The sequence below is a fragment of the Argopecten irradians genome, chromosome 13 (genome assembly GCF_041381155.1).
Source record: "Argopecten irradians isolate NY chromosome 13, Ai_NY, whole genome shotgun sequence".
Taxonomy (NCBI): Eukaryota; Metazoa; Mollusca; class Bivalvia; order Pectinida; family Pectinidae; genus Argopecten; species Argopecten irradians.
Genome location: NC_091146.1, coordinates 21,770,023 through 21,842,111, shown reverse-complemented (window position 1 = coordinate 21,842,111; position 72,089 = coordinate 21,770,023). Strand labels below are relative to the sequence as shown.

Below are 72,089 nucleotides of genomic sequence, written 5' to 3'. Positions count from 1 at the left end.
GGAGAACCTCCTTGGAACCACCAGTTTTGCCGGCCTCACTGTGTGTGTAAAACCACACTCATCATTAAATTGCAGCAAGGGGGTAATCAGGTGCCCAGCCTTGCGCAATGACAATGAGGCCGACATACTGTCATACTTCCAAGAGGAGTGCATTCCGGTCACGTACGTGAAGAGAATCATGACCAGAAAGAGTGGGAACTTGGTCCCAACACACACTTTCATATTGACGTTCGCAACACCAACGTTACCGCAGAGCGTAACTGTTGGTTACCAGCGTTATGCTGTTACCGTCTACATTCCCAATCCATTGAGGTGCCGTAACTGCCAGAGGTACGGCCATCATGAGAACAATTGTAGACGGAAAATGGTATGTCAGTACTGTGGCCGTGAAGGTCACGATGAAAAAGACGAATGTGACATTGTCAACCGTCACTGCGTCAATTGCGGGGGTGACCATGCTGCGTCTGCTCGCACCTGTCCTGCCTGGACTCGGGAGAGGGAGATATTACGGGTCAAATATACCCAAGGTATCTCTTTCCCCGAGGCTAGGAGGATAGTCGAGCGTTCAGACCTGAATGTGGCAACCTATGCTCAGATCACCCGCGCAAAGACGCCTGTTGACAGTGTCACCGTCAAACATGCGTCAGTCCAGGCCTTGGTTGACAAGCCTAACTGGGACAATGATGTCCCAGATATGGCTGATGCTAAGGCCTGCAAAGTAATCATGGGGGACCCGAACAGGTTCAAGTCGGGTCCATCTAAGCCACAACACAATTCACAACAAAGACCACAACAAAAACCACCTGGAGCTAAAACGCCAATCCCACCGGCCTCTCCAGGACTTACACAATACCAAACACCGAACATTAGAAAAAAAGTTACCGCCGCTCGTCATAGACGTGCTATATCTTCACCGTCTATTGACGTAAAAAAAACTCCCTGAGAAAGCCAAGCGACCAGCAAATACACCACCGCAGGAGCAACGCCAGACAAAAACCACCAAGGTAAAGCTGGCGAGGCTCCCTGCACTAAACAACAAACCCAGTAAGGGATCAGATGACCCTATCCTTGGACGGAACATCTATGATGTTCTATCGGACGACAGCGAGTTTGGTGACAACACATTTATCGCCACCAAACAACCTACTTCAAGTAGTCCTGTCGGTCCGACAAACTATCCTCAGGGACCAACATAGAGACAAACACTATCATACAATGGAACATACGCGGATTTAAAGCGAACATAGAAGAATTAAAACATCTTATACAAACAAAAAAACCCATCCATATTCTGCCTTCAAGAAATAATGCTGAAAGACACCATCAATCTCAGACAATTTACACTATACACCAAAACTCCAACAACAGGCGGCCGGGCATCAGGTGGTGTGGCGGTGGCGGTGCATAAAAACGTCCCCCACAGACACATCCAGCTCAATACCACCCTACAAGCTGTTGCCGTAAGTGCAACTCTTCACCGAAAAATAACAATCTGTTCTATATATTTACCTCCAAATACTCCATTTAGTTGTGATGAACTGAGTAACATCGTATCACAACTACCAGTGCCATATATTATCATGGGTGACTTTAACGGTCATAATAGCCTCTGGGGCTCCCCAGGTACTGATGATAGAGGTAGACGTATCGAAGAGTTTATTGATAAAAACAGCTTATGTCTTTATAACACCAATGCCCCAACATATTTACACCCTGCCTCTGGCTCGCTTACCCACATTGATCTATCGTTGTGCCATCCATCAATTCTTCTGGATTATGATTGGATGGTCAACGATGATCTTTGTGGGAGCGATCACTTTCCAATTATACTTAAAAACATAGGGTCACCAAAACTTGAGGAGCCTATTCCTCGTTGGAATCTACATAAGGCGGACTGGGTTCAATTTAAAAATTTGTGCGCAGAGGAGCTCATCGAGGATAAATTTTTGAACCTCGATGACCCCATTAAAATTTTCACAGAAGCGCTCACTTCTATCGCTACAAAAACCATACCAAAATCCGTGCCAAAACCTACAAAGTTTCGTCTCTCAAATGATTCATTTATCAATAGATCTGGTAGAAATTCCGCTCTGAGGCGGTACTTGGCTTCGCCAACCGTCTCAAACTATAACAATTTTAAAATTTGGAGAGCAAAAGCTCGAAGGTCTATCAAATCCGACAAGAAAAGTACTTGGAAAGAGTACGTCTCAAAAATTAATTCCAATACATCTTCGAAGAAAGTTTGGGAAATGATTGGTAAAATCAGTGGGAAAAGAAAAGCATCACCATCCTCCCACCTCATTAACAAAAATAAAATATTTTCTTCAAAATCCGAAATAGCTGACGCCTTTGCAAAAAATTTTGCTAAAAATTCATCCGTCAAAAATCATTCCAAAAAATTTCAAAAATTTAAAAAAGAAAAGGAAAAGAGACGTCTTAATTTTAAATCCTCCAATAGTGAAAGTTACAATAGGCCTTTCGAGATACCAGAATTGCTCGAGTCCCTTGAGAAATCAAAGGACTCGGCAGCTGGACCAGACGAAATTCCATATATGTTTTTAAAACAATTACCAGACTCTTCACTAAAATGTCTTTTAACTATATTTAATCAAGTTTACTCTTCTGGCAAAATTCCCGAGTCTTGGAAGGAATCTACTATTATACCCCTTCCGAAGCCCGGGAAAGATGCTACTGATGCCAATAACTATCGTCCTATTTCATTGACGAGTTGTATTTGTAAAACTCTAGAACGTATGATAAATACTAGATTAGTTTGGTTCCTGGAATCAAACAATATTTTAAGTCCTTTGCAAAGCGGCTTTAGAAACCGCAGGGGAACGGTAGACCACTTAGTTAGACTAGAAACATTTATACGAGAAGCATTTGCCAAGAAAGAACATCTTGTGGCCGTATTCTTTGACCTTGAAAAGGCATACGACACAACTTGGCAATATGGAATCATGAACGATCTCCATGATATCGGTATACGTGGTAATTTGCCAAAGTTTATTTCAAATTTTATATCTGACAGGCATTTCAAAGTTCGAACGGGTTCAACTTATTCAGAAACAGAAACACAGGAGATGGGTGTCCCCCAGGGTGGTATCCTGTCTGTCACACTTTTTGGCTTAAAAATTAACAGCATAACCAAATGTCTTGGTCAATCTACAGAAGGGTCTCTATTTGTGGATGATTTCTTGATCTGTTACAGATCAAAAAACATGCACACTATAGAACGACAACTACAACAATGTTTAGGCAAATTACAAAATTGGGCTGACGAAAATGGCTTTAGATTTTCAAGATCAAAAACTGTCTGCATGCATTTCTGTCAAAAACGAAAACCACACAACGATCCAGACCTCACACTCAATGGAATTAAAATTCCAGTAGTTGAACAAACTAAATTTCTTGGATTAATATTTGATTCGAAACTGTCCTTTGTTCCACACATAAAACTTCTGAAGGATAAGTGCTCGAAGGCGCTGAACATTCTACGTGTTCTGTCCCATTCTGATTGGGGTGCAGACCGTGAAATGCTTCTGCGTATCTACCGGGCACTTATTAGATCAAAACTTGACTACGGCTCGATTGTCTATGGATCGGCTCGCAGCTCCTATCTACAGATGCTTGACCCTATCCAGAATCAGGGACTGCGTCTGGCACTTGGAGCTTTTCGAACAACACCTGTGAAGAGTCTCCATGTGGAAGCTAATGAGCCATCTCTAGACGATCGACGAAAGAAATTATCCTTACAGTATGCTGCCCAACTGAAATCCAATCCCAAAAACCCCGCATTCGATCTTGTATTTAATCCACAACACCATGACATATTCAGACAAAATCAAAAGCTCATACCAACATTTGGCATCAGAATTTCAAAGTTTTTGCAGGAACTAAATATAAATTTTGACGCCATTGACGAGTACACCATATCGGATGTACCACCATGGCTCATTCAAACACCTGATATCAATTTATCTTTGCATGAGAGGGCAAAGTCCAGTGCATTACCCGAAGAACATAAATCCTCCTTTCGGGAGTGCATCAGAGCTTTCCCTGATCATGTTAAGATCTACACTGACGGCTCAAAAGATGGTGATAAAGTTGCGGCAGCATGCTGTACATCTAATCACTGTTCCTCTATCCGACTTCCAGATGTTGCATCCATTTTCTCTGCGGAAGCTTGTGCTATCGGTCTGGCTCTTGACCACATCGAAGAACACCGCATTGAAAAGGCAATCATCTGTTCAGACTCTCTTTCGGTTCTTCAGGCTTTGAAATCAAGATGCCCTAGAAATACTCTAATCCAAAATCTTTTAATCCGAACATTTCGATTATCTTCTAAAACTCAAATTACTTATCTCTGGATTCCCAGTCATGTGGGTATAAAGGGGAATGAACAGGCTGATAAAGCAGCTAAGACTGCTCTTCGCCTAGCACAAACAGATTTGAAACTACCATACACCGACATCAAACCTTCAATTCAGTCAGCCATCAAACACCATTGGCAACAAAGGTGGTCTACCGAAACAAACAATAAACTGTTTAAAATTCAACATACACTTAATCCTAAACTGTCCAGTCGGAGAGACCGCAGAGAGGAAGTTGTTCTCTCTCGGCTCCGAACTGGACACACATATTTTACACATTCCTATCTATTGAGAGGGGAGGATCCTCCCACATGCCATGCATGTGATTCTCCTCTCACAGTGGAGCATATTTTAGTGCACTGTATTGATTTTAAGCACATACGAGATAAGTACTACGATGTCTCCGACATGTACACTTTGTTCAATGTCGTGAGATATAATCGTATTTTAATTATCTCAAAGAAATCGGTATTTTAGATAAAATATGAACGTTTTTCTTATCATATCATCGTATCAACTCAACATTTCATCGTATCAACTCAACATTTCATCGTATCAACTCAACATTTCATCGTTTCATCAACTTTTTGCATGAGTTTTCTCGTGTGTTTTAGCCGAAACTTTTATCCCATGCAAACCTTTTTTATCAAATAAACGTTTACAATCTGTGTTTTAATCTTTACTTGCCTTTTCTTACCCTGACCTTTTATCCTGATATTAATGCCTGACTTGTAGTTTGGCCCTAAATGACCTTAGTTGTCGATGGGCCGTAAAACTCAAACAAACAAACAAACAAACAACATCTTACAATATTATGATGCATGCCATACAAACCAAATTCGTATTTCATCCAACATTTTATATAACGTTGAGTCAGGTATCAAATTATCATAGTTTTGTTCACCGTTAACGTTACAAAAAACAGAATTTAATGTTTACAAATTACACTGCCTTTGAGCTATCATATCATAAACCAAATATAAAATCTTAAAGAAATATTTGAAAACAAACTGTCTAATTTTCTGCATTCCAGAAGTCTCTATCCGCATCTTTTTTAGATCACAATTCCTGTATCTTTTACTGTTGTTGTCTTGCAGCTGGAGGGGTTTTGTCACACCTCCGGCTCTCCTGTCTGGGGTATATCTCAGAACAGACGAAAACCAAAGTCCCGGCTTCCACTTCGTTACACTGCACTGTTTTTGTAATTTGCATATGTTAGATAAAATTAAAAAAGAGAATAAGCATTTCTGCTACTGAAAACCAACTATATTTCTAAAGTAAATAATAAACCAATTACTGTGTCCAAAAACAAGTTACACTACAGAATATATGTAAACTCGAAATCAATCTGTTTAAAGATGCTCCACCGCGGACAAAGCATAAATGATATTCATTAGTTGAACAATAATCGGTATTTGATCATGTATATATGTATATATATGTCTAATTAACACAAAAAAATAATATAAAATAATTTATTTCGCCTTTGGTGCATGCGCAATCAGTACTTCCTTCCATATAGGATATAGTGACACGGAATTTTTTCGGGATGCAATTAATTATTTTTCATATTTTTAACTTGAAGTAAAATTTGAAGCTCAAACTTTTCAATGGTGGTAATGGTGTAAAGTAAGTAACTTTTGTAACTGAAGAAAAATATTTAATCGGCTGTTCCTGTTTTTACTAGTGAAAAAAACCATTTGTCAGCAGTGGAGCATCTTTAAAATACAGATCCTTATTATCATCATCTTTATTTAACGCAGTGATATATAAAGATCTGCATTTTAATCCGATTGCACAATACTAACATACCGTAGTCTCTCAAAACATGCACAGTCCCATAAAAAACCTAAATATTTGCATTGAGAAGGGTGAATGGGGAGTAGTCTTTAAGCATCTTTGGTATCGGCTTTGAGTTGGAAGTATGGGCAGTGAGGGGCTTGTACTGACTGATAGGCCAGTGACAGTTCTTGGTGGCAAGTTTCCCTGTTTAACAAAAACCATATGGGAGTTTGTGTTTTTGATGGGGTTTCCTCGAAAGGGCTGATTAACAGAACAAAAGGGCTTGGCTTTACTACCATGTGCGTTTCATGTACAATATTTCATGCTATTGGGTGTCTGCGCCGAAGCTTTCTAAAGTTCTCATCATAAAAACTTTACAGCCTGAGAACCATAATTTTGATTGAGAAGGTGCATGGTGTTGCCATATTTTCATAAAGAAACAATTTCATTATTGAGGTATTTTTGGTATACAATGAAACAAAGATATCAAAAGCTTGACTCCAATGATTGATATTGAAGACACCTTTTGATTTTGTACTAGCTGTCAAGCCAAGCACGTATTTTTCGTACGTTCGTTTCAGCCTGGGGTCAGAATCTGTGCTAGGAAATACAAGTTTACCAATTCGATAAAGTCATTATCCTGAATTTTTGACAGTATTCAGTCAGAACCATTCCTTAATAGTAAGGAAGATGAGCACGTAAGAAATGCTTCCTTGGCTAGTGGTGTTGATTCCTCGCCTAATCAAACAGTGTCCGCACCGAAGCAAGGCTGGATATGCGACTAGTAATGGTATCGGCCGTTGCAAACCCACAAGGTCACACAACAGGGTCATTGGACTGAGAAAGTGCCCTATTCTTGATCACAAGACAGCAGCTCCAGGTTCACAAGAAGGGTTGAACTTATCGACTAAAGGACTTTGACAAACACTGGATGAGCCCCTGACCATGTCCATAGCTTTTTTCACAGCGGTCGCCACCAGTGAAACTGTCTCCCTTCAAACAGCTGTAAGGAACTGGTTGACAATGGACGTCACATTTTGGACGATGTCCACAGATTCCTCCTGGCTGGGGACACTTGGCTGTCGCCTTGATCTGGCGAGTGTGTCAATTGAGGAATAGCTGGTTCCTTTGTTGTTCGCCGCCTTTTCCAGGAGGCTGGCTTGTCCAACATCTTTTTAAAAGTTATGGATAGTCTGAAAAATGTGAATGTGACATATTCCAACAGATTGGCCATGGTCTGACAATGAAAAAAAAAACCTGAACATATTGTGTTTGTACGCCTAACACTGGAGGGAATAAAGTTACACCCACCGGGTACTTCCGGTTGACAACGAGCAAGTTACAATTCATCAACAAATGGAAGTAGGCCAACATATGAACATTGATCATGTTTATATCAAAGACAAGTTAAGGCTAATTCATGAGTAAACAAGAGGCCCACGGGCCTTACCAGTCATCTGGCTGCCTTGGCAATAATCATATAGGAAATTAATCAGATATAGTGTCATGGTTGCCATCTTCGATTTGGGATCAACCAGAGATGTAAACAACACTTTTAAGGACCATGTCATGATCATTTCATTAAAGTTTCATCCAAATAGTACCGGTAAAACTTGAAAAGAAGTCCAAAATGTGTTTTCCAGATGGCAGCTATGACGACCATCTTGAATTTTGGATCAACCCAAAAAATAACACTTTGTCGGGACCATGTCAGGATCATTTCATTTAAGTGTCAGCCAAAACGCACCGGCAGAACTTGAAAAGAAGTTCGTGTTTTTAAGATGGCGGCCATCTCGGATTTCGACCGACCCGAAAAATAACCACACATTGTCTGGACCATGTCAGGATCACTTCATGCAAGTTTCAGCAAATCCCACCGGTAGAACCTGATAATGTGTTTTCAAGATGGCGGCTGTGGGGGCCAAATTGGATTTTGGATCGACCCGAAACATGACGACTATATGTCATGATCCTTCGGGTTAGATGACCTAAAAAAATATATAAAAAAATAGATAAATATATATTTTTATGTAGTATATTATGTAGGTAGAATTTCATTAATTTTAATAAATTGCGTTTTCTTAAGTGTCTCAGATGTTTGGGGTTTTATGTCATGGCGCGACGTCCATCGTCCGTCCGTCCGTCCGTCAACATTTCCTTTAAATCGCTACTAGTCATAGAGTTCTGCATGGATTGTAACCAAATTTGGCCACAAACATCCTTGATGGAAGGGGAACAGAACTTGTATAAATTTTGGCTCTGTCCCCCTGGGGGCAGGAGGGACGGGGCACAATAGGGGAAATAGAGGTAAATCCTATAAATCGCTACTTGTCCTAGAGTTCAGCATGGATTGTAACCAAATTTGGCCACAAACATCCAGCGGGGAAGGAGAACAGATAATTTTTGGCTCTCAGGAGGGGTGGGGCCAAATAGGGGAATTAGAGGTAAATATTTGAATTCCTTCAGAAAAGAAACAATGAACCTGTATTTAGAACATTACTTGGTATTACAAACCAGGTGAGCGATACAGGCCCTCTGGGCCTCTTGTACATATTTACATTTTGTATATCATTATATTTAAAATACAGATACGGAGTGGTTATAAGGATCTCTATTTCAATCAGATTGTAAATTAAGCATTACCTTTTGCCACATGCCACACATCAAAACTGTGTTTGGTTTCACACAGATTCTCTCGTATCTGTACATGGCGGTCAGTAACAATTGTTCCAATGATGACTCCTTGGCTTTGTCGATAGTTGATGCTTCGTGGTAAGAACTTTTTACCTCATTACTCTGAAACAATGAAGATATATATTGTAAATATACAATTAATACTAAATTGTAATTTTATAAGATACTTATGTGTATATTTACACAAAAAATTATCATGGAGCTTTTCAAAACTCTTTCCTTTCAGACCAAAAACTTATCAAAGACAATTAAGTTTTTATGGTGTGTTTAATACATTGAGGAGTCTTCACATGCCAATTGTAATAAAAATAGAATACAAGTTTGTTGGTCTTTGTAAATTATGAATATCTAAATGCATAATGCCTAGACTTTTTACCAAGCTAATAACAGTAGTACACTAAAGTAGTTTATATATTTATGAACCAGTTTATATATTGTTTATATATTTATGAACCAACTGAACATCAATGACAATGCCCTCGTCTAGGTCCATTACACTGTAGCTGCCAAACTTTGCAGAGTGGGACGACTGGTTCGCCCGTTGTCAGTATAATGTGACCGGGTGGGGTGTGTTGCTTGGTGTCTCTCGGCGGCATGCTCCAGTGATATAGCACTATAAAAAGGGCAAAAGTTCCACTATACAAGAAGACACAACATGAATATACCGCAGTCTCCCGAAACACGCACCTCGCACAACATACACGCAACACACCGCATACATGGGAGGCCGTCCTTACATGACCATAGCTGTTAATAGGACGTTAATTAATCAAACAAACAAACAATTGCAGAGTGACCAGGGGTGTCTGCTCTGCCCTGCCATCACCACCAATACACACTGGCAGACCAGTCTGTCTGATCTCAAAAAAAAGAACTCTGGTGATCCTTCCACAATGGCATGTTATAAATAAAAGTGCTGATGGTTCATGAAAGTGCTGTACGATATACAAGGAATGTTCATGAAGTCAAAGAAGCGCAGTAGTTTGGTTGGAAAAGATCCAGAAAACAACTAAGCACACGAGATGGCCAAGTTTCCAGCTTGAATAGACCACACCATTGGTTGGCTTGCCCAAGTGCTGTGATAGTTACAAAGGCCACATATTCCTGTTCCACCATCAAAAGTGATCATCGTAAGCTCTTCACAAAACCATCTTGTAGAACCTGCACATTTTGGAGAATTAAGTTCTTCTCATATTTTGTTTATTTTGTTTGTTTATTTGTTTGATTAATTAACGTCCTATTAACAGCTGGTCATGTAAGGACGGTCTCCATGATGCGGTTGGAGATTCATGTAGTTCTTCTGTTAGGGAACTGTTGCATAGTGCTATATCACTGAAGCATGCCGCCGAAGACACCAAGCAACACACCCCACCCGGTCACATTATACTGACAACGGGCGAACCAGTCGTCCCACTCCCTGAATGCTGAGCGCCCCAAACATGGAGCAGAAACTTCCACTTCCTTCCTTCGTGTCTGTTTAAAAGAAAAAAGATGGATAAGTACACGGGGGGCACCAGACAGGTAAATTTATGATTTTGTAACACTTGTTTTGTAACACTATATCTGATCACAGTGGTATATATCGGGGCTCAAAGTGGCGACATTTTGATACCCCATGTGTTCTCGGGGGCTAATGGGTAACAATTATGTTCATCGTGTAAGTTTGCTATCGGTGTGGCGCTTGACCATATCGAAGAAAAACACCGCATTTGAAAAGGCAATCATCTGTTCAGACTCTCTTTCGGTTCTTCAGGCTTTGAAATCAAAGATGTCCTAGAAATACTCTAATCCAAAATCTTTTAATCCGAACATTTCAATTATCTTCTAAAACTCAAATTACTAATCTCTGGATTCCCAGTCATGTGGGTATAAAGGGGAATGAACAGGCTGATAAAGCAGCTAAGACTGCTCTTCGCCTAGCACAAACAGATTTGAAACTACCATACACCGACATCAAACCTTCAATTCAGTCAGCCATCAAACACCATTGGCAACAAAGGTGGTCTACCGAAACAAACAATAAACTGTTTAAAATTCAACCTACACTTAATCCTAAACTGTCCAGTCGGAGAGACCGCAGAGAGGAAGTTGTTCTCTCTCGGCTCCGAACTGGACACACATGTTTTACACATTCCTATCTATTGAGAGGGGAGGATCCTCCTACATGCCATGCATGTGATTCTCCTCTCACAGTGGAGCATATTTTATTGCATTGTATTGATTTTAAACACATACGAGATAAATACTACGATGTCTCCGACATGTACACTTTGTTTCATGCCGTGAGACATAATCGTATTTTCAATTATCTCAAAGAGATCGGTATTTTAAGCAAAATATGAACGTTTTCTCATCATACATCGTATCAACTCAACATTTCATCGTTTCATCAACATTGTGCATGAGTTTTCTCATGTGTTTTAGCCAAATTTATTTTATCCCATGCAAAACTTTTTTTATCAAATAAACGTTTACAATCTGTGTTTTAGTCCTTACTTGCTTTTTCTTACCCTGAACTTTTATCCTGATATTAATGCATGACTTGTAGTTTGGCCCTAAATGACCTTAGTTGTCGATGGGCCGTAAAACTCAAACAAACAAAAAAAAGTGTAATGGATATATTTCACCCCCTTCTAAACCAAAAACATTGATGGTGATGTCATTTTGTTTTTCAAACTTCGAGACTTTAGACAAAGGACTTGTAGTTTGGCCCTAAATGACCTTAGTTGTCGATGGGCCGTAAAACTCATCAAACAAAAAAAAAAAACAAAGGAAGTGGAAATTCAATACCATCTATTATTTAACTCCGATTCGTATTGGGTATTAATTGACACGCGGTCTGGGTGGTTTTCAAAGGGAAAATGATGAATGGAAGCTAAGACTGACCAGAGGAAACACTTTTGGTCTGTGTTTTGTATGTTTAAGAACGACCTTTTTCTTTTGAATATTTGATGGCAGGGGGATATAACTACTACCCTCCAGTGGCGTGTACTCTACGGTATTAATTTCTAATTTCAAAATTTCTGTCTATTGTCCACCCACTCCATCCCGCTCGAAATTTTGATATGCATTATGTAAGTTTTAGAAAGCCTCAGCGAGTTGTGCTTTTAATTGGGGATACATTTGTACATGTTAGATTAACGGGGGGGTTCTGAAGGTGGGTTCGCATGTGAATGGCTTCATTGTTTTGGTCAATACTTTACAAATTTTATAAAAAGCGTGATGATCCATTTCATACCTTTGGACATTTTGCTGCCTTTCTTCTAATATGTCTTTGATCATTATTTGATTGTCACTAAAAATCTGCAACACATCCCACAGGTTTCCCTGGGTTTGGTTCTAATGTCTCTGTTTTGTGCCGATACCATCCAGTGCAGAGATACCAGCACCCTGCTGATTGCGAGTTTTCACTTGAATCACGTCGCTTCACACAACCTTTCACATAATCAGTTCTTGTCACCATAGAAATGTTCTGGGAGAGGTCGATGACACCATTTACATGTATATTTAATAGAATCGCCATGAAATGTCCTCACTGGTCCCTCAGTCAATCCATCCCGCCAGGGAGGGATTTAATATAAATATAGAGGGAGGGACGGGGTGGCGTAGAACCCCCATTTCCTATTCATCACATTCACCTCATTATGGAGGTTGTTCCTGACAAAGGAGCCATACTCTGACACATATCAAGTAAATAATTTCCAAAAAGACTGGTTAAATAATGTTGAAATAAACTTACTTTAAAACACTTTCATAATATTTATTAGGTCACCTGAGACGAAGTCTCAAGTGACCTATTCTAATTGCCTTTTGTCCGTCGTCGTCCGTCGTATGTCCGTAAACAATTTACATTTTCGTCTTCTTCTCCAAAACTGCTGAAGCAATTTCAATGAAATTTTGCACAAACCTTCTAAGGCAAAAGGCCAATCAAAATTGTGAATTATATGGTCCCCACCCCCCAGGGGGCTGTGGGAGGGACCAAAAGGGGTAAAATTGAGTAAAATTTCAAAAATCTTCTTCTCTACTCACAGATGTGGTAGAATCAAATACTCTTCATAGATAGAAAGGTCTTAAGGTCCTTTACAAAAATTGTGAATTATATGACCCTGGGGTCTCTTAGTTTCCCCCTGGGGAGGGGGTTAAGTTTACTATACTTTATATTGAGAAAACACATTTTTGCGCATTATTTGGTCATTTGTAATAGGAAATGAGTCAAATGTTGTCGGAATTATCAGTATGAGATGGCCATTTAATCTTATTAACAAATTTTCTATGACTGACCCCCAGGGGCCTTAGGGGCGGGGTCAAAAGGGGTCAAATAGGCTAAAACTTCAAAAATCTTCTTCTGAAATTCTGGAAATGTTAGAATCAAATACTTTTCATTAATAGAAAGGTCTTAAGGTCCTTTAAAAAAATTGTGAATTATATGACCCTGGGGTCTCACGTTTCCCCCTGGGGAGGGGGTCAAGTTTACTATACTTTATATAGGGAAAACATATTTATAAGCATTTTTTTGCTCAATTTTCATTGGAAATGAGTCAAACTTGGTTAGAATTATTAGCCTGAGATAGCATTTTAATATCATATCCATATTGGTCCCGGCTGATCCCCTGGGGGCAGAGGGGCGGGGCCAAAAAAGATAAATAGGCTTAAACTTAATAAATATTCTTTTAAAATTCTAGGAAATGGTATAATCAAATACACTTTATAGATGAAAAGGTCTTAAAGTTTGTTTATAAAAATTGTAAGTTATATGACCCTGGGATCTCCTGTTTCCCCTTGGGGAGGGGGTCAAGTTTACTATAGTTTATATAGGAAAACACATTAATGAGCATTTTTTGCTCAATTTTCATAGGAAATGAGTCAAACTTGGTTAGAATTATTAGCCTGAGATAGCATTTTAATATCATATCCATATTGGTCCTGGCCGACCCCCTGGGGGCAGAGGGGCGGGGCTAAAAAAGGGTTAAATAGGCTAAAACTTCAAAAATCTTCTAAAATTCTGGATATAGTAGAATCATATAATTATAGATGGAAAGGTCTTCAGGTGTTTTATAAAAACTGTGAATTAAATGACCTTGGGGTCTCACTTACCCCCTGGGGAGGGGTCAAGTTTACTTTAGTTTATATAGGAAAAACATATTTGTGTACATTATTTGCCCATTTTTGTAGGAATTAGTCAAACTTGATTAGAATTATTAGCCTAAGATATAGCATTTAAACATCCATATCCGTCCTCGATGACCCCCTGGGGGACCAGAGGGGCAGGACCAAACAGGGTCAAATTGATTAAAATTTCAAAAAATACCTCTAAGTTCACAGGTTTGATGGAAGCAAATACTCTTCATAGTCTAAAAAGGTCAAATTTATAAACCACTGACCAACTTCAAGGCCCAGCATATAGTGTTTATATGTCTTTAATTTGTTTCATTATATATTCTAACTCAGGTGACCGTTAAGGCCCATGGGCCTCTTGTATATTTTTTATAATGTTAAGATTAATTTGCTTCTTTGATTTGATCTTTTTGTTAGAATGTCTTGATGTTGGTGAAGATAATGCTGTGTCTTCCTGTATCAATCGTGAGTTTAATTTGGATTGTCTGGATTCTGATCGATCTTGCGAGCGTGCTGCCGCAAGCTTGATTTGAATTATGTTTGTTCGAAATATTCTTCCGAGTATACTATCTGTGTAACCCTGACACTTTGACGTTGGATATCCATGTCATCATGAGTGTCTCCCTGTTTGGCTCCGAGGTGGGTGGGGGCACAGCTAGCAAATTGTAATAAACTCTAAAAGATGGCTTCCAAAAACAAACAAAATGAACTACAACCAAAATCTCCCCAAAAGGAACCAACCACAAATCAACAAACAAAAAGCGGTACAACAAACACATTCCCACAGTTTCTGGTCATGTCCTCTACACACAGAGTGGCAAGACCACTGCAGATTTATCACCCTTAATATTGCGAAAAGGCATCAAAGGCATTGCTGGAGATGTCAAATCTGTCAAGCCTTTGGGATCGGGTGATAGAGGTTTTCCGCAAGCAACAAGCGGAGAACCTCCTTGGAACCAACAGTTTTGCCGGCCTCAGTGTGTGTGTAAAACCACACTCATCATTGAATTGCAGCAAGGGGGTAATCAGGTGCCCAGCCTTGCGCAATGACAATGAGGCTGACATACTGTCATACTTCCAAGAGGAGAACATTCCGGTCTCTCATGTTAAACGCATCATGACGAGAAAAAATGGGAGCTTGGTCCCAACACACACTTTTATCTTAACATTCGCTACACCAACATTACCACAGAGCGTAACTGTTGGTTACCAACGTTACAATGTCACTGTCTACATCCCCAATCCATTGAGGTGCCGTAACTGCCAGAGGTACGGCCATCATGAGAGCAATTGTAGACGGAAAATGGTATGTCAGTACTGTGGCCGTGAAGGTCACGACGAAAAAGACGAAAGACAGATGCTTGACCCTATCCAGAATCAGGGACTGCGTCTGGCACTTGGAGCTTTTCGAACAACACCTGTGAAGAGTCTCCATGTGGAAGCTAATGAGCCATCTCTAGACGATCGACGAAAGAAATTATCCTTACAGTATGCTGCCAAACTGAAATCCAAATTTTATATTTCAAAGTTCGAACGGGTTCAACTTATTCAGAAACAGAAACACAGGAGATGGGCGTCCCTCAGGGTGGTATCCTGTCCGTCACACTTTTTGGATTAAAAATTAACAGCATAACTAAATGTCTTGGCCAATCTACGGAAGGTTCTCTATTTGTGGATGTACAGATCAAAAAACATGCACACTATAGAACGACAACTACAACAATGTTTAGGCAAATTACAAAATTGGGCTGACGAAAATGACTTTAGATTTTCAAGATCAAAAACTGTCTGTATGCACTGCACTTCTGTCAAAAAACGAAAACCGCACAATGATCCTGACCTCACACTCAATGGAATTAAAATTCCAGTAGTTGAACAAACTAAATTTCTTGGACATAATATTTGATTCGAAACTGTCCTTTGTTCCACATATCAAACATCTGAAGGATAAGTGCTCGAAGGCGCTGAACATTCTACGAGTTCTTTCCCATTCTGATTGGGGTGCAGACCGTGAAATGCTTCTACGTATCTATCGGGCACTTATTAGATCAAAACTTGACTACGGCTCTATTGTCTATGGATCGGCTCGCAGCTCCTATATACAGATGCTTGACCCTATACAGAATCAGGGACTGCGTCTCGCACTTGGAGCTTTTCGAACAACACCTGTGAAGAGTCTCCATGTGGAAGCTAATGAGCCATCTCTAGACGATCGACGAAAGAAATTATCCTTACAGTATGCTGCCAAACTGAAATCCAAGAAATTAATATACCTTTCGACACCATTGACGAGTACACCGTATCGGATGTACCACCATGGCTCATTCAAACACCTGATATCAATTATCTCTACATGAGAGGGGCAAAATCCAGTGCATTACCCGAAGAACACAAATCCTCCTTTCGGGAGTGCATTAGGGCTTTCCCTGACCATGTTCAGATCTACACTGACGGATCAAAAGATGGTGATATATGTTGCGGCAGCATTGCTGTACATCTAATCACTGCTCCTCTATCCGACTCCCGGATATTGCCTCCATTTTCTCTGCGGAAGCATGTGCTATCGGTCTGGCGCTTGACCATATCGAAGAACACCGCATTGAAAAGGCAATCATCTGTTCAGACTCTCTTTCGGTTCTTCAGGCTTTGAAATCAAGAAGCCCTAGAAATAGGTTTTTGCTCTTTTTTCTTCCTTTTTTTACTGCTACACACTACTTTGGCTTCAGACTCCGGTTAGACGAGAGGTAATATGGGCCCTGTATTATCAATCGGCTGGTCATGCCGAGCCCTTGGTTCGTAGATCTCCAAGAAGGCGGTGGCTTAGGGTCAATCGTGAGTTTAATTTGGATTGTCTTGATTCTGATCGATCTTGCGGGTGTACAATCTTGCGAGCGTGCTGTCGCAAGCTTGATTTGAATTATGTTCGTTCGAAATATTCTTCCGAGTATACTATCTGTGTAACCCTGGCACTTTGACACTGGATATCCATGTCATCATGAGTGTCCCCCTGTTGGGCTCCGAGGTGGGTGGGGGCACAGCTAGCGAATAGTATAAACTCTTAAAGATGGCTTCCCAAAACAAACAAAATGAACTACATCCAAAATCTCCCCAAAAGGAATCAACCACAAATCAACAAACAAAAAGCGGTACAACAAACACATTCCCACAGTTTCTGGTCATGTCCTCTACACAGAGCGGCAAGACCACTGCAGGTTTATCACCCTTAATATTGCGAAAGGGCATCAAAGGCATTGCCGGCGATGTCAAATCTGTTAAGCCTTTGGGATCGGGTGATCTCCTAATAGAGGTTTTCCGCAAGCAACAAGCGGAGAACCTCCTTGGAACCACCAGTTTTGCCGGCCTCACTGTGTGTGTAAAACCACACTCATCATTAAATTGCAGCAAGGGGGTAATCAGGTGCCCAGCCTTGCGCAATGACAATGAGGCCGACATACTGTCATACTTCCAAGAGGAGTGCATTCCGGTCACGAACGTGAAGAGAATCATGACCAGAAAGAGTGGGAACTTGGTCCCAACACACACTTTCATATTGACGTTCGCAACACCAACGTTACCGCAGAGCGTAACTGTTGGTTACCAGCGTTATGCTGTTACCGTCTACATTCCCAATCCATTGAGGTGCCGTAACTGCCAGAGGTACGGCCATCATGAGAACAATTGTAGACGGAAAATGGTATGTCAGTACTGTGGCCGTGAAGGTCAGAAAAAAAAAAGACGAATGTGACATTGTCAACCGTCACTGCGTCAATTGCGGGGGTGACCATGCTGCGTCTGCTCGCACCTGTCCTGCCTGGACTCGGGAGAGGGAGATATTACGGGTCAAATATACCCAAGGTGTCTCTTTCCCCGAGGCTAGGAGGATAGTCGAGCGTTCAGACCTGAATGTGGCAACCTATGCTCAGATCACCCGCGCAAAGACGCCTGTTGACAGTGTCACCGTCAAACATGCGTCGGTCCAGGCCTTGGTTGACAAGCCTAACTGGGACAATGATGTCCCAGATATGGCTGATGCTAAGACCTGCAAAATAATCATGGGGGACCCGAACAGGTTCAAGTCTGGTCCATCTAAGCCACAACACAAACCACAACAAAGACCACAACAAAAACCACCTGGAGCTAAAAACGCCAATCCAACCGGCCTCTCCAGGACTTACACAACACCAAACACCGAACATTAGAAAAAAAGTTACCGCCGCTCGTCATAGACGTGCTATATCTTCACCGTCTATTGACGTAAAAAAACCTCCCTGAGAAAGCCAAGCGACCAGCAAATACACCACCGCAGGAGCAACGCCAGACAAAAACCACCAAGGTAAAGCTGGCGAGGCTCCCTGCACTAAACAACAAACCCAGTAAGGGATCAGATGACCCTATCCTTGGACGGAACATCTATGATGTTCTATCGGACGACAGCGAGTTTGGTGACAACACATTTATCGCCACCAAACAACCTACTTCAAGTAGTCCTGTCGGTCCGACAAACTATCCTCAGGGACCAACATAGAGACAAACACTATCATACAATGGAACATACGCGGATTTAAAGCGAACATAGAAGAATTAAAACATCTTATACAAACAAAAAACCCATCCATATTCTGCCTTCAAGAAATAATGCTGAAAGACACCATCAATCTCAGACAATTTACATTATACACCAAAACTCCAACAACAGGTGGCCGCGCATCAGGTGGTGTGGCGGTGGCGGTGCATAAAAACGTCCCTCACAGACACATTCAGCTAAATACCACCTTACAAGCTGTTGCCGTAAGTGCAACTCTTCACAGAAAAATAACAATCTGTTCTATAAATTTACCTCCAAATAATCCATTTAGTTGTGATGAACTAAGTAACATCGTATCACAACTACCAGTGCCATATATTATCATGGGTGACTTTAACGGTCATAATAGCCTCTGGGGCTCCCCAGGCACTGATGATAGAGGTAGACGTATCGAAGAGTTTATTGATAAAAACAGCTTATGTCTTTATAACACCAATGCCCCAACATATTTACACCCTGCCTCTGGCTCGCTTACACACATTGATCTATCGTTGTGCCATCCATCAATTCTTCTGGATTATGATTGGAGGGTCAACGATGACCTTTGTGGAAGCGACCACTTTCCAATTATATTAAAAAAACATAGGGTCACCAAAACTTGAGGAGCCGGTTCCTCGTTGGAATTTACATAAAGCGGATTGGGCTCAGTTTAAAACCTTATGCGCCGAGGAGCTAATCGCGGATAATTTTTTGAACCTCGATGACCCCATTAAAATTTTCACAGAAGCGCTCACTTCTATCGCTACAAAAACCATACACAAAATCCGTGCCAAAACCTACAAAGTTTCGTCTCTCAAATGATTCATTTATCAATAGATCTGGTAGTAGAAATTCCGCTCTGAGGCGGTACTTGGCTTCGCCAACCGTCTCAAACTATAACAATTTTAAAATTTGGAGAGCAAAAGCTCGAAGGTCTATCAAATCCGACAAGAAAAGTACTTGGAAAGAGTACGTCTCAAAAATTAATTCCAATACATCCTCGAAGAAAGTTTGGGAAATGATTGGTAAAATCAGTGGGAAAAGAAAAGCGACACCATCCTCCCACCTCATTAACAAAAATAAAATATTTTTCTTCAAAATCCGAAATAGCTGACGCCTTTGCCAAAAATTTTGCTAAAAATTCATCCAGCAAAAATCATTCCAAAAAATTTCAAAAATTTAAAAAAGAAAAGGAAAAGAGACGTCTTAATTTTAAATCCTCCAATAGTGAAAGTTACAATAGGCCTTTCGAGATACCAGAATTGCTCGAGTCCCTTGAGAAATCAAAGGACTCGGCAGCTGGACCAGACGAAATTCCATATATGTTTTAAAACAATTACCAGAATCTTCACTAAAATGTCTTTTAACTATATTTTTAATCAAGTTTACTCTTCTGGCAAAATTCCCGAGTCTTGGAAGGAATCTACTATTATACCCCTTCCGAAGCCCGGGAAAGATGCTACTGATGCCAATAACTATCGTCCTATTTCATTGACGAGTTGTATTTGTAAAACTTTAGAACGTATGATAAATACGAGATTAGTTTGGTTCCTGGAATCAAACAATATTTTAAGTCCTCTACAAAGCGGCTTTAGAAACCGCAGGGGAACGGTAGACCACTTAGTTAGACTAGAAACATTTATACGAGAAGCATTTGCCAAGAAAGAACATCTTGTGGCCGTATTCTTTGACCTTGAAAAGGCATACGACACAACTTGGCAATATGGAATCATGAACGATCTCCATAATATCGGTATACGTGGTAATTTGCCAAAGTTTATTTCAAATTTTATATCTGACAGGCATTTCAAAGTTCGAACGGGTTCAACTTATTCAGAAAACAGAACACAGGAGATGGGCGTCCCCTCAGGGTGGTATCCTGTCCGTCACACTTTTTGGATTAAAAATTAACAGCATAACTAAATGTCTTGGCCAATCTACGGAAGGGTCTCTATTTGTGGATGATTTCTTGATCTGTTACAGATCAAAAAACATGCACACTATAGAACGACAACTACAACAATGTTTAGGCAAATTACAAAATTGGGCTGACGAAAATGGCTTTAGATTTTCAAGATCAAAAAACTGTCTGTATGCACTTCTGTCAAAAACGAAAACCGCACAATGATCCTGACCTAACACTCGATGGAATTAAAATTCCAATAGTTGAACAAACTAAATTTCTTGGACTAATATTTGATTCGAAACTGTCCTTTGTTCCACATATCAAACATCTGAAGGATAAGTGCTCGAAGGCGCTGAACATTCTACGAGTTCTTTCCCATTCTGATTGGGGTGCAGACCGTGAAATGCTTCTACGTATCTATCGGGCACTTATTAGATCAAAACTTGACTACGGCTCTATTGTCTATGGATCGGCTCGCAGCTCCTATCTACAGATGCTTGACCCTATACAGAATCAGGGACTGCGTCTGGCACTTGGAGCTTTTCGAACAACACCTGTGAAGAGTCTCCATGTGGAAGCTAATGAGCCATCTCTAGACGATCGACGAAAGAAATTATCCTTACAGTATGCTGCTCAAAACTGAAATCCAATCCCAAAAACCCTGCATTCGATCTTGTATTTAATCCACAACACCAGGACATATTCAGACAAAATCAAAAGCTCATACCAACATTTGGCATCAGAATTTCAAAGTTTTTGCAGGAACTAAATATAAATTTCGACACCATTGACGAGTACACCATATCGGATGTACCACCATAGCTCATTCAAACACCTGATATCAATTTATCTTTGCATGAGAGGGGCAAAGTCCAGTGCATTACCCGAAGAACATAAATCCTCCTTTCGGGAGTGCATCAGGACTTTCCCTGATCATATTAAGATATATACTGACGGCTCAAAAGATGGTGATAAAGTTGCGGCAGCATGCTGTACATCTAATCACTGTTCCTCTATCCGACTTCCAGATGTTGCCTCCATTTTCTCTGCGGAAGCTTGTGCTATCGGTCTGGCTCTTGACCACATCGAAGAACACCGCATTGAAAAGGCAATCATCCTGTTCAGACTCTCTTTCGGTTCTTCAGGCTTTGAAATCAAGAAGCCCTAGAAATACTCTAATCCAAAATCTTTTAATCCGAACATTTCGATTATCTTCTAAAACTCAAATTACTTATCTCTGGATTCCCAGTCATGTGGGCATAAAGGGAATGAACACGCTGATAAAGCAGCTAAGACTGCTCTTCGCCTAGCACAAACACATTTGAAACTACCATACCACGGACATCAAACCTTCAATTCAGTCAGCCATCAAACACCATTGGCAACAAAGGTGGTTCTAGTACCGAAACAAACAATAAACTGTTTAAAATTCAACCTACACTTAATCCTAAACTGTCCAGTCGGAGAGACCGCAGAGAGGAAGTTGTTCTCTCTCGGCTCCGAACTGGACACACATATTTTACACATTCCTATCTATTGAGAGGGGAGGATCCTCCTACATGCCATGCATGTGATACTCCTCTCACAGTGGAGCATGAATTGCATTGTATTGATTTTAAACACATACGAGAAAATACTACGATGTCTCCGACATGTACACTTTGTTTCATGCCGTGAGACATAATCGTATTTTTACTCAAAGAGATTGGTATTTTAAGCAAAATATGAACGTTTTCTCTCATCATCATACATCGTATCAACTCAATATTTCATCGTTTCATAATCCAAAATCTTTTAATCCGAACATTTCGATTATCTTCTAAAACTCAAATTACTTATCTCTGGATTCCCAGTCATGTGGGTATAAAGGGGAATGAACAGGCTGATGAAGCAGCTAAGACTGCTCTTCGCCTAGCACAAACAGATTTGAAACTACCATACACCGACATCACACCCTTCAATTCAGTCAGCCATCAAACACCATTGGCAACAAAGGTGGTCTACCGAAACAAACAATAAACTGTTTAAAATTCAACCTACACTTAACCCTAAACTGTCCAGTCGGAGAGACCGCAGAGAGGAAGTTGTACTCTCTCGGCTCCGAACTGGACACACATATTTTACACATTCCTATCTATTGAGAGGGGAGGATCCTCCTACATGCCATGCATGTGATTCTCCTCTCACAGTGGAGCATATTTTATTGCATTGTATTGATTTTAAACACATACGAGATAAATACTACGATGTCTCCGACATGTACACTTTGTTTCATGCCGTGAGACATAATCGTATTTTTAATTATCTCAAAGAGATCGGTATTTTAAGCAAAATATGAACGTTTTCTCATCACACATCGTATCAACTCAACATTTCATCGTTTCATCAACATTGTGCATGAGTTTTCTCATGTGTTTTAGCCAAATTTATTTTATCCCATGCAAACCTTTTTTTTATCAAATTAACGTTTACAATCTGTGTTTTAGTCCTTACTTGCTTTTTCTTACCCTGAACTTTTATCCTGATATTAATGCATGACTTGTAGTTTGGCCCTAAATGACCTTAGTTGTCGATGGGCCGTAAAACTCAAACAAACAAACAAATTTGAATAGATAATAAAATTACAAGTATGCACTAAGGCTGGTTCTAAATACATCCTTTAATGAAATGATTTCATATTATGCTTATATTGATCATTTGAAAATCTCTTATATTTATATTCCAGGTTACTCCCACGACTGTCAGAAATCTTCCAAAATATCACGGGTAAGAGGACTAAAGAAGCCCAGTCTGTCCATGCCAACGGATCAGCTGACTTGCCATCACAAGAAGACCTTGACCAGCTTTACGCCATTATATCTAATGCCTCCTTTTTTACTTCGATTCGTCCAGCCGTCAGTAAGACACCCAGCAAGCCCATCACTGACAAGTACCAAAAACACCATTTCCTCAATCAAGTTCTCATCATACAAGGTTATACAAACTCAAGCTGTGACTTTAGAAATTGCCACCAGAGACCAGCCCCTTGTGGTATGAGCACCGAATGGGAAGAGTGACAGGATCTAAAGCCCATGAAGTGTTGACACGGAAGGCAACAACATTGTTGGCTATGCAACAACACTGTTGGTTATGCCACCTATGATCTTTCCAAAAAGGAGGCTGTGAAATGGGGAATTGACCAAGAGGCAGAGTGTAGACTGGCCTACTCAAAACACCAGGAGAAGATGCAGGAGAGCTTCACCTGTCGTGAAACTGGTTATGTGATTGATGCTGAGCATCCGTTTCTAGTAGCAAGCCCAGATGGCATCATCAACTGCCAGTGCTGTGGAAAGGAAACAGTGGAAATTAAGTGTCCATGGAAGCATCGCAACAGAACAGTCCCTGATGCAGCACAGATGGACAAGGATTTCTGCCTAAATAATTCATTGAAGTTAAAATCTGAGACATTTGTTAAGTCACATGTGCTACCAGAACTTGTGACAAGGACACTGGAAAACGAACCCGTTCAGAACAGGAAGGTGGATGTGCCGTGCAACAGTGAACAGTGAACCGGAATACGGCCGTAAGATCAAATGTGATGATGACGAGTGTCCCTATCAGTGGTTCCACTATAGGTGTGTAAACATCAGACGCAAACCCAAATATTCCTGTATTAATAATATATATCCATTCCATTACAAGAGCACATTTAACTCAAATTCATGAGGTTTGACTGCTTCAATTCAAAATTTATTTTACCTATTTACCGTAATCAGAACGCTTAAATAATTGTAATAAATTACAGCGGGGGTGTGTGTCACAAAGATTTAGTCAATGGGATGGCATTTATACAACCTTGCTCTTCTCCAGAAAAGGGGTGGAGCACTAATTAAGGCAAATACAGTGCTGACATTATACAACAAGTAAAATCTTGATATAAACAACATTTCATTAGACAATGAGCAAAATGTATCTTATACAATGAAGTGATATTCCTTTTGACACATGCGCAACTGCAAATATACTTTATATATCACTTAGATATTATATTGATCACTGTCTATATCGAAGTCCTTAGTATTTTACTACCACTCAAGACACTAACTTTGACTGGAAATTCACAATTCCCGAATAAATTGTCACAATGCTATCTGCATGTGGCACCATACACATACTCATGTTTGTGCTGAGAATTTTAAAGTTCTTCAAACGTCCTATTGCCCTCTCCACATGTATACGCATATGAGCGATTTTCCTTGTGACGGTAATCTCTCTGGCACTAAGCTGGGATTTGCCTTTGGTGAAAGCTGGTATCACTAAAGTAGCGCCACGATTAGCCAAAATCTCAGCAATGAGAATACCACGATCCGCTAAAAGTTTATCGAGGTACCCACTACATTGTGAAATAACTTTGTCTGATACCCTGCCACCAAATGCCTTTGACAGATAAGAGATCGCCCCAGTTGGAGTTATAGACACAAGAAACTTGATGGTATTATTATGTTTATAGTTTGACCATGTCTGTGATCTGGCAGTTAGATGTCCTGGACGCTGAATGAAAACCTCAAAACAGTCTGATACTGGCACACTTGGGATATGACTCCTTGAACACAGATGGCATGTTGCTTATCAAAGAGTCTTTATCAGGCCATTGAATAAGAAAAGCTAATTTCTCTGCCAACTTTGGAAGTCCTTGTTTAATAATGTCAGAAATAGTGGTTTTTGACACATTAAACCTGTAGGCCAAATCCTGATGATGCAAGTTCAGTTTCATCAAAATACATAGAAGAACACTACTTGACGACATCACTTTGCACGCGGGTAGCACCGAGGACGTGAACGACAGACACAACCACACCGCATTGAAAAGGCAATCATCTGTTCCGACTCTCTTTCGGTTCTTCAGGCTTTGGAATCAAGAAACCCTAGAAACACATTAATCCAAAATCTTTTGATCCGAACATTTTGATTGTCTTCTAAAACTCAAATTACTTATCTCTGGACTCCCAGTCATGTGGGTATAAAGGGGAATGAATAGGCTGATAAAGCAGCTAAGACTGCTCTTCGCCTAGCACAAACAGATTTGAATCTACCATACACCGACATCAAACCTTACATTCAGTCAGCCATTAAACACCATTGGCAACAAAGGTGGTCTACCGAAACCAAACAATAAACTGTTTAAAATACAACCTACACTTAATCCTAATCTGTCCAGTCGGAGAGACCGCAGAGATTAAGTTGTTCTCTCTCGGCTCCGAATTGGACACACATATTTTACACATTCCTATCTATTGAGAGGGGAGGATCCTCCTACATGCCATGCATGTGATTCTCCTCTCACAGTGGAGCATGTTTTATTGCATTGTATTGATTTTAAGCACATACGAGATAAGTACTATGGTGTCACCGACATGTACACTTTGTTTCATGCCGTGAGACATAGTCGTATTTTCAATTATCTCAAAGAGATTGGCATTTTTAACAAAATTTGAACGTTTTCTCATCTCATCTTATATTCATATCAACACAACACTCATCGTTTCGTCAACATTTTGCATGAGTTTTCTCATGTGTTTTATCCAAAACTATTTATCCTATGTAACTTTTTATTAAATCAACATTTACAATTTTGTTTTAGTGTTTGCTTGCCTTTCTCTTATCCTGATCTTTTAGATACAGTCCTTGTTTATGTCCTGGTACTAATGCCTGCCCTGTAGTTTGGCCCTAAATGACCTTAGTTGTCGATGGGCCGTTTGTTTGTTTGTTTGTTTGATTAATTAACGTCCTATTAACAGCTATGGTCATGTAAGGACGGCCTCCCATGTATGCGGTGTGTTGCGTGTATGTTGTGCGAGGTGCATGTTTTGGGAGACTGCGGTATATTCATGTTGTGTCTTCTTGTATAGTGGAACTTTTGCCCTTTTTATAGTGCTATATCACTGAAGCATGCCGCCGAAGACGCCAAGCAACACACCCCACCCGGTCACATTATACTGACAACGGGCGAACCAGTCGTCCTACTCCCTTTTTGCTGAGCGCTAAGCAGGAGCAGAAACTTCCACTTTTACAGACTTTGGTGTGTCTCGGCCAGGGGACAGAACCCAGAGCCTTCCTCACAGGGGCGAACGCTCAACTCAAGGCCAAAACTCAAACAAATAACAAACAAAAGCTTATATCTATGCCTTGTGGAGGTTGCCACCTGTTGTTTAGGTTGTGGTCTAGATCGCAAGCTATATACTCTTTCTTGCCTCCCCCCACCCTGTAATCTTTCAGGATTTCTTCTCTGTTGAACTGTTAATGAAATAACGAAACAATCTTATATATCAATAGAGCTGCAGTATGCTATTAAGATTCTTTTATTTTATGGTGAAAAAATATTTACCTCTTGAGGATCAGTACTTCGTCGAGCTCTAAGCCCCGCATGCGGAAGAAAACCAAACAGTAATTTCAACGCACATTATGGTGTATAACATTTTAAGCTGAAAATTGATATCAGTCTCAGCACTAAATTCTTGTTATCACGTTGTCAGCTGACATTGATTGGTGTCGTCAATGCGGTAAGTTAGCCTTTTATATAGTATCGTACAGTTATGGCAAGTTGATGACACAAATCTATTACCGAGTATATAAAGACACAAATCTACTTACACACTTCTCCGTGATAGTGGGGACTTTATTGCACTCAACTTGGTTGGGTGGATAAAACTGTATACGTTTTAACTTTGTAAACTATGCACCCAACTCAAGCGAAAAACCCAATCGCTAACCCTTAATACGTAGTTGTGATTATGTGATTGTTTTGATTGTAGAGCATATTTTAAACTGTCCGTTCATTCACTCATTTTAACCTATATTTCATATACATGGGTGTGTTGCTTGGTGTCTTCGGCGGCATACGTCAGTGATATAGCACTATAAAAATGGCAACAGTTCCAATATACAAGAAGACACAACATGAATATACCGCAGTCTCCTAAATACATGGGAGGCCGTCCTTACATGACCATAGCTGTTAATAGGACGTTAATTAATAAAAAAAACAAGTAGTAACGTTGAATGCGTATAAGCTCCGGCTATACCGCCCAGCCTCAAACAGGTGAAAAAGAGCACGTGAGTGTCTTCTTAAGCTGTCGTCTCTTAGTCTCCTAAATGCTCGGCCCAATCTTACCCACGCAAAGGAGGCCAGCAAAATCCTCTGGAAATGCCTTATGTTACGTGCCCAGGACATACGTCTTATCATGATTGGCCAAAGCTCTGCCGGACCAATCAAATCTTGGATCATTCGCCATTGCTCATAAATTTCCTTATTCCCATTTGACATTGGGAAGTTACGACTGTGCAAATCGGATAATTTGTTGTACTTTTATGGAGTTATATATTTATCATTGCCTCGGAGTAGTGCAAGATATTTCCAATCGCACGTCAACAACCTAAGAGGATGAAATATGATTTGTGCATTAATACATATTGTTTAAAAGTTCAATGTAATTTCAAAACTTTCAAGTTTATATGACTCGTTGATACCTCCGTACATCAGAAAAAATCGCTATTCTGTGGCCATGGTAAATAATAGCTTTATCTCTTACATTTTGAAGTTGATAACAATACAATGTAATGATAAAATTGCTTACCAACTGACGTTCACTTTTTTGCCAAGAAGCAGCATCCCTTCCTCTGCTAATCGCTCCATTTCATTAAATGTGGATTGTCCATATTTTTTCATTGTACAGCGGCTTTCGTCTCCTGCATAAGTATGATATAACATAGTTGAGGACAAAGATAATACCATTTGTCTCCTGTTGTTATATTTGGTCATTTGTTATGTATTAATTGAAATTAAATATTGAATTATGAAATCTCATATGTTTGTTATTAGTTACATGTAATTGCATGAATATAAAAAAAACTTACCAAGATAGAAGAAAAGCGTGTGTTCATCGGTGGGGGACATACTGATGTCTTCTGCTTTTGATGGCAGATTATCACGGAGATGAATGATTTTGAATACACCACGAACCGAATTAATCTTCTGCATTAGCTTAGCTCCATCATATGCGAATCTAAGAAGAAGATTAACATTCCCTGCTACTTCCAGTAAGCTCCTGTATTCAGTTTGTTGCAAGATGTATGAGAGCAAATCCTCAAGCCGTCTGCTGGAACAATCTGACCCCGGCTGCAAATAAGAAGTGTTTGAAGATAATTTTGATTCTAATTTAGTTTATCTCTAATTTCCAATAGATTGTGAATCATCCGGGTTTTTTTTCTTTTTAATACATTGCAATCTACGATATATTTTCCATGATGTCCTTTTACTTACATACCTCCGGAGTTGTTGATATTTGAATAAAGGAATTCAGACGTCCTCTCTCATCTTTCAGCTTATTCAGAGATGGTATTGCTTGACCTGTTGTCATATGCAGTTCGTGTAGTGCTTTGTCAGATATTTGATAGGCGTCTTTTATTGAAAGGATCTGCTGTACCAGTTTCCGTCCTTCGTCTTCAGTTTGTGACCTTAATGTGGTACACAAAGAACCACTATTTTCAGGTTCTTTAGGGCAAAGTTTCAGCACCTGGTCATGATCGAATACCAGTTCAACTGTAATTATTTTCACGTCCTTCCCTATTTCTTCCGATGCCTCATTGAAGATACTTTCAATTTTACGTTTTCTCTTTCGTTTTCCTCTTTCAGAAAGTTCCCCGAAATGTTAAGAATCTTTTCGCTTTCTTGCCACAACAGGGGTTGTTTTGTCGTTTTCTTTGTTCTGTTTGTTTCATTTGGTCTTTTTAGGACCAACACCTCATCCCTCAAACTATCGTTTTCTTCTTGAATTATGTTGGGAAATTCAACTGTCCCGTGATCCACCTTTTTCGTATCAAACTTAAATAAAAAAGAATGCAAATTTACTATTGTAACGCGAAATCATCGCAATACTGTAGTAAATATTTGAAGTTCGAATAGCACTGATATGATTATCATTAATTTACAAACTAATGACTCTGATTCCAATTACAATAATTGATATATCCATCTTACGCTGTTCAGAGCTACTTTAATTATGTCAAACACGTAAACAATAGCTAACAAAGTTACACCATCAAATATTAGTTTAAACAATAACGGAATCATCATGTACTGAGCGTTTAATTAAACTAAAATAGCATTTTAATAAGGTAGTTTGTCCTCAATTGACGATATCTTTCATCGGGAATATCTTTATTTCTGTCTTATAGACCCGAATTTCAAACGCACCTATGCTAGTTAAGAGGTAAAACCATAAAAAAGAGTTCTCTGCAAACGTGTGTATTTTGAAGTCATATACTCATTACTGATTAAACAAAACAAAATAAGCAAGTTAATTATTTGAAAAATGTTGGTTGTTGAAACATATATGTACAGTCACATAAATCTTGAGCGTTGCCTGAAACATGCCTACGAGTGAGCCTTAAATCAAATGTCATTCACAACAGAGGTAAGCGATCGACAATCAAAATTTGTCAACAAGGAGTACATTTTCTATTATTTAATTATCACAAATCACTCAAGACATTTACAAAATACATACTCACAATAAAGTTATAAACTTACTAATGAACTTATATAATTAGGCGGATGTCAGCAATATCTTCCGCCTATTTTGTCGTTTCACAATGCGTACTTTCTCTTAACACGGATCAACGACTTCCGTATTTTCGGGGTTTTTTTATAATTAATTTTTTATTTCATTTTCATTGCAATATACCACATAATAAATAGATACTTGCATTCTTATTCACATTAAATATCCCTATCACGCTCATTCTCAAGACATCTTACTCATATCATTATCAACATCATCATCACATCATCAATCGTCACCATCATCACAACCAAAATTTTTTTCCATGATTTTCATCATCATCACAACCATAATCTCATCATCATCCTCATAACATCATCTTCATCATCACCACCATCATCTTTATCATCATCAACATAATTATTATCATCAACATCTTCATCATCAGCATTCATCATCACATCGTCTTTATTATCTTATCATACTGTCAATTATTACATTTCATACTTTCATCTTATATTAATCATTCAAGAACAATCGCACTATTCCCTCCACACATAAAAAGAAGCATACATAATCATATATTATCTTCTCTCAGTAGTAATGTGATAGTAGTAAATTAGATGTAAGTTAAGCCATATAGTATTTATATATTGATAGAGGTATATTGCACCTTTAAGTAGAGCAGAAAGAAAAGAAAGGAAAGTATAGCAAGGAGGTAAGATAAAGGTTTAGAAAGGAGGAAGGAAGGCTAGCAGAATGGTGGTATTCGGCCATGTCAAAAACAATCTTAAATACTTAATAATATATATATGTCTTTAAAAAATCATAATAAGTCAGCAGAATATATAATTAGAGAACACTGAAACAGGCTTTAAGAGAAATAAATTTAAGAGAAATCAAGTTTTTAGCTCACCTGGACCGAAGGGCCGGTCAGCTTATGTCATGGCGCGGCGTCCGGCGTCCGTCCGTCAACATTTAATTTAAATCGCTACTAGTCATAGAGTTCCGCATGGATTGTGACCAAATTTGGCCACAAACATTCTTGAGGGAAGGGGAACAGAACTTGTATTTTGGCTCTGACCCCCCAGGGGCAGGAGGGGCGGGGCCCAATAGGGGTAAAGGAGGTAAATCCTATAAATCGCTACTTGTCCTAGAGTTCTGCATGGATTGTAACCAAATTTGGCCACAAAAATCCTTGGGGGAAGGGGAACAGAACTTGTATAAATTTTGGCTCTGACCCCCCGGGGGAAGGAGGGGCGGGGGGAAATGAACTTTATAAATTTGGCTCTGACCCCCCGGGGGCAGGAGGAGCGGGGCCCAATAGGGGAAAAAGAGGTAAATCCTATAAATCGATACTTGTCCTAGAGTTCTACTCATGGATTGTAACCAAATTTGTCCAGAAACATCCTATGGGGAAGGGGAACGGAACTTGTATAAATTTTGGCTCAGACCCCCGGGGGAAGGAGGGGCGGGGCACAATAGGGAAATAAGAGGTAAATATTAAAATTCCTTCAGAAAAGAAACAATGAACCTGTATTCAGAACATGACTTGACATTGCAAACCAGGTGAGCGATACAGGCCCTCTGGGCCTCTTGTTTCCACTTACTATACTCTGTATCAATTTTTTCCTTTTTTTCCTTTTCCAATAGCAATATATTTTTGAACATTATAATGGTCTTTTATTGTATTAATTAAAGAATTTAAATGTATTGAATTATGAAAGCATCTTATCCTATAAATATATTGTTTAATAATAATAATAATTTCATTATCAACCCTATTTATTGGTGGGTGATTATCAGAGATCAACCCAAATAGAAATGACTTTTTATTTACAGCAAAGGGAATTAATAAAGCCTGCAAGAATGTTTCAAAACTTTGTAGTAATGGCTGTACCTCAATACATATAATAGTTTCTTTTTCAGAATTACACACTATACAAAGAGGGGAGGTAACCAGACCGATTTTGAATAAAAAAGAATATGTTGTTAAAATATGATGAGCCACTCGGAACTGAAACCACTGAAGCTTTGTATTTTTTGTGACCTGGAAAGGGATTTTATATATATTTGTCCAATCTGTATCATTCAAATCATCAAATATCAAGTTCCATTTTCTTTTACTAGATGGTGTTTTTTGTAAAGCTTTTTGTAAAATTGATCAATTATACGATATTTATTGAAGTTTGATTAAGATTCCACACTTGAATATATGGTACTGAGGGATTACGTGAGATGACAGTCGAGAGAGTGGTCAGTCTTTAAAGCAACAATAGTAATGTGATAATTCTTCGGTAGGGTATGATACTATATATAGTATACAGGGCGGGCACGTAATCCCTCAGTACCATATATACAAGTGTGGAATCTTAATCAAACATCAATAAATCTCGTTTAATTGATCAATTCTACACTTTCATATACGGTAACTGAGTGATCACGTGAGAGTTTTAGAGCCATCCTACAATTGTTCTAAAAAAACACTCAAGCTGAATATTTGATTAAAAAGACCGTTTTATTTACACTACATACATTTGGATTCTTTGATCACACATAATCAAAACTTACAGACAGGGCATGTGTAACATATGCATGTTATATAATCTGTCTCCAAATGCTATATGTATTGTTCATTTGTGCCCTTCAATGGTTCCGTTTTTCCCAGTTCTAATTAACTACCAACGTCCTTCAGGATAGAGTTACTGAAAACAGTGTCTGTTGACGTTGCTACAGTTTTTTGATAAAATTTTCTAAATACACATTCAGAGCTCCAGCCTGCAGTTTTAAGTACTGTAGAAATTGGAACAGTCTTGGCTGCATGAGACGTTGATGCTGAGCGTATGCTATGTGCTTTAAAAGTATTAGTGTCAATACCAGAATTCTCCAAAACTGTCTTAATCCATCTGCTGATAGAGTCTTTTGAAAAACCTCTGTATGGCGGTATAAAGCTTACAAACTTTAGAATATATGCCGACAGATAAGTAACAATACAAAGATTATTATCCGCCGAATATTTCTCTAACGTTATTTCTGGAAGATGAACGCCAGGTCTGGTTTGTTTTAATATGTCACCAACACGCAGCCTGACCATATTGTCTGTGAATATGACATTATCAATATGTAGAAAATGTAATGTCTGTACGCGTTGACCAGTCAGTAGTGCCAATAAATGGCAGTGGACATGGTTAACATTTTCAAGTCTCTCTCGTAAGGATCTCCTTGAGATTTAAGATAATTCAAGACAATCTGAACGTCCCATGTATTGTTATATCTGGGTAAGCTTGGTCTTATATTAAAAGCTCCTTTCATAAATCGGTTAATAAGTACACTAGATTGAATAGTAGCATTGCCCTTCATAAGGGCTATAGCGGAGATAGCTGACCTAGCAGAATTTAACGCACTATACCCCATACCCGCACTATGGAGTGATGTGAGAAATTCCAACACATTTTTCACATTTGGAGAAAATGGATCTTTCTGTTGTCTGTCACAAAATAACCACCATTTTCTGTGATAAGTCCTGTTTCTCTCGCAAAAAGACTCGCAGTTTCCTAACTTTAGTAGCTATGTCAGCCGCTGGTTTTAAAGTCATCGATCTATCGTTGTGCCATCCATCAATTCTTCTGGATTATGATTGGATGGTCAACGGTGATCTCTGTGGGAGCGATCACTTTCCAATTATACTTAAAAACATAGGGTCACCAAAACTTGAGCCTATTCCTCGTTGGAATCTACATAAGGCGGACTGGGTTCAATTTAAACATTTGTGCGCAGAGGAGCTCATTGAGGATAAATTTTTGAACCTCGATGACCCCATTAAAATTTTCACAGAAGCACTCACTTCTATCGCTACAAAAACCATACCAAAATCCGTGCCAAAACCTACAAAGTTTCGTCTCTCAAATGATTCATTTATCAATAGATCTGGTAGAAATTCCGCTCTGAGGCGGTACTTGGCTTCGCCAACCGTCTCAAACTATAACAATTTTAAAATTTGGAGAGCAAAAGCTCGAAGGTCTATCAAATCCGACAAGAAAAGTACTTGGAAAGAGTACGTCTCAAAAATTAATTCCAATACATCTTCGAAGAAAGTTTGGGAAATGATTGGTAAAATCAGTGGGAAAAGAAAAGCAACACCATCCTCCCACCTCATTAACAACAATAAAATATTTTCTTCAAAATCCGAAATAGCTGACGCCTTTGCCAAAAATTTTGCTAAAAATTCATCCATCAAAAATCATTCCAAAAAATTTCAAAAATTTAAAAAGGAAAAGGAAAAGAGACGTCTTAATTTTAAAATCCTCCAATAGTGAAAGTTACAATAGGCCTTTCGAGATACCAGAATTGCTCGAGTCCCTTGAGAAATCAAAGGACTCGGCAGCTGGACCAGACGAAATCCCATATATGTTTTTAAAACAATTACCAGAATCTTCACTAAAATGTCTTTTAACTATATTTAATCAAGTTTACTCTTCTGGCAAAATTCCCGAGTCTTGGAAAGAATCTACTATTATACCCCTTCCGAAGCCCGGGAAAGATGCTACTGATGCCAATAACTATCGTCCTATTTCATTGACGAGTTGTATTTGTAAAACTCTAGAACGTATGATAAATACTAGATTAGTTTGGTTCCTGGAATCAAACAATATTTTAAGTCCTTTGCAAAGCGGCTTTAGAAACCGCAGGGGAACGGTAGACCACTTAGTTTTAGAAACATTTATACGAGAAGCATTTGCCAAGAAAGAACATCTTGTCGCCGTATTCTTTGACCTTGAAAAGGCATACGACACAACTTGGCAATATGGAATCATGAACGATCTCCATGACATCGGTATACGTGGTAATTTGCCGAAGTTTATATCAAATTTTATATCTGACAGGCATTTCAAAGTTCGAACGGGTTCAACTTATTCAGAAACAGAAACACAGGAGATGGGCGTCCCTCAGGGTGGTATCCTGTCCGTCACACTTTTTGGACTAAAAATTAACAGCATAACTAAATGTCTTGGCCAATCTACGGAAGGGTCTCTATTTGTGGATGATTTCTTGATCTGTTACAGATCAAAAAACATGCACACTATAGAACGACAACTACAACAATGTTTAGGCAAATTACAAAATTGGGCTGACGAAAATGGCTTTAGATTTTCAAGATCAAAAAACTGTCTGTATGCACTTCTGTCAAAAACGAAAACCACACAATGATCCTGACCTCACACTCAATGGAATTAAAATTCCAGTAGTTGAACAAACTAAATTTCTTGGACTAATATTTGATTCGAAACTGTCCTTTGTTCCACATATCAAACATCTGAAGGATAAGTGCTCGAAGGCGTTGAACATTCTACGTGTTCTGTCCCATTCTGATTGGGGTGCAGACCGTGAAATGCTTCTGCGTATCTACCGGGCACTTATTAGATCAAAACTTGACTACGGCTCTATTGTCTATGGATCGGCTCGCAGCTCCTATCTACAGATGCTTGACCCTATCCAGAATCAGGGACTGCGTCTGGCACTTGGAGCTTTTCGAACAACACCTGTGAAGAGTCTCCATGTGGAAGCTAATGAGCCATCTCTAGACGATCGACGAAAGAAATTATCCTTACAGTATGCTGCCCAACTGAAATCCAATCCCAAAAACCCCGCATTCGATCTTGTATTTAATCCACAACACCAGGACATATTCAGACAAAATCAAAAGCTCATACCAACATTTGGCATCAGAATTTCAAATTTTTTGCAGGAACTAAATATAAATTTCGACGCCATTGACGAGTACACCATATCGGATGTACCACCATGGCTCATTCAAACACCTGATATCAATTTATCTTTGCATGAGAGGGCAAAGTCCAGTGCATTACCCGAAGAACACAAATCCTCCTTTCGGGAGTGCATTAGGGCTTTCCCTGACCATGTTCAGATCTACACTGACGGATCAAAAGATGGTGATAATGTTGCGGCAGCATGCTGTACGTCTAATCACTGCTCCTCTATCCGACTTCCAGATGTTGCCTCCATTTTCTCTGCGGAAGCATGTGCTATCGGTCTGGCGCTTGACCTCATCGAAGAACACCGCATTGAAAAGGCAATCATCTGTTCAGACTCTCTTTCGGTTCTTCAGGCTTTGAAATCAAGAAGCCCTAGAAATACTCTAATCCAAAATCTTTTAATCCGAACATTTCGATTATCTTCTAAAACTCAAATTACTTATCTCTGGATTCCCAGTCATGTGGGTATAAAGGGGAATGAACAGGCTGATAAAGCAGCTAAGACTGCTCTTCGCCTAGCACAAACAGATTTGAAACTACCATACACCGACATCAAACCTTCAATTCAGTCAGCCATCAAACACCATTGGCAACAAAGGTGGTCTACCGAAACAAACAATAAACTGTTTAAAATTCAACCTACACTTAATCCTAAACTGTCCAGTCGGAGAGACCGCAGAGAGGAAGTTCTCGGCTCCGAACTGGACACACATATTTTACACATTCCTATCTATTGAGAGGGGAGGATCCTCCTACATGCCATGCATGTGATTCTCCTCTCACAGTGGAGCATATTTTATTGCATTGTATTGATTTTAAACACATTCGAGATAAATACTACGATGTCTCCGACATGTACACTTTGTTTCATGCCGTGAGACATAATCGTATTTTTAATTATCTCAAAGACATCGGTATTTTAAGCAAAATATGAACGTTTTTTCATCATACATCGTTACAACTCAACATTTCATCGTTTCATCAACATTGTGCATGAGTTTTCTCATGTGTTTTAGCCAAATTTATTTTATCCCATGCAAACCTTCTTCTTTTTATCAAATTAACGTTTACAATCTGTGTTTTAGTCCTTACTTGCTTTTTCTTACCCTGAACTTTTATCCTGATATTAATGCATGACTTGTAGTTTGGCCCTAAATGACCTTAGTTGTCGATGGGCCGTAAAACTCAAACAAACAAACAAACAAAATTTAAAGTCATGTCCATCGAGTTCAAAACAAATCCTAGATATGGAATACACTGTGAAGGTTCCAGGACAGACATGTCAGGGTGAACTGTAAACCCTAAGAAATTCATAAGAGTGATGGTGTCAGTCACATTGTTCAGGCATAACGTATGCGAGTCGCCCATTAAAAGTGAATCATCCATATTGTTACATTAACGAATAACAGAAAGGAGAAACCAGCAGCTAAATTCAAAACACAATTTAATTATATATACAATATTATACAGAGATGGTTTACAATATCTAAAGTAATTGGTGGTGGTACAAGACTAGTACGATGATTTAAAGTGTAACTTATCTGTATGCGAATGTCCTGGTATAATCCTTGATCCTTCCAGGTTTCAAATTAACAATAATCACAAATCCACAAGGAAATTGAATGTCCACCGATGATTTGTAAAGTTCCAGGCAATATGAATAAATCCACACAAAGTGTTGTAATAATCCACAGATAAAGTCACAATAGCTCTCCCAATAGAATCTTATATGGCGCTGTACAATTCTTGATATGTCTTATTATAGGTCTCATTACAGTTCTGATTAGCTTTGGACAGTTGGAGTATATATAGCTAAACCCTAATTCAAGAATATTGGAGAACCTTCTACTTCTAGAAATATCTAACTAAAACAGTAAACAAATAAACACACATAACTTTCTGGAAATAGATCATTCTAGATCTCTACTTAAAATCAACATGTTTACAAACATATTTGTTTATACATGATTATATTCTAGAAAGTTCTATAACCTACATCAATGATATGACCTTCATAGGATGTATTGATAAAAAAAGCTATAGGAGTTATCTCCCTTATCTCATAACTACATGTATTTAGTGTCATACATAACACACCCCTCCTTAAAGAAAAGAAAGTTTTCTTGAAAAAGGAAACTTTCTTGACATATCAAGTAATATTTAAATCCTTGATAAAGCATCAGCTAGAATATTGTCTTTCCCTTTGATATGTTTGATGTCAAGATTGTATTCTTGCAAAGTCAAACTCCACCTGAGAATTCTTTGATTTTTGTTTTTCATTTTCCCAATGAATGTCAAAGGGTTGTGGTCGGTGAAGACCAACACAGGCACAACTGTAGTGCAGAGATATACATCAAATTGGTTCAAGGCCAAAATCAACGCTAAACATTCTTTCTCAATGGTGGAATAATTTCTCTGGTGTTTGTCAAACTTTTTCGAGAAATAACAAATTGGATGGTCAATTTGTTCAGAACCTTCTTGCATCAAAACAGCACCAACACATACATCGCTGGCGTCAACAAACAGTTTAAACTGTTTATTAAAATCTGGAGCAGTCAGAACTGGTGAGTTTGATAGTATGGCTTTCAATTTCTCAAAGGCAGACTTACATTCGTCTGACCAGACAAATTTGACATTTTTCTTTAACAAAGCAGTAAGTGGAGCTGCTATAAACAGAGAAATTTTGACAATTTTTTTCTGTAGTATCCAGCCATACCAAGAAACCTCATCAGCTCTCTCTTGCCTCCAGGAGCTGGAAAATCTATAATTGATTCTACTTTGGCCTGAACAGGTTTAACCTGCCCCTGTCCTACAACATGGCCTAAAAATTCAACAGTTGCATGACAAAATTCACATTTCAATAAGTTTACAGTCAATTTCATGGTAGTGAGTCTTTCGAAGAATTCACGAATCCCGCGTAGATGGTCTTCCCACGTGTCGTGGTAGTTGATGACGTCATCAATGTATCCATCACAGCCTTCCAGGTCTGATATCACGCTGTTAAGAAGACGTTGAAATGTTGCCGGGGCATTCTTCATACCAAACGGCATAACTTTGTACTGGTACAAACCTTGTGAAGTTACAAATGCAGACACTTCTTTGGCTCTTTCTGTTAATGGCACCTGCCAATATCCTTTCAAAAGGTCAAACTTGCTAACATACTTGGCTTTGCCAACTTTGTCAATGCAAGAGTCAATCCTTGGAATTGGATAAGAGTCTGTTTTACTGACAGAGTTTACTTTTCTGAAGTCAGTACAGAATCGGTATGTCTTATCTGGCTTTGGCACCAGAACACATGGAGAGCTCCATTCACTTTTGCTTGGTTCAATAATATCATTGTCCAACATGTATTGAATTTCTTTCTTTAAGTGTTCTTCTTTCAAAGGATTGACACGGTAAGGATGTTGCTTGACAGGTGGCGCATCGCCTACATCCACGTCATGATAGATAGCATCTGTTTTGCCTGGTGTATCCGGAAACAAATGTTTAAACTCAAGTATCAAATCTTTCAGTTCATTGCGTTCCTCTTCTGATAGATGACACAGTTTCTTGTCCAAGTTCTCGAGCACATCTGAGTTCCTTAACTTAACACCACAGTCTAAACCTACATCTTGTACACCACCATCTAAGTCTAATTTACAAATATCAGCTGTACTTTCACTTTGTGATGGTACAGAGGCCAAAGTAGCAATTAGGTTGAGAGGTCTTGTTCTCTTCTCTATCTACATATTTCTTAAGCATATTAACATGACATAATTGAGTTTTCTTGCGCCTCCCTGGAGTTTGTACAATGTAGTTAACATCATCGACCTTTTTCTCAACAACATAAGGTCCAAAATATCTAGCTTGCAAAGGCTGACCCGGTATTGGTAATAGAGCCAAAATTTTGTCACCTGGATCAAAACTTCTTGCACGGGCATCTTTATCATACCATGTTTTCATTTTGGTTTGAGATGTAACGGCCAAATTTTCTTTTGCCAGTTCACATGCCCTTGTCAACCTTTGCTTAAAGTTAGACACATACTCTAAGAGATTCACTTAAGAATCTTCGTCCAAAATTTTGTCTTTCAAAATTTTCAAAGGACCACGTACAGTATGTCCAAACACAAGTTCAAAGGGACTGAAGCCAAGAGATTCTTGTACAGATTCTCTAACGCCAAACAACAACATGTGTATACCTTCGTCCCAATCTCTTTTGTTTTCAAAACAATAAGATCTCATCATATTCTTCAATGTCTGATGAAAACGTTCTTCTAAAGCACCCTGAGACTCTGGATGATAAGCACTAGACTTATACTGCTTGATCTGGAGCTGGTACATGACTTGTTGAAAAATACCAGACATGAAATTCGAACCTTGGTCCGATTGGACACCTTTTGGAAGACCAACCAGTGTAAAGAATTTAACCAAAGCCTTGACTATGTTAGGGGCCTTAATATTTCTGAGTGGAATGGCTTCAGGAAAGCGTGTGGAAGCACACATAATAGTTAAAAGATACTCATTCCCAGACTTAGTTTTGGGTAGAGGACCTACACAGTCTATAATGACTCTACTAAATGGTTCCTCAAATGCTGGAATGGGGTGCAAAGGTGCCACAGGGATTTTCTGATTAGGTTTCCCTACCACCTGACAAGTATGACAAGACCTACAAAAATCAGCCACATCCCGTTTCAACTTGGGCCAAAAGAAGTGATCTAAGATCCTGTTATAAGTCTTGGTCACACCTAAGTGCCCTGCCATAGGTCCATCATGAGACAAACTCAGAATATCTTGCCTATACCTCGGTGGGACAACTATTTGATTGACAACCTTCCAGTCTTCCTCGGGAGACACATCAGGGGGGCGCCACTTGCGCATCAACACACCTGACCGACGGGATAACAAACCGGGACTTTCTCAGCCTCTTCCTCACTCAAAGCCCGATTACACAATAAGAAGATTTCAGGATATTTTTCCGGTTCTACTATAAGCTCCTCTCTAGACAAAGATGATTTACTCATCATGTCAGACAAAGAAGTACCCTTGTTAGGAACAACTCCATCACTATCAAAGTCTACAGGATTGCTCAAAAGATCACACTTGCCCCCGATATCCTCTATATCATGAGCCAAGAAAGTGTCACCTAACCCTGGACTATAATGATCCTCAACTACTGCAACATCAGAAACCTTCTTACTCATTGAACGAGTTACAGCACAAGAAGGGAAAATACCAGGAAATTCCTGTTGAATAGTCTCAGCATCATCTGTTTTATCAGGGATACTGGACACTAAGGGATCTACCCTAACTTTCTCTCCAGCCAAGTCATTGCCTAAAATGAGCGACACGCCCTCTATGGTAAGTTCCGGTCTAACACCAATGGTGACAGGCCCAGTAACCAAGTCTGACTTTAAATAAACAGAATGGAGAGGCACATTAACAAAACCTAACTCTACACCTTGAAGCAAAACACTACTACCACACGGGGTCTCCTCAGACAAAGGCACTACGCCATCTAATATTAAAGAATGAGAAGCCCCAGTATCTCTCAAAATCTTCACAGGTTTCAAGTTGGTGATATCACTAGTAAGTGAAACAAAACCTTCAGAAATGAAGGGAGAGTACTTCCCCAAGACACTGTCAGACTCTGAGCTCTTAATCTCAACAGACACTTTAGAATCTTCCACAATATCACTAAGTTTCTGACTAGGCTTTGACATAGCTAACACAGAAGGAACTGACTGTTTAAGCCTTTGCTCCTTACGCTGGAGAGAATAACATTCAGACATAACATGTCCCTACTTTCTTGCAGTAATTACAAACAGGACCAGAAGGAGACCCCACACCTGCCCTATGATCTGTTTTAGAATCAGACTTAGTCTTATCACCCAATTTAGGTTTGTCGTTAGAAGGGCCACTAAAGGTTGGGTTCCGAGGCTGACCAAATTTACTTAGTACCTGTGGTACTGTTTTTGTCTTGAGAACTGTTTTTAACAAATGAGCCTTTGTGGGTGAGAGCGTAATCATCAGCCATTGTAGCTGCTTCACTAAGTGTTTCAACTTTTCTCTCATCTAAATGAGTTTTTATGTTTGTGTGGACACAACGTTTAAACTCCTCTATCAACAATAATTGCCTCAATTTACCGAAATCCTCATCAATTTCTTTAGAATCACACCACCTATTAAATAATTGTTCTTTTTCTCTGGCAAATTCTACATGAGTTTGTTCATCTCTCTTTCTCGAGTTTCGAAATTTCTGGCGGTAAGCCTCAGGAACTAACTCATAAGCTTTCAAAATAGCTTTCTTGACTACTTGGTAATTTGAAATCTCATCTACAGATAAAGAAGAATAAATGTCTCTAGCTTTACCAATCAAGACACTCTGAAGAAGCATTGTAAGCTTATCTTCAGGCCATTTCATACTGTCAGCTATTTTCTCAAATGTAGAAAATACTTGTCAACTTCTTTCTCTTGAAAAGGAGGAACTAACCTAATATTTCTACTGACATCAAAACCTCTGTTTCCTTGTAAACCCCTAAAAGTTAGATTACTTGAACCGTCTTGAGAAGCTAGTTCTAATTCTTTCATTCTAAGTTCTGTTTCAGCTTGAATTTTTTGCTTCTCTAGCTCTAACATCTGATCTCTCACTTTTCAATTTTTCTTTTTTTTTCTCTAACTCTCTTTCTTTGTCTATTTCTTTTTCTCTTAACTCCTTTTCTATTTCTATTTCTCTCATTTCTTTCTCTATTCTTTTCATTTTCATTTCATTCATGTTCAAGTTCCATTTGTCTAATTTGGATTTCTGAAGTGACTGTTTCCTCTATACTATCTAATGCACTAGAGTCAAATTTGCCATTGTCAACAAAATATCTTATAATTACATTCCTAATTTCAGCTTTCCTCAAATTAGTTTTGATAGTAAGGCCTAAATGTTTACCCAATAACAGTAAATCCTTCTTACTAACTTGCAAAAGAACTTCCAGGGATGGCGCTTTAACAAACTGTTCTACCTGCATAGTAGTCATATTTATCTAGCTGTTGGTTTCAAATGTAAACTCAAAGTTTGTACACAAATTTTGAAAATTTCTTAATTAATTTTTCAAAGTTAGATTTCACAAATTGAATGTCGATCCCGGACGAGCCCCCAATTCTGTTACATTAACGAATAACAGAAAGGAGAAACCAGCAGCTAAATTCGAAACACATTTAATTATATATACAATATTATACAGAGATGGTTTACAATATCTAAAGTAATTGGTGGTGGTACAAGAGTAATACGATGATTTAAAGTGTAACTTATCTGTATGCGAATGTCCTGGTATAATCCTTGATCCTTCCAGGTTTCAAATTCACAATAATCACAAATCCACAAGGAAATTGAATGTCCACCGATGATTTGTAAAGTTCCAGGCAATATGAATAAATCCACACAAAGTGTTGTAATAATCCACAGATAAAGTCACAATAGCTCTCCCAATAGAATCTTATATGGCGCTGTACAATTCTTGGTATGTCTTATTACAGGTCTCATTACAGTTCTGATTAGCCTTGGGCAGCTGGAGTATATATAGCTTAACCCTAATTCAAGAATATTGGAGAACCTTCTACTTCTAGAAATATCTAACTAAAAGCAGTAAACAAATAAACACACATAACTTTCTGGAAATAGATCATTCTAGATCTCTACTTAAAATCAACATGTTTACAAACATATTTGTTTATACATGATTATATTCTAGAAAGTTCTATAACCTAAATCAATGATATGACCTTCATAGGATGTATTGATAAAAAAAAAGCTATAGGAGTTATCTCCCTTATCTCATAACTACATGTATTTAGTGTCATACATAACAGTATATATGAGAAAAAAATATCCAATATACCATTGAACATGTAAATTATATTTGGTGTAACATAGTTAAGATCATTTACAAGTTAGGGCTGCACTATTCAGTATGTTGAATAACCTTGTCATAGAAAGACTCTAAAACTCGTCAGTGAGTTGTATTAGTAGCCTGCCAGTGAAACCAGAGGGGACTATAGTGTTACTATTCATCTGTCTATTTGTCTGTCTGTCTGTCCGGATTGGGATTTCAGATGATAACTTGAGAACACGAATTGATAATCAAAAGGTCAACTACCACAGTCAACTAAAAGTAGATTGTTTCAAAATAGTCTAAAGTTAACTTGCGAAAATTTTTTGATCAAACTTCATAAATGGTAACATATGAGGGAATACAGCTTAGGATTGAACTTTGGGTCAAAAGGTCAACTACAGAGATCACTGTTACAAAAATAGACTGTTTCATCAAATTTTAGTTTCCGGATGATATCTTGATAACACATCAACAGAATTGTTCACACTTCACACAATGATAGCATAACTAAATAATGATAACTTGCCGTATATTAGAAAATGTAATTGACGGCAGTGGACGGGTGTTGTTTTCACTTGTAGGCTTGTTGGAATAACATTGATGATAACAGGCTAATTAATGTTTTATGTCCGTCTATAGGAATGTAAGGGAGAAAACATCATCTTTGGGGAGATCTTTGGCTTTCAAACCTCGAGATTTCAAGTTATGCCACACTTGCTGCTCAACCGACTTTTGTAATAGGGACTGCCAGCATGTACATGAGAATGGTAAGGAAAAACGTGTATTACAACAATTAGCATACATTATTTAAGCAGAAACACAACACCAATAGTAAGTGTTTATTCAGTTGTTGATTGTGACAATTTATCCAATGCCTATACAGATATACAATAGCATTGCACTCTGTTGTAATATTACGTATCTGTTACATAACTTACATAGCAAAAATATCGTTCTTTATATGATCACATGTTGCAAAATCATGGATTGACGGCCAAATTATGTCAAGAGGGCAACAGATGATTTGTTTAACCCGAAGACAAACTGATGCCCGAGGCAGAAGGCCGAGGTCAACCGTTTGTTTCAGGGTCCAACAATTCATCTCTTGCCCAAAAATCCAGTCGATAACTGTTTTATTTTACTCATTGACTCAAAACAATGTATTGACGTCACGAATTGTAGGTGTGACGTCACTCCGGTCCAACAGCACAATTTTAATAGTCGATTTTTAATAGTTCTTTGGACCGCTAGACGGAACAGTCCATTTATTGGCATTTTTGTCAATAGATTTTATATAGAGAGTAATTTATATGGGTAAAACAATGTGCACTCTTCATTTACTGTTTCGCAAATGACTGTGGAAAGGACTGTGAATGTGTTATTTGTTTTGTTAAATTGTGAATAGTTTTTACTAGTGTAGTATAAATGAAAAGATGCCAATTTTTCACTTTCATTTCCCATTTTATGACAGATGAAGCATATACTAAGCTGGTTATTGTATGACACCTCTCCATCTCGTGATTGGTACGAGGCCTTCGGTCTGTAGCAAATTACTTGGTGTCTTGGCATCATATCATACAATAACCCATACGTAAATGTTGACAGAAGCTTTGTGTTATGTAGTCAAACTCTCAGGTTTGAAATTGTATACTTTTAATAGATGTGATATCGTGGACTGACTGGGGGACCTGGAGCTCCTGCTCAGCTAAGTGTGCTCAACAAGGCACGCAAAACCGAGCCAGATTCTGTAGGAGTCCTCAGGGAGATATCTATAGTACAGGAGGGTGTGTCGGTAGTGCCACAGAAGTCCGGAATTGTACCAATGGTCTTTGTTCAGGTACTGTATTTAAACATTACCTATTTTCTAAACTCTTAAAAAACTAAATTGTCAAATTATATTCATGTTTAACTTTGACATAATAGTGATAAGTCTATGTTTTTCACAAATTATTTCAATTTTTTTACTTCTACTTCTTCTTCTTCTTCTTAATTTTGTGCTAGCTGAATAAACATCTAAAATGAATATGATGTAATTAAATGAAATCCTATATCAATGTGAGGAATAATATTTAAAGTGTAAAATGTTTTCCGTGGTGTTGTTAATTCCAAATTAGATAAAATCCCATTTTTTCAATTTAAACAAAATATCAAAATATGAAGTGAAACATATCTATACATAAAGACACTACTGATGGCATTCATATATGATTGAGGCACCCATACGCTGCTATTTCACTATATCTATCAATACACATTGTTTTGAAAATTAGATGAAACTACAGTGAAGTAATCATGACTATGCTTGAAAATAAAAAATAAAATAAAATATTGTTTTCCTAATTAATTATAAATTGCGAGCGACGTTGTGGTATTTGCTTAAAGTTTCTAAAAATATACCTTCCAACAGTTTTATGTTAACTTGTTTCAGATATTTCTTAAATTTTCACAATATGTTGTTGAAATTATCATGAAAATAAAAAATAGTCATCGAAGTTTTGCCATTTTCTTGTTAAAAGACTGTAAAAAAATATTTCAAAATTTTGGCCACAAATTCTCAGTCAAAAATTTCCAGAAATCGTTTTACGAAATTGAAAATAATTTTTTTCATAGTTTTGGACCAAAAATGGAAACCTGGTGTACACCTCGGAAGGGCAACATTAAATCAACCCTAGTACAGGCCCCTGGGGCTTTTTGAATTTTTTAAAGAAAGGGTTCACTGTCATAGTACTACAAAATGCACCTGGGTTTTGCTAAACTGGTTCGTAGGCAAAATTTAATGGTAGCTGTAACAGGTCCTTTTAGATACCTTTACAATTGCTAAAAAAAACGCGTATTTCGAAGAACTCCAACGTCAAAATGTGTCGCAAAAAACAACGGAGACCGCCATTTTGTCACGACTTCTTAGAATCCTGACGTCACATGAAGACATAACGTCAAATGGACTTTTCAACAACCAAAAACGCTCAGGGTATATAACACTAGTGCCATATGCAAACATATTACATAGGCGAAGACAGTGAACGTCAGACAGATTATGCCTGTCTCGATTTCTGAAAAGGCCATACAGCTGTATTTGTTTACAATAACAAAATATAAAAAAAACATCAACCAAACAACAAACGCGTCAATCAGTTACAATCGGGTTGTTGATGACGTGGTGATTGTTAAAATGAATTTCCCGCAAAATGTGGATCAATATTTCAAAAAACCATTCGACGTCAGTTATAATCGCTGTTCAAAAACCCGTTTATGAAATGTCTTATAGAATTATTTGTTTTATTTTCTTTATTGTATAAGGATGTGACGAGTTGTATGACAGCGGTATTCGAACCACTGGTCTGTACACTATCGCCCCCAATAAAGACAATAGAACCTTCCGGGTGGTCTGTGACATGAACGATCAGAAACGAAACGGTGGTTGGACAGTCCTACAACATAGGCAGGAAGGAAACGTCAATTTCTCCCGAAATTGGCATGACTACGTCACAGGATTCGGAGATCTACAGGGTGATTTCTGGCTTGGACTGGAATACATGCATTTGTTAACGTCAAAAGGTGTCCAGCTCATTATAGATATGGTATCAGATGTGGGCGAACTGTACCGTTATACATATGACGATTTTAGTGTTCTGAACGCCAGTACGTCATACCAGTTATCGGTAGGCAACGACACATCCGTCAACTGTACAAGTGGTGGGTACGGTCTTCAGCTCAACAATGGACATCCCTTCGCTACTTACGACAAACCGGATGTGAATAACTGTTCGACCGGGTTCACCACACACGAGCCGGTTTCTGGTTGGTGGTTCTGGAGCTGCGCCACTTTCAATATAAACGGACAAATCGGATATCCAGATTATGAATGGGGGATGGCTCTGGATTGTTGGGGTATAAGGGTCATGTTAAACCAAACAACAATGAAAATAAAATAAATACAAATCACATTTATGTGTGTTGTTTATCTCTCTCTCTCTCTCACTCTCTTACGGATTTCTAAGCTCTTTCACAACTAAACTGTCAAAATATATTCATTTTTATCTTTGACACAATAGTGGTAAATATGTAATGTTTTCAGAAAATTATTTCGTTGTCTTTATTTTGTATTTATGCAAGTTGAGTAAACATCTTAAAGTATTATATAATATGATGTAATTTGATTTAAACCCAGATTAATGTGATGAATTTAAGACAAAATGTGTTTTCCGTGCTGTTGTTAATACCCAAATAATGAAATCCAGATATTTTTTTTCAGATTAAACAAACTATCATAATATGAAGTGAGACATGCCATACATATATGATTTTAAACTACATTTCATTACATATGATATTGTCTAACAACCGAGTATAGTAAAATTCATTCAATCTCGTATAAAATAAACACACAAATATACCTTTACAATTTAACTACAACAACGTCAAAATGAGATGAAGAAACTCAGCGAAGGCCGCCATTTTGTCACGAAGTCTTCGAATCCTGACGTAACGTCACGTCATGACGCCAAATTGTTTTTTTTCCGCCATTCAAAAACTCTTCAGGGTAAATTACTCTAATATCATATACAAAGATATTACATAGGCGAAGACACTAATTATTTGACGAATTAAAAGGGCGACAGTGAATTACAATTAAGTTATTAAAGACATGATGATTGTTGCAATGCGTTTTCACAAAATATGGATATATTTTAAGTATATTTTACACCTGTTCAAATATGTCTGTGTTATATTTTATAAGTAGATTTTTTTTTCTTAATTGTAAAGGATGTGACGAGTTGTATGACAGCGGAATTCGAACCACTGGTCTATACACTATCGCCCCCGCAAAAGACAATAGAACCTTCCGGGTAGTCTGTGACATGAACGATCAGAAACGAAAACGGATGGGTGGACAGTCCTACAACATAGACAGGAAGGAAACGTCAATTTCTCCCGAAAATTGGCATGACAATACGTCACAGGATTCGGAGATCTACAGGGCGATTTCTGGCTTTGGACTGGAATACATACATTTGTTAACGTCAAAGGTGTCCAGCTCATTATAGATATGGTATCAGATGTTGGCGAACTGTACCGTTACCACATATGATGATTTTAGTGTTTTGAACGCCAGTACGTCATAATCAGTTTATCGGTAGGCAATGAACACTTCCGTTAACTGTACAAGAGGTGGATACGGTCTTCAGCTCAACAATGGACATCTCGCCTTGAGTGTAGGATAATGTCGGTTGTTTAAGACGAAATTCCCTGACTTTGAATGGCTTCCCCGAGATTCTGAAAGCAGTCAGATGAAGTTTTTGCAGTAATGGATGCGTCATTTCTCTGTCTTGCGGCAAGACTAGAATATCCTTTTGAACTGGTAAGAGTCGAGGTTCTGCTATCACTTACTGTAGTAATCGAGGAAACCAACACTGAGTTGTCCATAGTGGCGCAATTAGTATCACCTCTGCTTGATCCTCCTCCACCTTTTTCAGCACTGATCCTAGCAAACTGAAAGGAGGAAAAATATATGAATATTCATTCCAAATGAACGAGAAAGCATCAATAGCTATGGCTCCTGGGTCTGGTCTCCAGGACACATATCGTTCAAATTGGTGATTTAACCGCGATGCAAAGAGGTCTACAGTTGGCTTTGTAAAAAAACTGAAACAATGCTAAGCACACATCTTTGTATAACATCCATTCTATGTCTATATTGAAATGTCTTGATTCATGGTCAGCTAAGGTGTTGTCAACACCTGGCAAGTGAGCGGCAGTCAGCCAGTTGTTGTTTTGTTCTGCGCACAACCATATCTGTCTCGTAATGTCATAACAAGTCACTGTTGTACCCCCTTGCTTGTTCAGATATGTGACAGCAGTCATATTGTCCACGAACAACTTGATATGTGCATTCTGAATGTCACGACAGAATGTCTGTAAGGCCAACAGAACAGCTTTCAATTCTAATATATTAATATGTAAGTCTGTCTCAGAATCTGACCACATACCGCCTGTAGATTCTGTAGCCCCCCATCCATATCCTGAGGCATCAGATGTCAATGTCATTTTGGGGGGTTTAATGTCACTTCCTTGCTAATTGAATCAATATTTTCTATCCACCACATTATGTCCTCATTGGAAAAATGTGAAATTTGCATGTCAACATCATAATTTCCTTTAGATTGCCTGTGATGAAAGTTTTCGGAAATTTCTAATTGTTTGTAATGTAAGGCAGCATATTTCACTCCTTGCTCACAAGCCACCAAGGTGCCTATCAATTCCGAAAATTGTTTAATAGTACAAATTTCTCTATGTAAAAAAGACTCGCAGTTTCCTAACTTTAGTAGCTATGTCAGCCGCTGGTTTTAAAGTCATGTCCACCGAGTTCAAAACAAATCCTAGATATGTAATACACTGTGAAGGTTCCAGGACAGACTTGTCAGGGTGAACTGTAAACCCTAAGAAATTCATAAGAGTGATGGTGTCAGTCACATTGTTCAGGCATAACGTATGCGAGTCGCCCATTAAAAGTGAATCATCCATATTGTTACATTAACGAATAACAGAAAGGAGAAACCAGCAGCTAAATTCAAAACACAATTTAATTATATATACAATATTATACAGAGATGGTTTACAATGTCTAAAGTAATTGGTGGTGGTACAAGAGTAGTACGATGATTTAAAGTGTTACTTATCTGTATGCGAATGTCCTGGTATAATCCTTGATCCTTCCAGGTTTCAAATTAACAATAATCACAAATCCACAAGGAAATTGAATGTCCACCGATGATTTGTAAAGTTCCAGGCAATATAAATAAATCCACACTAAGTGTTGTAATAATCCACAGATAAAGTCACAATAGCTCTCCCAATAGAATCTTATATGGCGCTGTGCAATTCTTGATATGTCTTATTATAGGTCTCATTACAGTTCTGATTAGCTTTGGACAGTTGGAGTATATATAGCTAAACCCTAATTCAAGAATATTGGAGAACCTTCTACTTCTAGAAATATCTAACTAAAAACAGTAAACAAATAAACACACATAACTTTCTGGAAATAGATCATTCTAGATCTCTACTTAAAATCAACATGTTTACAAACATATTTGTTTATACATGATTATATTCTAGAAAGTTCTATAACCTACATTAATGATATGACCTTTATAGGATGTATTGATCAAAAAAGCTATAGGAGTTATCTCCCTTATCTCATAACTACATGTATTTAGTGTCATACATAACAATATAACTAGTATTGATATGTCCCCATTTTCTGAAACTCGAAAAAACACATTTCATGATTTTAGTAAAAACACGTGGTGCACAAGCTAACCCATTTGCGAGACAGGTAAATTGGTAAAGTTTTTCTTTCCAATAAAATCTCATGAATTTCCTGTCACATTCATATACCGGAATGGAATAATAGGCGTCTTTTAACTCAACTGAGGCAAAGAAACAATTTTTCCTCATCGACAGTATAGCCGACTTTAAAGTATCCATTTTAAAATGATGATGTTCAACAAACTCATTAAGGAAGCTTAAGTTTAAAATAATACGAATAGTTCCATCTTTTTTCATGCGAGGAAAAATGTTAGAAATGTATTCTCCCCTTGTGTGATAGGTTGGTTCTAAAATGTTCTTATTGATAAGTTTAGGAATCTCTAAATCCACTAAATCCATCAGTTCTCTTATTCAGAGGTCGTGGAACTCTAGTCTGTTCTGGATATTGTTCAAATTCAATGGAATACCCATTAACACTATTCAATAGCCAGGCATCAGAAGTTATCTTTTCCTAATTATATAAAAAGCTGGCTGTTTTACCCGAAAGAAAATTGCCCGGTGTGTTGTGGAGCTGAGACATTAACAGGGATTGGGAGCTTACCTGTAGCTTGAACAATTCTAATCTTTTTTGATTTTGTCGCCCCCTTCTCTGTAAAGCAAAGTGCCAAGGCCACCCATAGATGCTGTGAATGAAGAACTCAAACAAAGGATTAAAAAAATTGGTTTTGCATTTAAATATTGAATTTTAGGGAGTTAAACAAAATATATTTACGGTATATCGTATTTATTTTATGATATTTAAAGTTGATTCAAGAACAATAAGTTGAATAACTCATTTTCCTTAAGTAAATTTTATATTAAATGTTTGTAATTTTTTCTGAAATAACGATTTCAACACCAATAAAACCGGTCAGAATCTGAGTATCATTTTTTTATGATTCTTTATTATTTACTAAAATTATCAATTTCATCAATATCTCTTCAAACATATAAGAATATTTTCGGAAAAAATATAACATTAGAAATACATGTATTACCATTTCCGGGTATGTTTTGGTTCCCTTTCTAAAAAATTAACATGGGTTGCTTTGACGACTTTTGATTAATAAATCACGGCCAGATACTTTTGCTAAATAAAGGGTACATTATTTCGTTTCGGAACACTCAGATTTATCTTCAATTCACAAGAACGCTAGTCGGTAACATCAAAAAAACTTCATGTAATGCATCGGACTTAAGCAAGTCTTCGAAAGACGCAGTAACTGGTTGGCGACATATTATCGCGAAGAACATATTATCGTGAATTTTGCTTTGCCGACTTTTGAATAATAATAAATCATGGCCAGATATTTAAGCCAAATAAAAGGTACATTATTTGGTTACTTATAACACTCAAATTTCTTTTTAATTTATAAGAACGATAACGTCAAGAAAACTAGATGCAATGCATCGGACTTTAGCTAGTCTTCGTAAGGCTACCGAACATTACACGACAATATAAAATCATTTGTCACTTTTAGTTGCTCGTACATATATAGATCTATATTATCATTATATTTTGTAAGTTTATAATGATAAATTTTGTACTTTTTCCCTTTCAATATAACGAAGTAAAGGCACAACTCCCAGTGACCTATTAACTTTTACTGCGCAGTGATATCACCAGATATAGTTCGTCAATGCAACAAAATTAAAAAAAACCTCTATAACCGTTATAAGAACTTTCTTTTGCAATTATCTTCCTAACATTTCATTACATTAATCGATCAGTAGCATGAATTACGTAAAATTGATATAGACATACGCAATCCAAAATCGGCCGAAAGTCTGCCGCGGAGGAAGACATCGAAGAAGGCGTTGTTCGTGATTTTGGGACCATACCTGACGCGCAGGGATACATAAATCATAGAGTCCCAGCTGAACACTTAATTCATACCGTCTATAGTGCATATGTATGTACAAATTTAATGTTTGTGGTTTTGAATACTAAGGTTCGATTTATTCATACTATCAAGAAATATGTAAAATGAACAAAACAACATTTACTTTTTTTCGCGGAGTGGTTTTATTGTTTTGATGTGCACAGGCTCGCCGAGCGTACCTAAGAATGTTGTTTCACATCATCAGAAAGTCCCCCGGCTTTGACTAGCTGGTTTTGGATAGGGAGAGCTTCTGAAGTGGCCTCTGTTTGAGTGCGAGAAACCTCTACTTCCATGGAGGTTCTGATGGTAACTGTGGTAACTTCTCCCAAAATTCCCTTGGTGACCATGGTAACCTGTAGCCTTGCCCCTGGTAGACTGAGTCGATGTACTAGAAAGTCCCACTTTCTTAGACATAGTTCTACTGTCGTGAATGTCCTTGATTTTCTTTGGAAGGTCATCTCCAAATAATTCGGTTGTTACTGCATTCCCCGGCATACACAGTTTTCGGTACCTTTTGTCGAGTGAATGTTTGAAGTTATCTATCCGTATTTGGCTGAGTTCTGTAAAAGCCCATGCCTGCATTTTTACAGCATCTGTAAGCTTTGCTACGTTATCTTTAACAGAACGTCCTGTGTTACCTCCCTTGGATGCGGTTATTAAATTATCTGTAACCTCCAGCACTGGTATAGTTGCTTTTGCCATCATTGCTTGTACTTTTGGTATTGTTAGGTTAGGGCAGTTCACAGATCTATTATACTTGGCCTTAGTGGTGTGTCCCTATCATTGTCCGAAAGGCCCCGTTACACGAACTGGCAAGTTTATCATTGATGTTAGGCCAACAAGCCTCCTCACTGTTATAGATCTCCTCCATGTCATTGTGGAGATCCTCTACATCAGATGTATCTTGATTGCAGTCCCCAATTTCATCCAGAATTTCGTTAAAACCATCCTCTGGCTCCGAAGATCCTTCATCTTCATAGTTTTCATGGCCACTGCCTTCTTGGAACGGACCCGGATGTTGGTAGCTCCGCCCACTATCTGAATCTCGATCACACACAGGGAAGTCGCCTCTCCTACCAGAACAGCCAGCTCTCCGGCCAATTTGCCGTTCCATTGAACTAGTTCCTGTGTGTATGGCTCCAGAATCGATCTGTTTTCGAATATCTTTCACGGAATACATTAGTGTATCAATGCTCTGCAGTGTCTGAACTTGTGACTGCAACAAAAGTTCAATACTCGACGGATGATCAACGTCTTTCTCACTATTTACAGCCCCTGTTGCACTAGTTGACTTAGCGCGGTCAGCCTCCGTAGCCATCGTAGTATTGGTGAAAACAGCAAAAACGTTTCGATCACTTCTTCAAGTCATAATATCGAAACGCCATAGCTATGATTAGCATATACATGTAGACTCTAATAGTTTTATAAATCACTTGGACTCTCAAGTCGCAAGACAACTGGCACTCAGGCCCTGATCGTGTCTATTATTGGCACTCAGGCCCGATCAAAACATTGTTCAAAATACTAATCCCAGAACTCTTACGTAAAAACAGGTGCGTGTCACAATAATACTCAACGGTAACTTCTCACAATCTAGACAAGTCTTGAAAAAATTCAAAAAATCGTAGAATTCTTCACTATGGTAAGGAACGTCCACTCGCTTCGGAAATTGACTATGTACTCGACTATGTCATCTCACGTGATCACTCAGTTACCATATATGGAAGTGTGGAATATCTGAGCCTTTCATTTTAGGACACTCGAAAAATGATTTTAAATTTGATTGTTTAAAGGGACAGACAATTCTATTATTACTCAAATCCAAACCTGAAATCACCTTCTTAATGGCTGATGTAAAGCCATAATATTGCAAAGAGTTTGTCACAATCTGATATTTCTGTGAGAATTCATTTAAAGAATAAAAAGATCCTGTGGATATATCTTTCATTACATCAAAAATATTAACGACGCCTTTTTATACCAATTTTTATAAAAAATAGTTTCCCCCCAATACATATATTTTTGTTATACCAGATCTAGAGTGGTATTTCCCAAACTGACTCATTGTTCTCCATTTTTTCCTGTTGTTGGTTAAGTCTATGCCATGATCTTAAGATATCCCTCCAAAACTGTTTTTTACATTTGTTTATACATAAATAAATATATTCGCTACCACAGTTTGCCAATAAATCAATATCAATATAAGTGTTCAGAATAGATCACGATCTTTCCGAATATGATTTGTTTTTAATGGATTTAACCAGTTTAGTAGCTCGACGTTGTACATTTTCTATGACCTGAGTGTCTTTCTTAAATATCGTCGTCCAGACTGGTGATGTCGAATAAGTGATTTGTATCAGTTTAGCAAAGTGATTCTGTCCATATGTGTAAATGTTCTCCTTATTACTCCTAGAATTTTGTTTGCTTTTTTCAAAGCTGATTGCATATGGGGTGTGAACATCGGTATATTGTCTTTCACTACCCCAAGGTCTTTTTCTTCAGTCACTTCTTGAATGTTTGAGTTCCTTCCACATCCATGTAATATGTTTTACTGTTTGACCTAAGTGTAGATATTTGCATAGTTCAGCATTGAAATTAAGTTGCCAATCTCTGGACCCCTGGACCATCTATAAGTTGTGAGACACATGAGTGACCTTTTCTTAATCCATGTAGGGGACTTGGTAAAGAGATAATTTGATTCCATATGGTTGACGATTTGATTCCTTATGATATTTCCATGACTTTACATGTCACTGATGTCAAGTTAATTGGGCGATAGTTTTTGGGTAATTTTTGGTCCTTTTTTATAGATGGCAGTAACATTGGCTTTTTCCATTTGTCTGGTAGTTCGTGTTGATCAATTGATTTTTGGAATAAATTAGCTAAAGGCTTAGCTATTTGTTCTGCTGTTTCTTTCAGAATTTTCGAGTGGATGTTTTCAGGGCCTTCTGTTTTTGATGTTTTTAGCTGTAGCAGCAGTTTTTTTTTATTTCGGCCTCCTCTGTAATTATAGTTGTCAAATTTTCTGGTATATGTCTTGCTGCAATTTCAGGAATGTGGTTGGTGTCCTCTATTGTAAAGTAAAAACGCTTGTGAAAAATTAATTTACTTGTTCAGCTTTATCCTTATTTTCCGTTATCATGTTACCATGATTATATTCCAGATTTTCTATGGTGTCTTTGGTTTTGATCCTTGTTTGTACATATCTCCAAAATGCTCTAGGATCTGTTTTGACGTTTTCTGCCTTAGCTTTTCTAACTTCTGTATTTGCCATTTCCTTTGCTTCATGGTCTTGTCTTCTGTTCTGGTTATTTTTGTTGTGGATATATTTTTTCCATCGTTTCTTTTTTAGTTTGATTGCAATACGGGCACTTTCGCTCGTCCATGGGGTACGAAATTTTTGATGAGATACTTTACACATAGGCATGTTTTCTTGTATTTCTTTGTGTATTAAGTCGGTAAAGTTCTCCCAAACTTCATCCACTGAGTAACTACTATTAGTGTCCCATATTATTTGTTCTAAGTTTGATCTGATATGATCGATGGTAGTTTCCTTTGTTGTAGTTGTATCTTGGGGCTTTCACTATCGATTCTCCATACAATTTCAAGTCAAAGGATATGGTGGCATGATCGCTGTTGCCAAGAGATGCATTAATTTTCAGGTTATTTACCATGTTGATTTCTTTGGTAAGAAGTAAATCTAGTATCGCCGGTTCTTCATCTTCACAAATTCTAGTTGGCTTTAATATGTGCTGATTGAGGTATTTGAATGATGGATGGTTTTCGTTACAATTTGTAAGTTTTATTCTGTATCCGAGATTGAGTTGGCAGCTGGGGCATTAGGACTTCTGTAGATACATCGAAAAAGTAGCCAATCTGTGTTGTGGAGTTGCATTTCAACAGCTTTATACTCCGCATTGTCTAGATTGTGATGAATAATTTCTGATCCACCGATGAAGCTTTTTATGTAGATGCAGACGCCTCTTCCGTTGAAGCCCTCAATTTCTTTACTGTATAACCTATAGTTGGGGATGTTATATTCCAGTAGTTGTAGGTTACAGTTAGTTCTGGTTTTGGTAACATTTCTGTAAGTGTTTCAAGTTCTTCTTTCTTGTTTAGTAGGCTGTCTGCGTCGGTGTAAAATACTTTAAGTTGTTTTAAAGTTTCTTGTTTAAAAGACACCGTATATACATTTTGGTTAAAATTGATAGAATCTTCCTCAATATACCGGGTTGGTCAGGTTAATGGAGTCTTCTTCGGAGTAAATGGCGCTTACTCGTAGTAACCCAGTTTGGGGAACAGGGCACTCCCTATTCCCGTTTCGGGTCATTCTGTCCTGTCTATCTATAATTGTAGTATTGTTAAACTCATTACTAGCCTATTCATATTTAGCCAATGAGATTGCAGCTGAGGTCTCGCTCATGCATATTTTAACAGGATCCGCCAGTATGGATCTTGATTAGGCGATTTTCTAAAATCTATGGTTATGTTTGTGCAAACAGGGCCAAAATCGTCTTAGTGCCAGCACTTTGTATAGATGTATAGGATGATTTTGAAAGGAAAGTTTGCTCTTTTCCAACCGCAGTAGCCATTTTTAGCTCACCTGGCCCAAAGGGCCAAATTGAGTATGAAACAGCCATAATCATTCAAGGACGTGCCAAGTTTGTTAGTGGACATGCTGGAGTACTGGCGGAGAGAATCCACTTACACAGTGGTCAGTACCTGGTAACTGCCTCACATATGATTCGAACTTGCAACCAAAAGTTTGAAGGCTTGTTGGTAATATGTTAATTGTGATATCTTATCCATTCTGCCATGGTGACCCATATGGACTATCGATGAGTAATAAATTTGAATATTCAACCAATCTGATGATGTTCTGAATATAGGTTTATTTTTTTCTTTTCTGAAGGAATTTGAATATTAACCTCTTATTTCCCTATTGTTCCCCGCCCCTCCTGCCTCCGGGGGGGTGGGGGGGGGGGGGGGTCAGAGCCAAAATTTCTGTTCCCCTTCCCCCAAGGATGTTTGTGGCCAAATTTGGTTTCAATCCATGCAGAACTCTAGGACAAGTAGCAATTTATAGGATTTACCTCTATTTCCCATATTGGGCCCCGCCCCTCCTGCCCCCGGGGATCAGAGCCAAAATTTATACGTTCTGTTCCCCTTCCCTCAAGGATGTTTCTGTAGCTAGATTTCAGATAATGACTAAAGCTTACAGAGAGATTTTCATTGAATATAAAAATTGCATGAATACAGACAGTTAACTTTGTTAACTGCAAAAACATGGAGAAAATGTACATATTTTTATATGCAACTATAGGGATAAATACAGTATATACAAACATGTAAACACTATAACACTACAACAACATATAATGCCATTGAAGTTAATACTGAAAATTGTGCTCTAGACTGTGAATATTTGTCAAGTTTGCTCGAAGCCCCAAATACTGATTTCAAGTATGGTAACTGGCCTTGGTACAAGAAAAGTAAATTTTAGAACATCAAAACTTTGGTATTTTACTACAAGTGTAACGCTCACAATCCATGCAGATCTCTAGGACAAGTAGCAATTTATAGGATTTACCTTTATTTCCCCTATTTGGCCCAGCCCCTCCTGCTCCCGGGGGGTCAGAGCCAAAATTTAAACAAGCTCTGTTCCCATTCCCCCCAAGGATTTTTTTGGCCAAATTTGATTACAACACATGCAGAACTCTAGGACAAGTAGCGATTTATAGAATTTACTTCTATTTCCCCTATTGTGCCCCGCCCCTCCTGCCCCCAGGGGGGTCAGAGCCAAAATTCATACAAGTTCTGTACCCCTTCCCCCAAGGATGTTTGTGGCCAAATTTGGTTACAATCCATGTAGAACTCTAGGACAAGTAGCAATTTATATGATTTACCTCTATTTCCCCTATTGGACCCCGCCCCTCTTGACCCCGGGGTGTCAGGGCCAAAATTTATACAAGTTCTGTTCCCCTTAAGGATGTTTGTGGCCAAATTTGGTCACAATCCATGTGGAACTCTATGACTAGTAGCAATTTAAATTAAATGGTGACGGGCCAGGTGAGTTAAAAACCACCGACCAGCAGTCAGTACCTGGCAACTGCCCCACACTGGATTTACATCTGAACTACTTGGCCACTGTGGCCGGGTAGGCTAAAAAGAGAAGAGAATGCAATGAATAGAATATTTTCTACTCTTTAATGTTCAATAATTTTAAAACTGTGGCAATAACGTAGTCACAACAAAAACCTCCATTTTCAGCGTCTAATAAACTTTTCCTCTTCAGAAAAAAACATTATCATGCAACAATTTATTTGTTCTTAAATAGATTTCAGATAACAGAGATTTTCATTGAATATAAAAATGCATGAATACAGACAGTTAACTTTGTTAACTGCAAAAACATGGAGAAAATGTACATATTTTTATATGCAACTATAGGGATAAATACAGTATATACAAACATGTAAACACTATAACACTACAACAACATATAATGCCATTGAAGTTAATACTGAAAATTGTGCTCTAGACTGTGAATATTTGTCAAGTTTGCTCGAAGCCCCAAATACTGATTTCAAGTATGGTAACTGGCCTTGGTACAAGAAAAGTAAATTTTAGAACATCAAAACTTTGCTATTTTACTACAAGTGTAACGCTCACAATCCATGCAGAACTCTAGGACAAGTAGCGATTTTTAGGAATTACCTCTATTTCCCTTATTGGGCCCCGCCCCTTCTGCCCCCGAGGGGTCAGATCCAAAATTTATTCAAGCTCTGTTTCCCTTCCCCCAAGAATTTTTCTGGCCAAATTTGGTTACAATCCATGCAGAACTCTAGGACAAGTAGCGATTTATAAGATTTACCTCTATTTCCCCTATTGTGCCCCGCCCCTCCTGCCCCCAGGGGGGTCAGAGCCAAAATTTATACAAGTTCTGTTCCCCTTCCCCCAAGGATGTTTGTGGCCAAATTTGGTTACAATCCATGCAGAACTCTAGGACAAGTAGCAATTTACAGGATTTACCTCTATTTCCCCTATTGGGCCCCGCCCCTTCCTCCCCCGGGGGGTCAGAGCCAAAATTTATACAAGTTCTGTTCCCCTTCCCCCAAGGATGTTTGTGGCCAAATTTGGTAACAATCCATGCAGAACTCTAGGACAAGTAGCAATTTATAGGATTTTACTCTATTTCCCCTATTGGGCCCCGCCCCCTCTGCCCCCGGGGGGGTCAGAGCCAAAATTTAAATAAGTTCTGTTCCCATTCCCCCAAGGATGTTTCTGGCCAAATTTTGGTCCATGCAGAACTCTAGGACAAGTAGCGATTTCAAGGATTTACGTCTATTTCCCCTATTGGGCCCCACCCCTCCTGCCCCCAGGGGATTAGAGCCAAAATTTATACAAGTTCTGTTTCCCTTCCAGTAAGGATGTTTGTGGCCAAGTTTGGTTACAATCCATGCAGAACTCTAGGACAAGTAGTGATTTAAAGGATTTACCTCTATTTCCCCTATTGGGCCTCGCCCCTCCTGCCCCGTGGGGGGTTAGAGCCAAAATTTATACAAATTCTGTTACCCTTCCCGTAAGGATGTTTCTGGCCAAATTTGGTTACAATCCATGTAGAACTCTAGGACAAGTAGCGATTTTTAGGAATTACCTCTATTACCCTTATTGGGCCCCGCCCCTTCTACCGCCGGGGGGTCAGAGCCAAAATTTAAACAAGTTCTGTTCCCATTCCCCCAAGGATGTTTCTCGCCAAATTTGGTTACAATCCATGCAGAACTCTTAGCGATTTATAGGATTTACCTCTATTACCCTTATTGGGCCCTGCCCCTCCTGCCCCCGGGGAGTTAAAGCCAAAATTCATACAAGTTCTGTTCCCCTTCCCCAAAGGATGTTTCTGGCCAAATTTGGTTACAATCCATGCAGAACTCTAGGACAAGTAGCAATTTGTAGGATTTACCTTTATTTCCCCTATTGGGCCCAGCCCCTCCTGCCCCCGGGGGGTCAGAGCCAAAATTTATACAAGTTCTGTTCCCCTTCCCCGAAGGATGTTTCTGGCCAAATTTGGTTTCAATACATCCAGAACTCTATGACTAGTAGCGATTTAAAGAAAATGTTGACAGACAGACGGACGGACTGACGGACGGACGCCGCGCCATGACATAAGCTCACCAGTCCTTCGGGCCAGGTGAGCTAAAAACAGGTTGTGTCCTATGGATATCATTCCCTCAATTGTTGTATAACATGTATCCTTATACCCCTCAATCATCAGCTTTATACCCAGTAAAAACTGACGTTTTACTGCAATTAAAATAAGATTTACTGCATTTACAGATTAATTACCTATGTAATGTATAGTAGATATAGTAGATATCTGTGTATATGAGAAACAGAAATATGTGGTCTTCCTGACTTATATTCTCACATTTTACTGTTATTATCAATAATTTGTTCAATAAGCTCCAGTAATGTATCTATGAGCATTGACTGATAAATATAAAACTCCAAAGGCCCATAACTCTTGCCAGAAGGAACACAGGGACCTGGCACATTCTTTTTACCAACAATATATGTATATATTATATCATATTAATGAGCATCCAACAGACTTACGTTTAATTGGATCCTGTGTCATCTGGAAAATCCTGTTGATATTACATCTTGGACCTTCATATTATATCAACAAACAGACTGACACCTTCTCTGTTTGATATGCCTAGCGTTGCACACATTTATTACATATAACAGAGTGTCTACGTATGTAAAAATGTAAATAATTTCTAATTTAAGACTAATTTAAACTACACACCATTTTGATATGCCTTTCTATAGATAAACTAAATAAGCCTTCGGCAATTGCAACTAATTACAGCGACTGACCGAAGAGATCATTCAGACAATACGCATAGATATTGTCCCTTTAGTTTATCTGTATGTTCTAAGTGTTTTCATTGTTTATGTTTTTGTGTACGTCTGTGACCATCCTTAATATGTGATTTTATTTGATCTTCTTGTGTCTTGACAAAGGGGCAGATCGCCTCGAAAATTCGACAATCTTTTGTCCACTCTATTAGAATTACTTTTTTGCCCTATATGTATATACATGTATTATTACATTCTTCAGACACAGTTTTGTTGGAAAACAAAGAAAATCAGTTTATAAAAATTTTAAAACCAACTCTCATTAGGCCATTATAGAAAATGGCGCAACTTCATATTATTGTTATGTAAACGTGCGTACCTTGTAACGTCATTTGTTTCTTTAAAAAGTACTCAATTTGTTTATTTTTCATGTAACATTGTATATATGCCCAGATTGGGTGAAAAAATGTGCCATTGTCCCTATGAGAAGGAATCGCTGACCTGATAAGTTTTACCACCTTGCCCAGAGTTATCGCTCATGTTTGAATGCACAGGTTATGTTCATTTCATTGTTTTCTTTTTTGGCAAAGAATTTAAATATTTGGACCTCTAAGTCCCCTATTGGGCCCTTGCCCCTCCTGCCCCCAGGGGGGTCAGAGTCAAAATTTATACAAACTCCTTGTTTATGGCCCAAAATTTGGTCACAATCCAATGCAGAACTCTAGGACAAGTAGCGATTTTATAGGATTTACCTCTAATTTCCCCTATTGGGCCCCGCCCCTCCTGCCCCCGGGGGGTTAGAGTCAAAATTTATACAAGTTCTGTTCCCCTTCCCCAAGATGTTTGTGGCCAAATTGGTTACAATCCATGCAGAACTCTATGGACAAGTAGCGATTTAAAGGATTTACCTCTATTTCCCCTATTGGGCCCCGCCCCTCCTGCCCCCGAGGGTCAGAGCCAAAATTTATACAAGTTCTGTTCCCCTTCCCCCAAGGATGTTTCTGGCCAAATTTGGTCACATTCCATGCAGAACTCTAGGACAAGTAGCGATTTAAAGGATTTACCTCTATTTTCCCTATTGGGCCCCGCCCCTCCTGCCCCCTGGGGGTCAGAGCCAAAATTTATACAAGTTCTGTTCCCCTTCCCCCAAGGATGTTTGTGGCCAAATTTGGTCAAATTCCATGCAGAACTCTAGGACAAGTAGCGATTTAAAGGATTTACCTCTATTTCCCCTATTGGACCCCGCCCCTCCTGCCCCCGGGGGTCAGAGCCAAAATTTATACAAGTTCTGTTCCCCTTCCCCCAAGGATGTTTGTGGCCAAATTTGGTAACATTCCATGCAAACTCTAGGACAAGTAGCGATTTAAAGGATTTACCTCTATTTCCCCTATTGGGCCCCGCCCCTCCTGCCCCCTGGGGGTCAGAGCCAAAATTTATACAAGTTCTGTTCCCCTTCCCCCAAGGATGTTTTTCTGGCCAAATTTGGTCACATTCCATGCAGAACTCTAGGACAAGTAGCGATTTAAAGGATTTACCTCTATTTTCCCTATTGGGCCCCGCCTTCCTGCCCCCTGGGGGTCAGAGCCAAAATTTAATACAAACTCTATTCCCCTTCCCCCAAGGATGTTTGTGGCCAAATTTGGTTACAATCCATGTAGAACTCTAGACAAGTAGCGATTTAAAGGATTTACCTCTATTTCCCCTATTGGGCCCCGCCCCTCCTGCCCCCGAGGGGTCAGAGCCAAAATTTATACAAGTTCTGTTCCCCTTCCCCCAAGGATGTTTGTGGCCAAATTTGGTCACATTCCATGCAGAACTCTAGGACAAGTAGCGATTTAAAGGATTTACCTCTATTTCCCCTATTGGGCCCTGCCCCTCCTGCCCCCTGGGGGTCAGAGCCAAAATCTATACAAGTTCTGTTTCCCATTCCCGCAAGGATGTTTGTGGCCAAATTTGGTCACATTCCTTGCAGAACTCTTGGACAAGTAGCGATTTAAAGGATTTACCTCTATTTCCCCTATTGGCCCCGCCCCTCCTGCCCCCGAGGGGTCAGAGCCAAAATTTATACAAGTTCTGTTCCCCTTCCCCCAAGGATGTTTGTGGCCAAATTTGGTAACAATCCATGCAGAACTCTATGGACTAAGTAGCGATTTAAAGGATTTACCTCTATTTCCCCTATTGGGCCCCCCCCCTCCTGCCCCCAGGGGTCAGAGCCAAAATTTATACAAGTTCTGTTCCCCTCCCCCCAAGGATGCTTGTGGCCAAATTTGGTTACATTCCATTCAGAACTCTATGACTAGTAGCGATTTAAAGGATTTACCTCTATTTCCCCTATTGGGCCCCGCCCCTCCTGCCCCTGGGGATCAGAGCCAAAATTTATACAAGTTCTGTTCCCCCTCACCCAAGGATGTTTGTGGCTAATTTTGGTTGCCCATGCAGAACTCTAGGACAAGTAGCGATTTAAAGAATTTACCTCTATTTCCTCTATTGGGCCCCCGCCCCTCCTGCCCCTGGGGGTCAGAGCCAAAATTTATACAAGTTCTGTTCCCCCTTCCCCAAGGATGCTTGTGGCCAAATTTGGTTACAATCCATGCAGAACTCTATGACTAGTAGCAATTTAAAGGATTAACCTCTATTTTCCCCTGTTCAGCACCCTGCCCCTTTTCTGCCCCTCGGGGTTCATGAGCCAAAATTTACATACAAGTTTCGTGTTTCCCCTTCCCGCAAGGATGTAATTGTTGCAATTTAGGTTACAATCCATTTAGAGACTTCTATGACAAGTATCGATTTTAAAAGAGTTTACCAACCCATCTATATCCCCTATTGGAGCCCCCATCCCTCCCTGCCCCCAGGGGGATTCCGAGCCAGGGGTTTATTACAAGTACTGTATCCCCTTCCCCCAAGGATGTTTTGTGGCAAAATTTGGTTACAATCCATGCCGAACTCTATGACTAGTAGCAATTTAAAAGGTTACAATGATTTTCCTAAATACTGTGCAATGCAAGACGGACTACGAATACGGACGGACGAATCGGACATCCCCGCCGATCGACGCCGCGCCATTGACATAAGCACGATATACACTTCGTGAAAATGTGAGGCTCAAAAATCATGATCAAAAAAATATTATGCAGAGGATAATCTCCAAGAATTCCAAATTTAGAAAAACTTTAGCAGCGATTGTGACATTAATGGTTACACAAACTATACATAACTTAGTAACATTATCGATTGTTCATACTAATAACAATAGGCCCAGAGGGCCTGTAATCGCGTCACCCTGGTTTGTAAATGCAATAATGTTCTGAATAACAGGTCAAGTTTCTTCTGAAGGAATTTTAATATTATCCTCTAAATCCCCTATTGGCCCCACCCCTCCCCCCCCAGGGGGTCAGAGCCAAAATTTAATACAATTCTTCCCCTTCCACCAAGGATGTTTATGCCAAGTTTTTCACCCAAGCAAAACTCAAGGACAAGTATTTCCTATGTCCTATTGGACCCCACACTATCCTCCCCGGGGCCTAGCCTCCTGTTCCCCGTTCCAAAAAGGGACGGTCGGCCAAATGTTATTCCATGCAGAACTCTATGACAAGTAGCGATTTAAAGGATTTACCTCTATTTTCCCTATTGGGCCCCCGCCCTTCCTGCCCCCAGGGGTCAGAGCCAAAATTTATACAAGTTCTGTTTCCCCTTCCCCCAAGGATGTTTGTGGCCAAATTTGGTCAAATTCCATGCAGAACTCTAGGACAAGTAGCGATTTAAAGGATTTACCTCTATTTCCCCTATTGGGCCGCCCCGCCCCTCCTGCCCCCGGGGGTCAGAGCCAAAATTTATACAAGTTCTGTTCCCCTTCCCCAAGGATGTTTGTGGCCAAATTTGGTTACAATCCATGCAGAACTCTAGGACAAGTAGCGATTTAAAGGATTTACCTCTATTTCCCCTATTGGGCCCCGCCCCCTCCTGCCCCCTGGGGGTCAGAGCCAAAATTTATACAAGTTCTGTTCCCCTTCCCCCAAGGATGTTTCTGGCCAAATTTGGTCACAATCAATGCAAAACTCTAGGACAAGTAGCGATTTAAAGGATTTACCTCTATTTTCCCTATTGGCCCCGCCCCTCCTGCCCCCTGGGGGCCAGAGCCAAAATTTATACAAGTTCTGTTCCCCTTCCCCCAAGGATGTTTGTGGCCAAATTTGGTTACAATCCATGTAGAACTCTATGACTAGTAGCGATTTAAAGGATTTACCTCTATTTCCCCTATTGGGCCCCGCCCCTCCTGCCCCCAGGGGATCAGAGCCAAAATTTATACAAGTTCTGTTCCCCTTCCCCCAAGGATGTTTGTGGCCAAATTTGGTTACATTCCATTCAGAACTCTATGACTAGTAGCGATTTAAAGGATTTACCTCTATTTCCCCTATTGGGCCCCGCCCCTCCTGCCCCCTGGGGGTCAGAGCCAAAATTTATACAAGTTCTGTTCCCCCTTCCCCAAAGGATGTTTGTGGCCAAATTTGGTTGCATTCCATGCAGAACTCTAGGACAAGTAGCGATTTAAAGGATTTACCTCTATTTCCCCTATTGGGCCCCGCCCCTCCTGCCCCCGGGGGGTCAGAGCCAAAATTTATACAAGTTCTGTTCCCCTTCCCCAAGGATGTTTGTGGCCAAATTTGGTTACAATCCATGCAGAACTCTATGACTAGTAGCAATTTAAAGGAAATGTTGACCGACGGACGGACGACGGACGACGCGCCATGACATAAGCTCACCGGCCCTTTGGGCCAGGTGAGCTAAAAATGAACTGTTATAATAATATCATTATGCAAACTAGAGTTTTATACATTTTCTATACCAGGTAAATATGATTAATGTTTTAATGATCTATTATTGTCATTGACTTTTCCAGGTAATCTTGATAGATTAATCATGTGCTTAATTTTTAAATACCAATTTAACACTTAACTTGCAACATCATAATATCCCAAATCTTTGTCATAACAATGTGACCTCTGGTCACCCTTGATCTTTGATTAATGACGAATTTGTAATTAGTGTCGTAGATGTGAAATGAAACAAATTCCAAAATTTTATACAAAATCAGGACTTTTGATTTGATCAATATGCTGTTATATTAACCTGTAAGAATCAAATAATGACCCAGTGTTCTAACTTAATCTGACATGCCAAGTCGTGTCTCGGATGGCATATCAAGTCATTTAACAAGTTTAATTGCATGATTTCATTTTATACAACCATGAAAGCAAAAAGACTCTATTATCAAATAACTTGCCAATTCAGCCTTAGCCATCATTGATACTCCAGGGGTTATTATCACTGATGTCACATTCACCCCTGGACTATTTCATTCATGTTTATAAATATCATTTTATGATGTTTCAGAACACATCTAACATTACAGTTTTTTCCTAAATACTGTGCAATCAGAGGAAATTCTATGATTAGAAAAAATCACATCCCCGGTGATTTATTTATGTCTAATTATTTTCATATACACCAGAGAAAGTATTTCAAAAATCCATGATCATGAAATTATTTTGCAGAGGATAATTCAAAATTTAATTTATCAAAACTTACAGGCGATTTGACATTAAGGGACACAGAACTATACATAATATACAGTACATATATCTACTAGATAATAATCATTAAAATGTGTTTATGTTGTTTAATCTTAAACTGGTAGAAAATGTAAAGAAACATGTTTGATTAATTTAGTAGAATAAAGTACTATTCTATAACACATTTATAGATACCAGTTATTAATTGTTATTAATCCCTCGATAATTTACCCCCCAATAGGTGAGATAGGTTTGAACCATAACTCGTCCCACCCATCCCACATATACAAAAAGAATTGTAAAAAAAATGATTTTCTTAAAGGCCCACTACCTTTCAAAAACAAAATTAGAATTTTCTTAGAAACTCTAATAAAATAAGAAAATGTGTGTTGATAGCCTAAGATAAGGTAACAGCACCAAACAAATGCAAGATTTTCTACGTAATCTATGTAAACAGTGCAGATTCATTTCCCTGATTTGACGTCTGGTGCATTGATAGTCAACTAACCCACAGTAATTAGCTAGGAGGATGACAGGAAACATAAGACGACGTGTGTTATGAAAATTAATGTTTATTTTAATTTAATTAAGAGGTGATGATAAGTGTAGTATTCACGGTAAGCTTATAATTTGCAACTCTACAATATTATCAATCTTCCCATATTAAAAATTAAAAGCCGTTTCAGAAAGGTAGTGGACCTTTAAATGAGGTTTAATTCAATGCTACCTTTGACAGCAGGGATTTAGATCAAGAGAAATATAATACAATGAAAAACAAGGGTACAAGATTTCTAGATACAAATATTACTGTATTTAATAATAAATCTTTATACACAATATACGAGAAACAAATAAAAGTTAACAAACTCCTGATTTTTATTGTCTAAATGCCACAAAAATGGAATCTTAATGCCCTCACTAAAAACCACAACAGTTCTTAAAAACACAAAACTTCAAATCAAGGCAACACACAGTTTGACAATAGCATATGATACTTCAGAGCACTAAAACTATGTACATAGTATTACTATACACAAAAAAAATATGCACAGAATATAAAAATATTTACACATAACCTCAAAATATCTTGAAACATTCTCCGTCAACATTTTGTAATTATTTACAGAGAAACAAATATTGATTCTCCAACAAGAGAAATAATATACATGAAATAATGTCACACCTATTCCTATAAGGAATAAAGCATTCCGATCATTCAGAGTTACTTCCCTTTTTTGCTCACCATCAGTGATGGGGTGAAACAAAGGGAAGTAAATCTAATTGATCAAAATGGGAATCTATAGTGAAAGTCAAAATTTGAAACGCTCTTCTGAGGACAATATTGTTATTCAAAATATGTAAATATCAACATGATCAGACATTTTCGTCTTTGCATATTACAGCCATTGTGACATCTTATTTTGTGGGCGCAATTAATCATGTTCTCTCCTTCAAGTAAGACGTTACCTTCCTGCAAGGACCGATAACTCTGTAATATGCCAATACAGAACAATACTCCAACAAACAAACATAATTCTAAACTACTGCACCAATGTGACAAATATTTCATTTTGTCTTAATGGCACTAGAGTTAGGTGATTTTGTGATATTTATTGTTCAGACATAATCTTGTCAGAGAAAATGTGAGAGAAAATGTTCATCTGAGCAAAGATTTAGATTATATACATGTAATACTAAATCTCCGATTTGAGACAATTTTTTCACAAATAACCTTTTTCTTGCAAATTCAGAAGTCAAGGGTTCTTGAGTTTCATTCAACATTCTTAAATTTAAAGGGATTTTTAACCTAATTTTTCTTCTATAGAAAAGCATTACAGAAGTTCCTTAAACCTTTTGAAGATTTCTTTCTACAACATCTGTGATGCTGTTCTATTGAGAATTTTAAGTTAAAGAATTCCTTTAAGTAAAGGAATGTTGATAAAAATGGGTCAAGATCTATGCATGGTCAGTACCTACATGTAGATGTCAGAACTCACAGGAGTTGGACGTTCTGTCAATAATATTTAGTATAAATATATAAAATAATACCTCTTTATACTATATTTAAACACTATAGTATATAGGGGTATTTTTAAATATATTTATACAATATATAATTGACAGAACTTCAAACTCCTGTGCAGAACTCAAGGTAGAAAAAATAAATTCAAAAACACCAATTAGGACATAAACCCATGATTAATAAGTGTAGAATCTGTAAGCACCATACATTGAGACTTTTATCTGGAAACAAGATTATCCCACAGCAATCTAAAAATCGGTAGACACAATCAACTCTGAGAAACATTTAAATATATCATTCTGGTAATCTGACACTGAATTTAATCCTTCACACTTCATGAAATTACCCATTAAAATCTCATGAACCTCATAATCTGTTTTAAGTTCATCAACTGTATTTATAGCTCATGATCAATAACTCTATCTAAATCAACAATGAGAACCTGTTTTTCACTATAGCCTTTTCTTACAAAACAATGTTGAGAGGAAAAGAATTCATTTTTGACTTTGTAGTTTGTTAAAGTTTTTCAACTCATTACTGGAACTAATTCCCATCTTATGCGATACCCGATAACGTTTGTGTGGGACAACCAATTCCAGTGGTGATAGAACGTAACTTTTTGTAATCTTCTCGCTAAAATTAAGTTGGCGCAGGATATCATCTTTTTACATCATTCCATCAAGAATAGAAAAATAATCTTGCACAAGCATTATCGGGTATCACTAATAATATCAAGGATTTATAAGCGAGAAGGACTCGTCACTCAGAGTTTTGGACGAATACGGTGCAAGCGCTATTGTGCACTAACCGTGATGTTGGGCGAGGACAGATTTTCCTTTTATATCCATCGGCGCAACCTTTGATGTAGCTTGCGGGTGGCAGACTTACTGTCTTACTTTGTGAAACGGGCTGTCATATTATGAGCTGTAATATTTTTAATGAAAATTCAAGACATTTCTTCTAAATCTTCTGTCCTTAAACTAACGACTAAACGTCTTGAAATTTAATAAGCTTTACAATGGTGTTTCTTTTGACCTCGATAAGGCAAGTATTTGTTGAAAAAGTGGTTCTTATTCCCGGTCCATAGACGTCTTGAGTGGTGTTTAGTAGTGTAAAGAAACAGTGACAACTCCTTCTCACTTATAAAATCTTTGAGAACATGAATTATTCACATTAATTGTATTAAGCTATAACTAGAATTACCTCCCTTTCAATGAGCATCTGTTTCCTGCTCATATTCTTACAAAGTATGTTGATGTGAATAATATTTTCTAATAGAATGACAATGTTTCTATTTAGAAAGTATATATACATGTATAACAATCGTGTAATATTGATAACAATCACTATCTGCTTGCAAGGGCAGATAACTCTAAAATGACTCTAACACATATACCATTAAATAAATGCATTGTCAAGTTCAATATTAAACCAATATACAACAAAATTAATTGGCTTATAAGTATAATTATATTAGTATAACTACATATTAATTTAATTTGTTAATTATCTCATGTTGTGGTTTTTGTATCCGATTCGCTTGACGTCGCCTTTAATGCTGTGGTAGTGTTTGCACTGTCAGTGGGTTTCATCTCTAACTGAGCGAGCGAGGCCTGGATTGGGGTTCCAGACAAGGTCTTTATCAATACTGTTTTAGTAGACGAACCCTGGCCAAGCTTTAACAGGGAGGCCCGAGGAGATGTACCAGCCGCTTGTAAAATCGGCCCTTTCTGTGGAGAAAACGACTGTAAGAGTGACGTGGCCTTTTGTAACGATGCTGCTTGTAGAACGGGAGTAACACTCTGAGGCGAAGACACCGTCGCCTTCTGAGGGGAAGATAAAGCTATCTTCTGTGGGAGAGACACCAGGACTTTCTGTGGTGATGGAGACTGGAGGATCGACGGGGCCTTTTGAGGAGAACCCGTCGTCACAATACTGGCGTTCTGATTACCCATAATAGCCTTTAACATGGACTCAGATATAATCACCTTAGTAGCCAGATCGGGAGTGGAGGGTTCAGACTTCGCCTCTTCTACAGAGTTATCCTTCTTGAGAGAATCTTTTTCATCGTCACCATCATACTCGATACTATTAGAGTGCGAGTCGTGAGGTCGTGGAGATTCTTTGCCCTGTCGAGGTTTTGGTTTGCGACCAAATGCTATCTTCTTGACAAACATCACGTCACAACGCTCACAAACACTATCGTTGTCATGCCAGCGACATTTACGAGTTTTCTGTCTAGTTGGTAAAACTTTAGTAGGTTCTGCCTTGACAGGTGTTGAAGGAGTCTGTTCCATCTCGCTTACATCCTCACTGGTTCCTTCAGTCACTTCAGTTTGTTTTTTAGGCTTTGTCTGCTTTGCTTTTGGAGTTTTCTTTTTCCCAGATTTCTTCACTTCTTTTTCTTTTTTCGGTTCCTTTTTCAACACTTTCGGAGTTTCCACTTTCTTCACAGGTTCTGGTGAAGCTTTGTTTCCACTTGATCCCTTCTTCTGTAAGATCCCAACAGATTTCATCTCATTCTCAAGTTGCTGGCCGAATTCCTTCCCAAGGTGAGTATGTATTTTCAAATGTTCATGAAGCAACGGTCGGCTGTTGTAACCATCGCCACAGAGGCCACATCGATACATGAACACACCATCGTGTTCGCTCATGTGCGAGGCCATGTCTAATGTGCACGTTTCGAGACAGTAGGGACAGAACTGGATCCCATGAACTGATTTCCTGTGTTTTGATAATGCCCTGTTACACTGAAACTCCAGATTACAAACTTCACAGATCAGACTGCCGCTTCGTTTGTGCATGTTAACATGTGCTTTACATGCCACGTC

The 72,089-nt window shown here is 38.6% G+C and overlaps 1 protein-coding gene and 3 pseudogenes across 2 annotated transcripts in view; 2 read left to right on the top strand and 2 right to left on the bottom strand.

The window, feature by feature from the left end:
- Positions 1-22,075: 22,075 nt before the first annotated feature.
- LOC138305698 (uncharacterized) lies at positions 22,076-24,131 on the top strand (annotated as a pseudogene).
- A 272-nt stretch (positions 24,132-24,403) lies between these two features.
- LOC138305697 (uncharacterized) lies at positions 24,404-30,428 on the bottom strand (annotated as a pseudogene).
- A 1,783-nt stretch (positions 30,429-32,211) lies between these two features.
- Positions 32,212-47,816, top strand: LOC138305695 (fibroleukin-like; annotated as a pseudogene).
- A 20,277-nt stretch (positions 47,817-68,093) lies between these two features.
- LOC138305884 (uncharacterized) overlaps positions 68,094-72,089 on the bottom strand; it is a 21,039-nt gene continuing 17,043 nt past the window's right edge. For both annotated transcript variants that reach the window (XM_069246148.1, XM_069246149.1), the window contains exon 9: positions 68,094-72,089. This exon is cut by the window's right edge and continues 1,073 nt beyond it. In XM_069246148.1, the coding sequence (XP_069102249.1) occupies positions 70,770-72,089 (1,320 nt within the window). In that variant the 3' untranslated portion in view covers positions 68,094-70,769.